Raw genomic sequence first — 63,807 nt, 5'->3', positions numbered from 1 at the left:
AGGAAGTGAAAACTCCCTCAGTATTCCTTGTTTAGAGTCCTGGAGATCTGTTTCTTATAATGTGATATTTAGGAACAGTTCTGAAATGTCACTATTAATGTTTGTATCATTGTCATTTTACAGAAAAAAAAAAAAAAAAGAAGAAGAAAAAAAACACCACAAAAACTATTTTTTTTTCTTTTCTTGGTGTCTCCTGCTTAACTGGTAAAGTTATGTTCCTGAAATCACTGTGAAACAGAAGAGCGTAATCACAACAGAAGATTCTTGAGATTGTTACATAAACGCTAATGACCCCTAAGTTACTGTTTTACACTTTTCTCATGAGAGAGGGATCATTTTTTCAGCAAAATTCTTTGCTTCTGGGCAGAGTACTTGTTATCTTTACTGCTAAGTCTCTGGTCTAGATGTGTAATGGTGGAATCCTCTTGTTGCACTGGAGTGGTAGGCATACATGTAAAAACTGATGAAAGAAGAGATGTAATTTTGTCTGTTTATTGACTGCTGCTTTCTTTATACATGCTTTTGCTACTTGAATATAATTCAGAAAGCTGGGGAATAGAGCATTTCAGGCAAATGACTGAGTCTCAAGTAAGTGATTCCACATGCTAGTTGAGAAACTATCTTTATATTAGCCCTTCATTGTGCTAAACCTACAAATCATTCTCGTAAGACCTTTTCTTTCTGTTGTTGACCTATCACTTCAAATTCAATGTATCTATTTTAGCTGCAATTTAAAACAAGTTGTCCCACAGTCTGATGAAGACTACTTACTTTCAGTGCCAGAAAAGGGCATGTGTCACAACAGCAGTCTGCACACGTACTTCACTGTAACTTATTTGACAGATGACCTTGATGTGAATCTCCACTGGGGGTTGAGGCTGCTTATGTCCATGTTTGGTTCAGGTTGTCTTGTTGCTATTTTCTTCAACTAGGGCAAAGGTACAAAGATTTTCTAATTTTGTCTCAATGCTTCTCAGCATTATCCAAAAGGAACAATTTAGCTCGTTAAGGAAGGAAGCTGAGGCCAGAACTCTCGCTTACTGTACATTCATTTTCAATGTGTTTTTACAAACACCCAACATCCAGATACCTTAAGCTGTACTAAAGCAGAATGACAATGATGAGGTACATAGGGAATGAGGACGCTACTGTATCTAGCCCATAGCTGGCTACCTCTCTAAAATACCAGCAAGAAAAAAGTTGAATTAATATGCATACAATCTTTGCACCCCACATGTTTCTCACTTCAAAGCAGAACCATGAAATAATTACTCTAATAAATGATAGTTATATAGCCCACCACAGAGAAGTGGGACAACTCTTTAAGACATATGTTCCAGCATCCTCTTCTGCTTTAGGCACCACAGGACACTGAGGAATTGAATAATTAAGTTCAACAGAAACATGGAGGGGTACAAATGTGCTATTATGGGGTCACAGATTATGGCTGTGGATCAAGAAGAAGATAATTGAGTTTTCAAAATTAAAGCAACTGCAAACTATTTCATAGAACTCTGTGTATTCTCCTTCCTTCTTCCTGTCCCTATCTCCTCCCTGGCTACACTGTCAGCACCTAAGAATAAGTGCAAAATAATTTTTGAGTATTTATATGGATATTGAAAACTATAGGACTTAAAGTTAATTTTAAAATGACTACCCAATAACTAAGACATTTTTATTTTGAGAGTATGAACAATATAAATAATAAAGGCATCTCTTAATTCATTGTTTCATGTCATGAATGTTGATCTTTTGTATACCTATAACACCTATAAACTGAAGCTTGAGGGCAGCCAAATTAACAATGGTGTTTCATTCCAAAGTAAGTTAAAGTCCTTTGGAGGAAAAAAATATTCTTTTCAATATGATAAGCTTTTCTGTTTGTTGTTTGCTTTTTAAATAATAATAATAAAAATACGGTACTTAAACGCTCAGGAAGCTTGAGTTATGTTTTTTTTTTTTTTTTCTTAATTTTTAAGTAAATTCTTATTCCCTGCAATCATTTATTATTTATTTATTTATTTATTTTTTAAGATGTTGTGTGGATGGTGTTACATACCATGATGACAATACTAGAAACACATTCATGGCTGCTTAAAACTTCATCCAGACAGCAGCTGCAAATGACACATTTCACACTATTGCAAAAGGAGTTATGGAATCAGAGTGGGCTTCATAGAGGGGCCACCAACTGGACTAAATGACCTCTTAAAAAACTGCCTCAGAGCAAGAATCTGTAGCACCTTTTAAGGCTTTGTATGTTGTTGCTAAGGTTTTATTAGAGGTAGAAATTCATGCAGTTTTCTTTGTTTCTTAGTGTTTACCTCTGTTTCCATTTTGTTGCATACTCGTGTCATGACTCAACTGCTAGAAATAGCTGTATTCTTCTGGGCTTCTAATGCTCTAACATCTTGGCTCTCACAGCAAACAAACTTATTTAGCACCAAGTTGCCCTGCCTACAAAAAACCATTTCTGAATGTTTTGTGAGTTGGAGTTGCATTAATCTGAATGATAAACTCCTCAGCCTGTTTAGCATTATACCTCATTCAATAGACAGTTTAATGGATGATCCAAGGCAGTACATTACATTTTTTGAGCTCTGGGAATTACTCTGCACAGCCCAAGATTGGGGACTGGATTTGGTGGCCGAAATCCAAAAGCTTTTTCCTTTTTTTAAGTACCAAACATTGCCTCTTGCCAAGTGGGATCATTTTCCCATCTGTTGAAGGGTTTTCTGCCCTTGGTAACAATATTCAGTTTCTCTGGCTCTTTTAGGCTCACACTAGTATAAAATAGAAGTAACAGAAGTTATCAGTAATGGCAGTAAGCAACTGAAGTCAAAGGCATCAGAGAATCAGACTTCTAGGTGTGAAGGACCAGGAGAAGGCCTGTTTGCTTCTGGAGTGGTTTAATATAAGCTCCATTGTCTCCATCTCCTTTCAGTAAGTGATTTCTCATTTAAAGCAATTGGAAGATCTTTTGCTTTGATGCTTTCTTGACTAACATGCCAGCTGCCTTTGAAAACTTGGGAGAGGAATCTGCCATGATGGTAGCCTTGAAAGCAGTGTTTATTTCAAATCCCTAAGGACTTTTGAGTGAAAACCCCTAGTATTCAACATGGAGTGTGCCAGGAACAGAGAATTTTATGTCCATTAATATTGCCTAGAGGCGCTGCTGTGGCTTGATAGGCCTTGACCTTTCCAGAGTGACAATGTGAGTGAAAGGAGAACTGCCTGCAGATGGGCTGGGCTGGTGACAGCTGAGCTCAGCCAGACACAGCTGGCTGCTCTGGAGGTGGATCAGGATGGGACACCGGGCACACTGGTGACATGATGGCATTTGTTGAGCTGCTGAGCTGAGTGTGGAACTTGCCACAGTGCACTCCTGAGAAGATTACTTTGTCTTGAGTCCATGGAGTCTGAATTTTCGCAAAGCTAGAATATAAATAAAAAGGGGCTAATATGTATAAATACAGATATACCTAAATGTAATAAATATATGTATGTGAAATGTACTGGTCCCAAAGAAATTACTCCAGCAGTTATTCCCTGATAACTGAAAAGTGTATTAGAAATATTTTGTGTGGATATTTTTGTCACAATACATTTCAGTACAGCTGTCGTAACACTGAGATTTTACTTCCAAAAATACATTAGAAAAATCCCCTTCATCAGGCAGTGAATGACTTAAAACCAGAAACACAGTGCATGGAGTAATATTCCAAAGGCACATGATATAAAAAATGATTGGTTATTACTAAGTTAATCAGCACTGTTCTGGAAAGTACACAAAAATTGCATATAACTGTTTCAAAATCACGGGGATATTTTGAACATTTCCACTGGGTCAAAGCAAAAATAACCACACATCCTTTTTAGGTGATTATATTCAGGACAGTGGTCTTGCTAGAGTGACTTAACACATCCATTATTGCAATTATAATTTAGTGATAATTACTCTGTAGAATTCCAGTATTCTATTATTTCAAGTGAGAGCCCAAGGAGAAAGCCAGCTTACAGCATCTCTAGGGCCTATGAACTAGGAACGAGTGCCTGTGATTTTATAATTTCCAGACTCGTTACATGTAGTTTGGGATAAGTTATACCCACATCACGTAGGTTAAAGGGCCATCTCTTTGCTGGTTAAAATGAAGAACTGTCATTGACATATCAGACCCAATACATCTAATTAACATGTTAAATATGTTTGACCCGCACTGGTTAAGATAGATGACTTCCTTACACAAGTTATAAACAGTTGTAGGCATTATGCCAAAACTTAAAGGCAATTTGTGTTTTATGGAAGTCTATTTAAGGTTCCCTTTCAAATTAAAGGAAAACAACAACAACAACAAAAACAAGCAACCGTCTAATACAATGCATATCTACTGAATCAGAATATCAACCTTCTGCAATCAGTGTGTTAACAAATCCATTTTTGCAAACAGCCTTCCTTCATAAAGCATGATGACTGTACTTAAAGATAGGTCTAAACTCTGTTTACAAAATTGCACAACAGCATAAAAGGCAAATACCCTTTAATTTCCCAATACTAGTTATGTTCTGGTTTCTAGTTTTCAAATTTGGCCCTATATAGGAAGCAGAGAGACAAATATTAACCACCTAGAAAATGAAAGAAATAATGACCAATGGAGAAAGCAAATGGAGAAGAGTTAAAGCTCTCATGGATCAACATGAGGGCCAAAGCTGCTTGACATTAATGGAAAACTCTTAGTATAATTCAAAGGGCTTTCAGTTCTACACGACGTCTCCTATATTATTTCACAGTATAATATTTTATTTTAGTTTAATTTAGTGGAGAAAAATAAATAAATTACTGTCAGGTTGTGCACTACCTAAGCAGAGTGGTAGTGCAGATCCTTGACACTGTTTTTGGTTGGTGTGGGGGGATCATTAAAATCGGTTACCAGGAGAAATCTCTGAGTGCTATCAATGGATCACAGCTGAGAGATACTTATCCCCCTGCAGCACTCAGCTGCTGACACATTACTTTGAGGCTATAGCCATCTGTGTTACAGAGACCACAACCAGTGCATGAATTTAGACAGACCTAGACCCCTTTTAGGACTAAGAAGATACAAGCATGAGGTAACAAAACCTTCCTTCTTTCTTTATCTTGTTCTCTGAGTGTAATCATCCAGCCAGGAGAAGCCTTACAATTGTCCATTAAGAGGACAAAAAGCATGTGTTCTGTAGGGGTGTAGTACTTTAAGATACCTTTCTGACTCTGACATTAACCAATTTTTGAGCCAAGAAAACAACAACAACAAAAACTCACAAGTGTCTGTAATTGTTGTCACAATGAGAAAATCAGCCTAATACTTAACATTCATTTCCTTTGTTTTTCTGTGAAGAGCCAGGACCAAGCTAAATAGCTTCACTTCCCACCTTGTGACTCCAAGAGGGTCTGGTGAGGAAGACAGGCTTTTCAGCCTATTACTCTATTTGTGGTCTTTTGTCCATACTTAATGTGTCAAAGACAATGGCAAGATAGCAAGCTCTCCACTACAAGGTCCACAATTTTTCTGTAAGCCTACCCTGGTCCTAGTCTCCATCACTTCCCTCCCTTTGTCTTCCCAGAGACCACAAGAAAATAGACAACAGCAGGAGGAAGAGGAAGGACCCTTCCTATTCTGGGAGTGAGGTAGAGGAATACCATACCCTAAATAAAAGAGAGGGGTAGAAAGAGAAAGAAAAGAGCTATGTCTTTCAGTGATAGTCACCCCAAATTCTGACTCTTTTCATTATGCTCTCACCTTCACCTTTGTAGGAGGATCTGTTCTGTTATCTTTGAAAACTGAATTTGCCACCCCAAGAGTGATGTTGATATTCTTGTCATGGCAAAATACAGCCTTGTCTACACGGATACAGAGATCTAAGACAGCTCTGCAATAGGCCTTGATTTCCAAAAAATATTGAGCTACACACTTAGAGGGCCTTTAGGTTATCCAAAAATAACTAATCTTTTTTTTTTTTTTTTTATATATATATTTATTTTTTCAATGTTGATGTGCCTTTGTTCAATGACAGGTTTCTGGAGATGAATGCTACAGAATTACTAATGAGACATTTCTTGCAACACTTTCAGTTTGGGTTCAAACCGAAAGCACAGATCCAAGTTCTACTTGCCCTGGGGATTTTTTTTCAATGTGAGGTTTGGATCCATCCCACTATAAAGAGCCACTATACATGCAAAATTTTGAGATTGCTGTAGGTTTGGCCTCTATCCACTGTCAAGTTCAGAAGGTTTTGTCTGAGTATTTTGCTGTGGCCTATCTCCATTTTAGTTTTGGAAACAAAAAATACACAAACGAAAGAAAATCCCCTTGCAAATATGGAATTTACCTATCACGTGCAGAAGCAATTTCAGGACTCTCAGCCCTCCGGTAGTTACTCATGCACTGCCACCCATTGTTTTCAGTGGGCTCCGTGTGTGAATAATTATGCACCTGGGAACAACCATTTGCAGGATCAGGCTGTTGCAAAATAATTCACTGATGAAAACTTAAAAGGTAACTGTAACACTTGATTGTATTGTGTAGACTGTTAACAAACAGCTGTCTGGATGCAAGCTATTGTCACCTTCATTTTAAGATACATTTTTAAGCAGTTATATTTCCCTGTCTTTGGTTTCCAGGGCATCTCCTGCACCCCACTTCTAGGAGACACTTTGCAAATGCATGTTAACAAATTCAAAGGCTGCAAATCAATTTTACAGTCCTCAGTGCTGGCTATTCTCACCTCATGAATCCAGAAGTGTCTACGAATTTGAAGGATTGTTTGGGGGGTGATCTCATCTCCCAGCTTTACATATTCTCTAGTTTCACTTTCCCCTGCAACTCATTCCATGCACTCAGAGTTAGCAAGCCAGACTTTCCAGAAAGGGACACGCTACTATAGCTTTTTTTCTTTTTTTCTTTTTTTTTTTTTTTTTCTTTTTTTTTTTTTTTTTTTTTTTTTTTTTTTTTTCTTTTTTTTTTTTTTTTTTTTTTTTTTTTTTTTTTTTTTTTTTTTTTTTTTTTTTTTTTTTTTTTTTTTTTTTTTTTTTTTTTTTTTTTTTTTTTTTTTTTTTTTTTTTCCTTTTTTTTTTTTTTTTTTTAATATCTGATGTACTTTTATATGCTCAAAAGCAGAATTTTACAATTCCACAGATCGAATAAATCCCAGGCTTTCTAAAATGATACAATAGAAGCTTCAGCTTCACCAGCAGAGCTGTAAATGAGGCTTTAATTGCCATTTTAGGAAAAGGGCTGAAAGTGTCTAGCCAGTGAAAATGCAGTAAATTTGAGAGGTCAGAGCAATAGAGCGCATGCCTGTCTTCCATCGGGTATAACATCTAATGGTAAGAAACATTCCCATGAAACATATGTATGCGAAGTGTGACCAAACATGTTTCCACTTTCATTGTAGAGATAATGAAAAGTGAAATAATACTTCTTCCTTTGTTATTAAATACTGTGTGGGTTAGTGTTTTATACTTTCAGACTCTTTAGTTTTGTATATTTTTTTGTTTTCCAAAAGTGATGGGAGTTTTATTTTCTTGAAATGGTTTGTGTTTTTTCAAATATTTTTTACTTGTGAGAAGCTCAAAAAACTTTTTAGGTATCAGGAACTAAATCTGGAAGTTCAAAACTGTTGCTGGATAAAAGACCTTGATGACAGACGCATTAAAACCTCCTCAGATTTCCCTATAACCCAAATTTCATATTCCTACTTCAGAGCATGATTGTCAGAGAGATTTTTAATAGGAGTTCATCAATCCTTATTTTATAGGAACAAAACTACTTCTTTCCTCCAAAGAGTTTTTCCTGAAAAGAGACTCAATATTTTATCAGTCAAAAAAAAAAAAAAAAAAAGTATGTTATAGAAAAACAGAAGAAAAAAAAAAAAAAGGCAAATTACAGCCTGAAATGGTTAAAGATTTACAAGCCTAAAAGCAGCTGGCAAGAGGGTCAGATACTGGGGTATGCTATTACAGTTTAAATAATAGGTATTATTATTAGCTCAGGCTGTAACTGTTATTCTTATGGGATGTCAAATATGGGAATATGGGATGTTACGGAAATATTTCATTATAAAATAAATGGGCTTCTCTGAACGAAATCTCAACTTTTTGTGACTGACTCATCAGTTGTTTCTGAAACATTGTGTCTTTGACATTGCTACAGAGACTGCCAAAAGCTGGACTGACCAGTGCCAGCTGTTACAATATTTGTGACATGAATGTATTCCCAAAGGGTATTTGCTTTATTTTAATTTTCACTATACCCAGTTATGTATTCATTCAGGTAGTCTGTTTTGTGCACTTAAGGGCAATGCAGTTCAGTAGGGTTTTGAAAAGAAGTGTCTCAAATGTCAAGATAAATAATTCAATTAAGAAAACATTAGCTGGATTTTTTGCTGTGGCTTCTTACCTACATTTAATCATGATCCAACCCTCTCCCCCCCAAAAAAAACAAAAACCACAACCCAACAACTTATCAAAAAAACCCAACCATGGTAACAACAGTTTTATTTAGTGTTAAGACAGTAAAGATGAAAAAAAAATATTTAAACGCTCATTTTACAACTAATAGAGTATTATTCATAGTCTGCATTCTGCTACATTATGAAAAGTTCATTTGATGGTTTTCTCACTCAGTTCAAAGTTGTTTGGAAAAGAATAGAAGAAATAGAAATCAGGAAGCCTGTATTACCTCTGAGTGTCCTACTGAAATCTGTCAACATGTAACTCAAACTATCTCGGAGGCCAATGAGCGGGCACTATCTTCTAATGACTGTCAGCCGAAGAAGGCAGAGTAAGGGACATAACATTCTGACTGCGTTGGATCAGTGAAAAAAATAACACTTTATTTCACCATCAGTCTGTGAGATTCATTGTTGCAGAATGCCAAAACCCTACACAGGTTCAGAGAGAGTTGTTAATTCAGGGAAGATGAGTCTAGCAAGGGCTATGAAACACGAGGATATTCATTCTACCTCAATGACCTCCTTAAAAACATCATCCAAGAGGGCTGTCTTACAGGAAGCAACCCAATATGCTGTTGTTCTTATACTCCCTTCCTACAAATATTAAGGACAACATACCTAGTTGTACAAACCTTTAGTCAGACACAGTAAAACAATCTTCTCTTTCATTATGGTGACATGCTATCTCTGGAAATCATCAGGAGAGGAAAGAGTATTCTTTTTCCCAGCACTACTGATGTGGGCTCATGTGTGACAGTCCTGAAGTACCAAAGAGACTCAACAGCACATATTTGGGCTAGTGTGAACAGAAGAGAGAGGTAAATCATGTAGGCACTTTCTGATTGGTAGCTCAAAAATAAGGTCCTTGATGTATTTGCTGCTTGTTCTCCCAGCCTATGTTCCTAGATAAGGTATACCAAGGCCTCTTTAACTTTTAGTCAGTCACTCCGTCTGAGCAGCCAGTCCAAACAGTGTACTGATGAAAAAGATTTCATTTACCTTTTCAGCTTGTGAACCATATGTACCAGTACTATCTTGTTACAATTGCTGGACCTATCTCTGTTGGTTTTATTACTAGCTAGGCTTCTGCAGCAGGGAATATACATAGAACACATCAAAGAACAAAATGTTACTTACAAGTGGGAGCTACTACTCTAGCAGTAGTGACTACTTCTTTAACATCTGCTATTTTCAAAGCATGCTCTGCATTTTTACGCTACCTATCTGTGAGCAGAAGTTGACTTTCCTGGAAATTCCTGCATCTCAGCAAAGCCAGGAACGGTGGCAAGTTGTAAGCTAAACCATGCAAAGGGAAAATGAGAGGAGATTGCTACTGTAGATAGGTCTGTATCCAATCAACAACTAGAGAGCCAATCAGCAACATTCATTCTACATGCTTCCTCATTGGCCATCTTTAGTGAAAATAACTAACTCTGTTTTCTGAGAGAAGTTATTTTCAGTAAAAATTATTTCATTTGTCTGGTAGCTGGGCAATAGGGATTGACATGACTTATTTCTCTGGAAACAAGTAGTGGTTGATAAGCAAAGACCTGAGGATATTGTTTAAAATTTCAAATCCTGTTCCAAAACTTTATTACTGTTACACTCTTGGTGTAAAAATGTGTCATATGGCCTCCTCCCACTCAAGAAATTCTGTTGCTTTTTTATTTTTTATTTTTTTTGACTGAGTGCTGCCATTCATTCACTGCTGGAAGTTAGTAACAGGAATTCAGCATTCCTTTAAAAAAAAAAAAAAAAAAAAAAAAAAAAAAAAGAAACTTCCCCAAAGACTTATTTCAAGTTCTGTTTCAAATTTAAAGTCAAAGTTTAAAATCTGATATTGAGTCTTCTTTTTAAACGTGCTTTTAAGTCTGTTCACATGTGGAAAATATTTTCAGTTAGGTTTAAATATTTATTCCTACAAACTGAATATGTGACATGAGGTACAAGAAACCTTTCATATATGTAGGAAAGCAATCCATGTTAATTTTATTGCTCCTGCTGTTCCTTATGTGAGTCTTTGCTGCCAATATGGCTAAATAGAATTTGGCCCATCACTATGCAACAGACAAGGATTTATGAACAAATATCTCTTCCTACAGGCTCATAGAAGACCCTTTCTTTAACTACCAATGTTCACTAAGGACCGTGTTATTTGCTCTGGGTCCTCTTGTTAAAAAGCCTGTTTCTGTACATGATATGGGCCAAATTCTTACCTCATTCTAGAAACAGTAAACTTGGTTTAATTCCTTGGAAGTATATGGAGTTGCTTCAAATTTATGGTGGTAAAAAGGAACACAAGAATTCTGCCTTCCATGCTCATCCATTTGCACAAGTTCCTTTAACTTGAAGAGAAAGAACCTTAGATGAACTTTCAGGTAACTTAATACTATTGATCCTTGTTAAGAAACCCTGATTATTATTATTATTATTCTTTTGCATTTGAGTAAACAGAGTTAAGCTGATGAGGACATGGCCATATGCCCTTTTTGTCCATGGGCTTCAGAAAAACTAAGAAGTGGATTATGACAGAGTAAGCAAGGGGAATGCAAGGGCAGGGGGAAGTCAGGGTCAGGTCTGTTTTGATGAGTTCATCTTCAGTCTCTTCACTGTGGGTGGTAACTCTATGAGTTCCCCCAAAAGTATTTACAGTTGAAGTCATCTTTAGACAGGTGGACTTATTTTGATCCTGCCAATTTTATTTATTTTCCTTGAATTCCAGCATAGTCCACATTTTCCTGTTATTCCTTCATGTAGATGGATGCTTACAAGAAACCTCCCTTTCCAGTATTTGTTTTTTAGATTTTCTACACTTAAGTGTGGTTGTTGTTGTTGATTTATAGAGGGTTTGTTAAAAAAAAAAAAAAAAACTAAAAAAAAAAAAAGAAAACCAAAAATGTATAGGGTAGCACTCATATAAGGAACTGAATCTCAAAGAAGATGAACAGTCGCTGTCTGGATGGCGACTGTAGTCTGCATTGCAAGGTGCTTTGTAATATATCTTCAGCTCGATCAGGTGGGACTTCCCAAACTGCAAGGACTGTGGTCCGACATGACCACTCCAGCACATGCGTGATCCATTGGTATTGATTATCTTAAACTACTTACAAAATATCTCCTTACTACTTTATCTGTGTACAGAAGACTACCTATGAGAGCATTTCTGCAGTGGCAGTTTCTACTGACTACTGATATTTATGTTTTCTGTGTGCATTCTGGTCACTTCTGTTGCAGGAATTGCCCGATCAAGCATCCTTAGTGACCAGATTGTCCCATCAACCATTAAATGAACTACTAAAGCACACAAGTAGTGCTTATCAATTGGTCTGTAGACACAGTGGATGCTTCTCAGGGGGATCTCAGGACTCCCTTAGATTCAGTCCTGGAGAAGTCCTGGAAGTACTTTGTCATGAAGATGTCTAGGAGGGGGTTTAGTCAGCCACCATCTCTCCAGGCTGTCCGTGGTCTTCCATCAGCCCATTGCTCTCCCTTCTGCTGGGTAAGCCCAAACAATGACTGCCTAAGTTTACTGGAGAAGCACACAGACACAGCCCTAATACCCAGCTACACCACATATAACTATAGGGCAAACAAATTTCATCCTTCTGTCACATTTATAATTTAAATTTCAAAGCCCTTGCCACAGTAGAATAAAAGTGCTTATTACAGAATCACTGGCGGTTTCCTAGGGCTGCTTTATGGCTTCTCTGAAAAGATTTGAGTAGACAAAGGAAATGCTGAGTAGCTCTGCAAGGGACTGTTTTGACGTGGATTAGAATTTCAGCTGCTTTTGTATGGAAATTTGGAGATGTCTACTACACATTCTCCTCACTGTCCGGAAGTTAAGCAAAGAAGAGAAGGGCAGTCAAGCTTAAGAATGGGTAAAGATAATAAAAATAGGCAGAGTTTAGAAAGTAACAGAAACACTGTTTGAGAGAAAATGAAAACAGTTGCTACAAAACTTGAAGGGATTTCAGCTCTTCAATTGGTTGCATTCGTAAACAGCTTTGACACAAATATTTCATGTTTAGATTTATAACAAATGTTACCCACAAGGGTGGCATGCATTACTCTAGACTCAGGCATTGAGATAACCAAGCCAAAATAGCAGAAATACAAGGCATTCTGGAAACACATAAGTAGTACATGTGCCCATATTTCCATTTATAAACAAACACATATAATTCAAATGTATGTGTCCTGGGATCTTTCCCAAGCTCCCTACAGCTTACACGATATATACATATATATGTAAGTATGAATATATATATGGGTACTTATGCATTGACTGTACATATATATTCACATGGTCTATGGCTGGCACTTGATATACTTTCCAAAACATCTCCATCTTGGTCTTATATCTTCTCTTTTGGGGGCAGGGATAGAAATAACTACCAGCATTCAGCCACAGCTATCTGCACATAATGTTCTTTTCCACCAAACAGTACCTGGGGTAGACAATGTTGGTACAATTTTCTATCTTTATATATTTACAAAAAAACTACTTTATGTATATGTTGAGGATGGGGCTACTTGAGAGGCATCAGCTGAGAAATACTGAATAGCATTTATGATTTCATAAAATTTAAAAAAATCAACCCCCCAAAACATGCGGGATGGAAAGTGACTGTGTGTGTTGGTTGCATATGTGATATATGGCTTCCAAAGTATAAGAACCTGTGTGTCTGCAGGATAAAGAGCACTTGGAAAAGCTGGTGTTGAGTTGGATGTGAGCCAGGCACCCAGTGCCTCTGCTGTGTGGGGGAAAGTTTGCTTATAGGGGTTTGGCACAGCCCCACAGAGAGAGCCGTGCCAGAGGCAAAGCACAAGTCCAAGATCAGCTGCCCCAAATGCTGAGCTATACAAATTGGGAGCTTTGTTTCAGGCAGCCCCCATAATGATGGGAGGCTTATCTGCTGTGGTTTATGTGTTTTGCTATAACACAAAAAAGGTTTGGTAATTCTGTAGATTATTTCCATTTCTCTTTTTATCCTGGAATTTTTTTTTTCTCTTTTCTCTTTTTCTTTTTTTTTTTTTTATTTTTTTTTAATTTATTAATTAATTATTTTTTTTTTCTCTTTGTCCTTTGCATGCTACTGTAAGGGTTCAAATGAGTGCGACTCTTAAAGCTTAAAACTTAAATTTGTGGTCACTTAGTAAAATTTTTACTGGGCATCAGAGTCTGTTTAAAATGTCCTCCATCATGACAAGATCTTAAAGCACAGAGGTTGGTATGCAATTTATTAAACTCACTCTTGCAAAATTTAAAATCAATATAAACAATACTGATCTAAAACCTGTATTTGACTAATTTATTCCATGAAAAATTACCTTAAATAAATTTGAGTTAGCTTCATCACATGTAACTTAAAACATTGACATTTGTATATGTTTACCCCTGCTCGTCACCATTGCCTCCTTTTATAGTTAAGAGAGTGAAATAGGCACATTCTTGAGATTTATTTGGCAACTTTTAGACTAAGAAATTGCACCCTAGAATATCTTGTCTAGTGCAGATGACTCTCGCTTCTAAATACTACAGCTGCACAAAACAAATTGAAGGACATCAATATTTGTAAATCTGATCCTTGAGAGTCATAAAATAAAAATTAAGGAGCTGCTTTGATTTGATTGCCATCATGTAGTTAGATTGTTTAACACTTGATGACAATAATTTCTGCATTGCCATTTTGAGCTCCAATATCAGCCACAGAAAGATATCATTTATTTTTCTCTTAACTATTTCTAGTGGTAAAGAAACATACTTGGGTCCATTATCACCCAAGGAAAACTTTCAAGCATCAGTTTTCTGTCAACAAGATCTACTTTAAAATCTTATTTGAATAATTGTTTACTTTATCTCATATTTGTAGACCTTCATGTACCTAACTTTTAACTCTGTCTAATAGAAAAAGCTCCTGAAGTGTCTCATGGAAAACAAGGTAGATTACATAGTGTGATCATCAACAGAGGTTTCTAGCCAGTGGTTTAACTGACAGATGTCAGAAATTACTAATGCGTGACAGTGATTCTGTGTTTTGTTGAATATTCTTGTTCTTTTCCTGAATGTTTTCTTGAACAGAATTTGTTATGAATAAAATCCATACCTTTTTGTCAAGTTTTGATTCCACCCCCTAAAAAGACATTGGAGTCAACTAAATAACTCACCAAAGGAAAAAAAAAAAGAAATACTTACATGTTCCAACATACTTATGTGCATAAGACAAACCTTGGTCATGACTGGTGCTGAAAATGATTCTATGGGGTTTCTGTGGTAGTTTAAAGACATTAAGCTATTTTACTGGCATTTTCAAGGTATTTCACAAGTGGACTTTGATACTGCCCTGTAACTGGCCACAACAAATTCATAGTGCCTGCCCTTCAACCATTTTGATCAAGCTGTAACAATAGAGTAAGAATATGCTGTTGTATGGTGGTACCTCACAAGTGCCCTGCCAGCCCCATTTGAGAACCACTAGCCCACTGTTGCAGACAGCTCGGGTGAAGAGCATCGCTTCTGTGTAGGATGAAGTCAAGGAGAGAATTTGGCTGACTGTCTCTCAGATGGAAGTTTAATGTCCCTCTGCTCCACCTCTGTGTGAGATGTTAAAGATACCCTGCTTATTAGAGCTGGTTGAAAATTTTCCAGTGGAACACTTCTCTGTTGGAAAATGCTGATTTTACAGAATTGAAACATTTCACAGGAACATGTTGATTCCATTGAAAGTTTCAATAGAAAGCAGGCAGGCTGTCCAGGAAGCCTGCAGTCCTGGTTGCGTGCCAGGGGGCTCCCCTGGCTCCCTCTCCCCAGGCAGCTCCTCCAGCTTCCTGACACCCCAACCAGGACTCTGGAGTGGGGCAGCTGTGGGGAGGGAAACATGAAACAGGAGGGCACTTGCAGTAGCATTTCTTTGGAAGTTTTCCTTTCTTTACAAAAATATGAATTCTTCAGGAAAAAATACAAAACATTCCTTTTCACAGGATAGGAATTATTTTCTAGGCTGATCAGTGTGGTCATATTGCCAAACTTTGCTCTGCATTTGATTGTACATCACATATTTACAACTATTATCTTAGGTGAAAAGTATCAAGTATATTCACACTGAACTAGTGACAGCTCAATTTCTGAAGTGTTTATTTCTATGATAGTCAAAAAAGGACATATTCACTGTGTAGACTGCCATCATGTTGAAATGAATTCACAATTTTATCTGTGAGCAAACTCAGAGTTGTTCCAACAGAAACACACTGAATAAAAGAGAGATCTGTCAAATTGTGTGTGTTTGTGTGTGTATGTCTATGCTAATAATACCATTAGAATTTCTATGCCCAACTGAAAAAAAAATAGTTGTCTGGTTTGGTCAATAACTCTGTTGAGCTTCGTTGTTATGGTCATGACTTGAGCTTAGACTCAGTTTTGTTCCTGGGCGTGTGTAGGCACCTGTAGACATCAATTGTCTCATCGTTGCTTATATATGCCTTGAACTATGTCTTCATGTTGGTGCTATTGGCATGTGCATTGTCTCATTAAATGTATACAATCAGTAAGACTAGCAACCTGTAACTAATTGTAAAGTATTTGGGGTGATTAGAAGTAAAAAGAAAAAAAGGAGGCCATATAAACCCAGCATTTGGCATTTTACCACCTGTGGAGAAACGCACAAGCTACAAGTGTTTATGTGCACATGCTTACAAGTTTTGACTTGCACTTAGGTGTCACACTGCTGATCATTTCTGTGCTATTTCCTCAAATTTGGTAGGTGGCATTCTTACAGTACATCCAATCAGAGAATCAATAAATAACAAAGCCTGTATATTAAGAAAAGTTTAAAAAAAAAGTTCTCATAATGAAAGTCAGTGTTGTATTTTGTTTTCTCTTTTCTTTATTTTTTTTTTCTTTCCCCCCAGAGTTTCACTAGCAGCCTTGCTTTTGATCTGGGAGCTGTTAGAAGCCATTGCACCACAGATGAAAGGAGTTAGAAAATTCCATATCATAATGCAGTTAGATCAGTAATTCATGGAGCAGGTAATTCACAATGACTTGCCAGTCCTTTGATTGCACACGGTTTATGACTATTAGCAGTTTCCCCTTTCAAATTTGTATGCTTCCATACTTCCTTTCTGACCTTTTTTCATCATTTATAGTCCAATTTGGTAGTGAAAAAACGTAACTGGTGCTCAAGTGCATGGCTGTCATTCAAACCCCAATGCGTTACTGAGAAGTTTGACATTTGTGACTACAAAAAAAAAAAAACAAAAAAAAAAACACAAAAAACCCACCCTTCAAAAAAACACCCTAAAAAAAAAATTAAGCAGGTGTACAGAACACTAACCAGGTCCCTTGAACAATGCTTTATGGAATTCACAAGTTGCCTCTAGGCTATAAACCTGATTCAGTCTGAGTTTTCAAGGTAGATTTAATCTGGATATTTACACTCCCGAATGTATCTTGCATTAAAATGTAATTGCCATATAAATGACACAAACACATTTCAAAGGGAAGGTCATAGGAAGAGAAGTGTTACTGTAATTGCTTATCAACAAGATGTGTTCTTTGAGGTTTAACAATTATCTGTGCTCACTTTCTAAAATCAAGGTTCTGCATCCTGAGCTTCAGCAAATTGGTTTGCTCAGAGAGGTCCCGGCTCTAACATTTTCATAGCAGAAGTATAAGTGAGTAAGCTTCAAATTAAAAGAAACTGAAAGAAATGCTGTTAAATCACTTTTAATGTAGTCATCTGCTATACAGGTGTGCACATATCACATTTATTTCAGTTATACTTACCAGGTTTCTGTGAACTGATGTTGCAGCTTTACAAAGGTAGAGTAACTTCTACAAGTTGGATGAATAACATCAGGTAAATCTGTTAAAAGGAGTTACTGCTTTGTCTCTAAAGGACTTATATATATTCAAGTTGCTGAAAAATGGGCCCTAAAAGAGCATTGTGAACATTTAAGTGTCCAAGTAGGATTAGGAACAGAGCCTGAGTACTAAATTCTCTAAGGTGCTCAATTAAAATAATCTTTTTCTGTATATGAACAAAAAACTACGTGCAAAGCTCTTCCACGGTATCTGTCCCAACTTCCAGTAGTCAGTGGGATAGGGACTTCCTTCACCAGAGGTATATCCGGATCATTGTGCTTAATCACCATTGATAGACATATCCTTCATGAATTAGTCTAATCTCCTTTTGAACGCTGTTATACTTTTGGCTTATGTAGCATCCTGTGGTAATGAGTTCCATAATTTAATTGTGCATTGTAATGAAAAGTGCTTCCTTTTGTTTGCCTGAAAATTGCTGCTTAAAGCTGTTTGTGACGGTGCTTACTCACTCTACCCATTTGATCTTGTTTGTTCTTTTCATAGTCTTTCTTAAGTAAGTTTTGTTTTTGTTTTGTTTTTGTTTTTCTTATAATAGCAAAATCTATAGCCAATAGGAGGTAGAAAATAACTTTTTAAATTTTTTCAGTATTGATGCATTTAGCATGTGAATAGCAGAATACAGGTATATAATATATACAGAATATAGTGAATAACAAAGCAGTAGTGCCACAGAAAAACTCCAATAAATGTTTTTAACACATACACACTTGCAAATACACGTGTATATATATGATCAGACTCCATTTCTAAAGTGATGTGTGCTCATGAATGACCTTCATGTAGCACTTTCTGTAGAGAAATACAGTGAAGATTTTGTGGGCATAATGTGGCAAGTGCATGGAAAGTGTGGAAAAAACCACAGAAAATAAGTGAGCACTGGCAGCTGCTTACGAGCAAAAGCAGAAAGAAGAAAGTGGAGGTATGACTCCTTCTTGCCTGCTTTTCTCCTCTTCTGCTTTGAATGGGGTCACCAGCCGGTGTTCATGCCCCTCATGAAATGGCAGGTTTATGGACAGTCCTACACCATCAGTGGAAAATGTAAGACAAGCTATGCATTTTGCATCATCTCAAATCATATGAATTTTGCCATTTTTTCACGTTTTCCAGGAGACAAAATGGTTTTTTAACTTTATGGGGAAAAAGTGTGTTGTTTGCTGAATATAGGATATTTTTAGTTTCAGATGAAGTCCTCCCTGCCACTTCAGAGTGTTTACCATTTTATTCCTATGTCTGTTAACTTGGAAAATGTGAGAAAGAAGCAGAAATTTAAAACAAACAACAAAAAAAAAAACCTTACATTTGAAATTCAAAGGAATAGAATGTATAAAATATTCTTTTTTTTTTTTTTTTCCCTATCATCTGTTTCAAGTGAAGCACCAGGCCTTAATGAAATGACATTTTGATATTTTTAAGATAAAATTATCACACAGAATAGATGTTTTTTTTTTCCTAGTATGCCATTTTCAAAATGTAAATGATTTAATCAGAAGAATTTTTACTAAAGATTTCTTCCTTTTTTATCCAACTACAACTTCTTTTTTTTTCTTGTTTTTTATGCTCCCTGCTTTATTTTATTCTTTCCTTTTTCCCCAGTATCACTCATTTCTGCTTACAGGCCTACCAAAAATTCAGCTTTGACACTTTATCTGTCCATGTTAAAGCCTTGTTGAACAAGCTGGATGGAGCTCATCAGATACAGATGAAAACAAGCCCCACTTTTTTCCTAACTTGAGAGGGAAAATTTATTTATTTGTTTATTTATTTATTTATTTGTTCTTTTTTGTTTTCTTACCTAATTTCCTGTTTAGGAGAGTGTAAGCTCACTGAATGCTGTTGTTAGAAAACCTGACATTTATCTGATTTTCAAAGCAAGTGATACTCCTTTTCACAGAATCACAGAATCAAAGGGGTTGGAAGGGACCTCGGAAGATCATCGAGTCCAACCCCCCTGCCAGAGCAGGCTCCTTAGAGCAGGCTGCCCAGGTAGGCGTCCAGATGTGCCTTGAATATCTCCAGAGAGGGAGACTCCACAACCTCCCTGGGCAGCCTGTTCCAGTGCTCTGTCACCCTCACTGTGAAGAAGTTCTTTCGCATGCTGGTGCGGAACTTCCTGTGCTCTATCTTGTGGCCATTGCCCCTTGTCCTATCCCCACAAACCACTGAGAAGAGGTTGGCCAAATCCCTCTGTCTCCCACACCTCAGGTATTTATACACATTGATAAGATCTCCTCTCAGTCTTCTCTTCTCCAGGCTGAACAGACCCAGGTCTCGCAGTCTTTCCTCATAGGGAAGATGCTCCGGGCCCCGTATGGTCTTTGTGGCCCTCCGCTGGACTCTTTCCAGGAGTTCCCTGTCTTTTTTGTACCGGGATTTTCTTTTTTGTACCATTTCTTAATGTTCATGTTTCTCCTAGCATACCTCCTCAAGGAAATTCCACAGAGTAAGAAGAAAAGTAATTCCGGGGAGACCATCGTGCTATAGACCGCACTGTACTCCACAAAACTGTTTTTTTTTCCTGAGAGTGGTGGAACAGTTGAGTAAGGAGCTGTACAAAGAACTTGTTAGTCCTGTACCTCTTCTGTTTTGATGAACAGAACTGTCCAAAACTAACTTTTTCAGACAGTGAAGTGTCTGATAAAACCCAATCGCCTTGTTCTTATGAGAATACTTTTTGGTTATTGCCGTAGTAGAATGAAAATTTTGATTCTGGATAAGAGAGAGATCATCTTCAGGACATAAACCAGTGGCTTTCTATTAAAACTATTTACTATTTATATAAATTTAGTGGATATTTTCAGGATTGTCTTCTAACAGAAAGGAAAGTTGGGGTTTTAAATTAATTATAGTAAGTTAAAACTAAACTGTTATAGCCTAACTGTCTGAAAAAGGATACAACAAAAGAAGAGCTTCTGCAATATTCTTCTTTTTTAAGTCTAGTATATCCTCCAAATTTGTCTTATCTTGCAGATTTGTGTTGATGATCATCTTTGATTCTGAATCTACAGTTCTAGACCTGAAACAGCAGAATGTTCTCAAAATTAAACAAAACTCTACATCCAGGAGACTAAATTAAGACTTTAACTTAAAACAATCTCAGTATTTCAGCAAAACATATGATTTGAGGTTTTAAAGAAGGCTAACAAGACTAATTTTGTTATAACATGAGAATTGAAATGAAAGGTAAGCAGTGTCTTTTTTCCAAAGCGTAGAAATATGTTTACTTGGTTTAACAGAGCAACTGTGTACTCTTGGGGAGAAAAAAAAATTGCTTTTGTTCATATGTGTAGCCTAGAAAGTCTAATTAAAATATTTCCTAAGCCTCAAATTTAATGCTTTTGTTTGTTTTGTTTTTAAGGAAAAAACTCTTTTGTTCAGGACTAGTCTTTTGTTCAGCGTATTTGGCTGCTCCTTGTAGGTGTTTGGATTTTAAAATGTTTGGGCAGAACACCAGTAATTTGGTTTACAGATTATAGAGTTGTCCAGTTTCCTGAACGTTATTGCAATGTGGAACAATGACATTACAACAATCCATGTCTACTATTAACTTTTTTTTTTCTTTTTGTCTTTTTAGACTGTGTATCTCTTTGCAAAAATGTGTCTTGGCCAGTTACCTCAGCTGTTTACCTAAGTAGCTACAGGACATCTGTTTCAAGATAGGTTGCAGGCGCATTGCATTTCACCTTCCTGAAGAGGACAGGAAACTTAATTTTGAAGTTCAGTATTGGCAAAGCTTTCCAATTTTCATAAAGATGCCAGACAGTGACATCATATCTACCGTGTGTCCCTTTGCTTTATGGCTGGAACTTCATTGCATGGTGGAAATGTTGCAGGAGAACGATTGATCTTGACTATCACCAGTGCTGTACTAAGCAAAAGTAACAAATGGTGTCATTGCTGAAGCCTGTGAAAAAATATTTGTAGTCATGGTTGTAGCTGGAGCCAAAGTCAGAAGCACTGAACCAGAACCTACATAGAACCCAAACTTTTCCAGGGTCACACATTATTTTATTTATTTGTTTTAACTTGACTAAGTACGTTTTTGATCATTTAACTGTGGTCTCTGTTCATAACAGTCCTGGGTTTGTGAGAAAACAGCTCTTCAGTGTTTTTAAATACGATTCCAATTAAATATAATTATTCAGAACAAATGTTTTCACCTACCACATCATGTATCTGCAATCTGTGCTTCTGCTTTCAAGTCTGTTATAGTGAACATAGGTTAAATGACCGCACAAAATAATTAACAGTGGCCTTGTGTAAAAACAAACAGAAAAAAGACTGAAAACCCCCAATCCCTAGTGTGTGTAACCAAAGCTGCATATTGCTGACCAAATCCTAAAATACTGGCATTTCAGCCAAAGCTCTCGCAAGCTTCCCTAGAATTGAATGCAGTCCACTTGCTGCAGGGATGCATTCTCATCTAAATGGTGTGTGTTGGAAGCAATTATTAGTAAATTTAATTATATCATGGCAAGTACTATAGCAACTAGATGCATTTTTTTTTCTTTTTTTTTTTTCCAGTTCCTCTTCTCAGCTACTCAGTCTGTTTAAAACTGTGGCTGTGTTTTGCTCAGCACCTGACACGTGATTCTCTGAAATGGCTCCATGTCAAAGTTAAGTGAAGTGATCCCTGCACAGAAGGCCTAATTTATAAAATTACTGAACCCTCAGGTTTCTGACTGAAGTCAAGGCAAGTCACTGCTTAAAATCCATTCCTAGATATTTCTATCTTGTGGTGGTGATTCTTTAGGCAGAAAAGGGCTACATGTGACATACATGTTATCACATTTTTATTCTTCATTCTAAATCACAGTGAAACTCCTAATGAAAAAAAGAACAAGGAATAGTGCAACTTGTAAAATAAAGCTTTCGCTAAGTACTGTAAGTCTTCCCAGCTTTACAAGAGAAGCTGCCATGAGACATCTTTTAATAACTTTAGGAAATATTATGTTACAAATGTTAAACATATATAAAGGCACACTAAATGGTATGTCAAAGTTAAGGGTCTGACTTTTTAAACTGAAAAGTAAAGACGCTTAAACCAACCTGCATCCATAAAAGAAATGTTGATAGACCCTTAACTCTTGTGAAGAAAATGATTGCTGGCATAAAAAAAAAAAATAACACATTCTGAAATATGTTACAATAAAGCTACATACCACGTAGTTTATAGATTTATAAGATTTAGATTAAACCAGAATCTTTTCCTGTGTTTATCAACAGCATTAAAAAAAAAAAAAAAAAAAAAAAAAAAAAAAAAACAGTAAGCGAACCTGGCATACCACAAACCAATCAATAAAGTTTAAAAGCTCCAGTGAATCTAACCTATAACAGGTCCTTGTTTGGAGAACATGCTCAAAACACATGTGCCTTTAAGAGGTCTTGAAAGAATTTACACCCATGGACCATTACCATTTCCAAACACCCTGCAGCTTTACCAGCCCAACATGTGCTGACTGTATATCACCATGACCCTTTCACTAAAGCTCTTTTGACTGGAGTGCTTTTAATACCCACTTTCTCAGCTGAGCTCAGGAGTGATTTGTTTTACATGCCACATTAATCCTTTCCACATTTTCTGGATGAGGCAACCACAATTCCACTTGTGAGGTGTTTCTAAAACATAGTTATAGGAATAAAGCAGCAGGGTCCCAGACTTGACAACTTCCCTTCGGGCAGCTGACAAAGTGGGCTATCGTGGCTGGTGTTGGAGCTAGCAGTCGTGCCCAGCAGCGAGGGTGGGCTGCTCTCCGTGGTTAGTAAGAGGCCCAATTATTGTTGGCAATTCAGCCACAATTAAAACCCTGTAGGGATCTTCGTAGATTTAATGTCCAATGAATGCTGATGCAGATTAATAAAATCCAGCTCTTCTTTTATAAGCTTAAGATGAAATGCAGTAGAGAGAAACAGGATTGAAAGTATAAATTGCAGCGCTGTAAATCCCAAGAAGTTTATGCCTCACACCTATGTGATTGGAGGGAAAGAGCTTTTTATAAATGGGCAATTAGTGTTCAGCATACTGGCTTTTATTATGTGGTAATTTTACAGTTTTCACTTTAAAGACACCCCCCAAAAAATCAAAGGCCAAATGAATTTCTGTTGTATGCATTTATGAGCTTTCTGCATTTATAATGTTAGCTCAATGTTACCAACATAAGGTTTTGAAAATTTAGTGTTGTCAACAAGGCTAACAGAGTGGACCAACCAATTATAAAACTGTTTTTACATGTCAGCGCTGTGCACATTTTATTAACAAGTTAGTATTATACTCAATTTTTTATGTGCTAAATCGAACTGTACAAGTAACTGGAGGACTAAAATTATGTTTCTATCCCATTTAATTTATTGCTCTTCCCCCATAAATTTTACTTGCAAGTTCAATGGTCTGAGCTGAACTATAAATTAGAGTGAGGTGAGTCTCATATACAACTTGATTTACTCTGGTAATTTTTGAATGAAGTATCTGAATCCACGCACCTATCTACAATTGTCCTTAGAGCAAGCTACTACAACAGAATGGGAAAAAAAAAAAAAAAAAAAGCATTGGCTAATTAAGATAATTAAGATTTTTCTCTTAAAATGTTTTATGGTCATACACCAGGCTGCTCAACAAAACTTCAAACAACAAAAGTAACTTTATGTGTGCTAACATACAGCCATTCATACTGTGTGGTAGGTGTCACCAGGTGGTGCCATTTCAGTCTTCCAGACTTGTTATTTTATTTTTATTTTTTATTTTTAATTTAAACATGCAGATAAATATTAATTAATGGGAAGACATACTATTTTTTTTTAAATTTGGTTTATACACAGTTGTGTGGAGAGGGAGCTGCGTTATCAGAAGGCAAGTCTGCTATTAGTCTATATCTCATATTAAAATCTGCTCTTCAGGTGGAATTGTTTCTTGTAATTCTGGTGTTAGTGATGAGCTGAGATTCCTGAACAAGGGAGTTGCTAGCATGTTGTTTGATTATCTCTGTTCCAAGATTTATTTGTTTGTGTAAGTAAAACAAGTTATACTTAGCATATAACCAGAGGCCGCATATCTGATTTCTCCTGACCTGCCAAGACATCTGCAACTGGTCTGCAGGGGGACAACAATGATGTCTACACAAATTCCCTTTCTTTAAATTGCAGTAAGGCATATTTATTGATCTGACTTTTCAGATATGCTAATTACCTGCAGCTGGGAGCCATGGGCACCCATCTTTTTTACACATCTCAGTTGTGCAGCCTGATTGTTGTCCTGGGCATCACATAGGACTTCTCTGCCAGTCTGTATTATTTTTTTTTTCAGCATTCTTTCCCTATCTGGCTGTATGCTGGTGGAGAGTTCAAGAGCATAAAACATCAGTATGTCTTCTTCACACTTTCTTCTTGAGAGAGAGAAGATTGTGGTCCTGTAAAGGAAGAGGAAAAGCTCTTAGAAGAAATGTCAAAAGTCCCTGCTTTTGTATATATTCTAGATATAATTCAGTACTACGGGTACAGGAGCTCTGTCCCTGATCTTACTCTTCCCACTTTGACTGACTGGCCAATTCAAATCTTTCTTGAAGCATGTGGGCAAGAAATAGGTATGGCTGAACCACTGTTACCAGCAGCTACTAGTACTGCTGAGCTACAGAGTAGCTACTAATTCCTCACTGATGCAGAGGGCAGTGTGAGGAATCCAAGAAATAGCTTTTTTACTGTCATTAAGGAGGTATTAGATCTAGCAAAGAAGAAAGACAAGAACACCACTTATAGCACTTCCTACCAGCACATGGACCATATTCCAGTATGATGTGCCCTGGGCATTCTTTCTGTCAGAGGAAAGCTGACATGAGCCAAAAGCCCATGAACTCTCTGAGTCATTCTAGTGAAGCTCAGGTTGTCGGAATGTCTGCATTTGAGGAAGAGTACAAATGTAACAGCAGATGCTGTCCCAGAAGGAAAAGGACCACTTTTCATGGAATAACCAGCCAGCCGAATTTTGTCAGCCAAGTAGTGTAATCACTTCCTGAAGAGTACCCTATATGGTACTCTCTAAAGACTTAATTCTTCTCAAACAGAAAACCAGAGGTTTCAGCAATGATTCCTGTGGGAGCAGGATAGACCATCTGGCCCTGGTTCACCATGCTCCTTACAGATGTAGATGCTCTGCATTGTTCAGGGTCTTTGCACTGGGGCTTTCTCAGGCAGGATCTAGGCAAGCTGGTGGGACAGTGGCACTGTGCAAAGATACTTATGTGAAACAGTGGAGCTCTGGCCATATGGCACTATGTCCAAAATGAACCTAGAGTATCACATTGACACAGCAAGTCTATCTGTTTCTGGAGCTGGCTAGTTCAACACACACTTGGCTTTTTGTACTGGTTACTCCTTCAAGAGTACAGGCATTTCACCTAGCGCTATGGGGTTGATGTGCACTGGTTTGTTCACTATACCTGTTCACACATCCATATCTTCTTTGGCTCTGTAATAATTTAATTCCCTGAGTTTCCACTGATTCTTCTTCTTTTTTTCCCAAGTTTTCCCCAGAAAAGGGACTCCATAGACACAGAAGGAAAAACAAAACAACAACAAAAAAAAAACCAAACCAAACAAACAAACAAAAAAAAAAGTAAAAAAAAAAAGATAAGTCCAACCTGTTAAGGTGATTTATAGCCAGCTATATTGGGCTAACATCTTTTACTGTATATCATAGAAAATGGGTCACAGAAAACACAGAAAACACTGGGCTGTAAATACTATCCAGAAAAATGGCTTTTCAAGGTGGTGGTCTAGATTGTACGATACAAATGAAAGCTGTGATTCCTTTAGCAAGACAACTTCCTCCAGCTATGAGTGTGTGCAGTGTTTTTTTTTTTTTTTTAATATATATATATACCCAAAATGGGAACATTTTAGTAAACAACTTGTGTTGTAGACCAAACAGAAACATACTTTCATCTGCTCTTCTTTGGAAATTATTACTTATGGGCTGAGATTTTATTGTTTTCAGTAGCCAGTTAACAAGGGCTTTCTAATTGTGTGTACCTCAGGATTTTGGTTGTGAGAACAACAGGAAATAAAAACAACAACAAAAAAAAACAACCCTTGAGCCTTTTAAAATCCTCATATAGCTTTTGATCACTTTTAAGATCCTATACTTGCAAAAATCTTTTATATGCCAGTGCGAAAATCAACTCAGCTGTATTTTGTGCTAGTATATAGTCTGAGCCACAAAAAATTGCCTAGTTCTTCTTTGCCTTTGGGCAGTTTTTCAATCTTAACTAAACCAAGTCCATAATGTAGGCCTGCTGGCCAACATTCCAGGTAAATGAATAGCTTTTAAGGAAAAATGATGCTGTTTTTCAAAAGCTTGACATTTTTAAAATACAAGTCCAGAATTGAAACCTTCAATAATTTTTCCATGCCTATATGTTGCAAGCAGCAAAATGTTACAAATGAATACATCTGGGATTTTTCAAGCTGTTATTTCCCACTAGGGAAAATATTTAGAAATAAGGCTCAATTTTTGTGCTAAAACTAAAGAGGCCAGCCATCTTGATGCTTTTCCAGATATTTTTAATGGTTTTCCTGATATTGTATAGTGACTTTACTGCCCTGTTTTGTATGCCCTTATATTCACCAATAGTAAGCATTTATGTTGGGTTTATTCCAGTTTTTAAATCTGTTTTGTGGCATTTATGGCCTAAAGCTAATAAGGACATTCAGTATTTCTTGTAAAATATTGAAAATACCTTTTACCATGAAACTAAAGGGGAAATGTTTTTAAAATGAAAAAAAAAAAAAAAAAAAAGTGGCCTAGCCTAAGGCGGGAACCACCCTTGTTTTAAACTCAGGCAGGCTCTTCCATAGTGGTATGTTGCTGTTTCCTAGGGATCAGACAGAAACTCATAGAGCCAAAAGGAACCTCCTACTTGACCTCAGCTCACTGAGTAAAGCTCGCAGAGGTTCGGCAGTGCCCAGGTGCAAAGTAGTACTACTGGATCCAGACAGGTAGAAAACCTTTAATGAAATGGATCTTTGTAGAAATGCCAGTTTGTTGAAAATGAAACTTCCCACAGAAAAGGGTTGGGGTGCATTTTTTTTTTTACATGAAAACTCTGGAAGAATTTGTCATTGACCAAAACTCTCTATTTCTGTTCTCTTTAAAATAGAGTATCCTGTCCTGGTTCTCTGGCTTGGAATTACTTCATATTTTGGAAAACAAAAACAGAAGCATTAAAAAATGTAAATAGTCTCACATGAAATCTTTCAAGATGAGATAAGTACAATGCTTCTTAGAAGACTTTTAGTTACAGAAATATTTCAGGATTTCAAGTTTTTTTTTTTTTTTTTTTTTTTTTTCTTCCCTCATAATTGTGCAGATGCAGAAATCTGCTTCCAGCTCAGCGTATACTTTCAAATCATGTAGGCATCATTTCAAGTCCATGTATTTAGGGCATGATTGTTACACCCATTTTACAGACTGGGAACCAAAGTATTTAGCTGCCTTGCTAAAGGTTAACCACATCAGTGGCAGAATTGTTGTGCCTGAGCCCCATTTTAAAATGAAAATTTTGGCCAGTGCTGTCCCAGTCTAGTGCAGGGCCTGTCCTGTTGCTACTGCACAAACTCAAGAGGCGATGCATGTGGCATCTTAGCTTATATTTTCTCTGTTTAAGAGGGGCTTAATTTAAATAAATGCCTTATCTACATTCATGGCTGTAAAAAATTGCCTACCAAGACCCTAGGTGCCCCAGCATGCCACTTGGTGAAATCACGGTAACATTGAAATCATTATTCTGACAGGAACCCAGCCAGCCAGACGCCTACGGGAGCGCTTTTCCTCTCCTCCACTTGGGGAAGCATGGCCCACAGCCCTCTGCAGAAAGCTCTCCAGCTCCATTCATTTTTTATTTGCTGCATCACCAGGTCACTAAATTCTGGTTTCTGCAGCCTGGGGTAGGGGGAGCGAGCTGCTGGGCCGGCACAGCGGCAGGGAGGCCTTGCCAGCCGCCCCTCCTGCCGAGCCAGCCGGGGGGGAGGCAGCTGCAGCTGGGGCTGAGGTGGCTCCCCTGAGAAGGGGGACCATCACCACGCATCCCACACCACCAGTGCTTCCTGGCAAGCCACCCCAGCCCGGTGTTTGCAAGCGATTGCAGGCATTTTATAGTAAAACGGGACAGCGCTGGTCTGGCTCTGCGCAGGTCTGCTCCTGCGCTTCATGTGGGATGTGTAGAATAGGGGCATTTTTTTAATTTAAAGGGTCATAGTGCTGCAAAATGGGAAAAGGAAGGAGAAAAATATGTCTACAATGAACGTCTCTCTGAGAGTCACATAATCTATAAGGCATCGCTAGCCAGTAGCTAATTATTACCCAGCTCTCCTCCCACTCCTACTTATTAGGAAAGTTTAGATATTAGTTCCCATTTGCTGTTCAGAATAGCACAGATGGAAGGAAATGAATATGCCATTTGCTTTTGTGACCTCAGGGGAGTGGAGCAAAAAATGGATGTGAAAACATTGCCAGAACCCTGAAAGTTTATTTTCTATTCATTAGTTTTCCTGCTCTCTATTCCATATGCCCTCCTTTCCTTCAGCTCCATGGAAAAGTACTGATGAGCCAAATGAGTAATACAATTAGGGTTATGTATGACCTGAGTGGCATATGTGGCTTGACTGGCCTGTTAGCCAGGGTGACTGCTATGCTACCACAACCACTGAGAACAGCATAGGCTAGGACACGAAAGTCCAAAACTTTCTTACTCTCTGAAACTTCTTTTGGCATAGTATTTGTGGATTAGTGCATGTGAATGGTTCAATATAGCAAGAAGTCACAATACATAAACAGAAGGGACCAGATTCTTCATAAGGATGCACACATGGTTCTCATTTTAAGGCCTGAACCAATCCACTTAAGTTAATGTAAATCCTTCTTTTGACTTCAATGGCAATCCAGGCTTTCTGGCTAGCTCCAGTAAAGGACTTAGGCACCTAAGGCAGGATGTAGGTGGAACAGTCTCCAAAAGTGCTCTCCAGAAACCCATGCTTGGCTGCTGCCTAATCCTGGAGGCGCCTAGTCTTGCAAGGCACCTCCCTTTTCAATTTTTAAGTTCTGTAGGTGACAGTAGTTGTCCAAATCGTGTCCAGATCAGCCTGGTCTGAGCAGCTCATCAGTTATGTCTTTCCTCAGACTGGTCTAAAGCCAGGAACTAAGCAGAAGACGCCTGGGACTTTTGAGGACCACATCTGGTAGATGTTTTTAGAGCATCCTCGCACACACTGACGGATCAAATGTTCTTCATATCACTATCTTTTAATAGTAAAATGCCTAGAGGCATTGCTTCCAAAACAAATCAGAGAAGAAAGCCTTTTTTTTAATTATTTTTTTAAAGAGAGATTCAATCTAAATTGCAAATACATTTAATTTTTCAAGGTATCTTCACATGCCTCTTTTTCTCTCTTATGCCCACATTCCCTCCATCAGTTTGAATGGAATCTGTGTCAAATGACTAAATCTGGATTTTTTTTTTTTCTCCATAAAGTTCAGAAAGAAAACCTTCAGTCTATATTAAGATTGAAACTTATTAACAAAAAGGAACACTATTTGCAAAAGTAGGCTGTACTTTTATAGAGGTAGAACACAGTACATTCAAGGCACAGACAAATGCTGTGCATTGTATGAACACTGCAAGGTAGAAGCGTTAACTCTGTGTCAGACATTTGGCAAAATAGACATATAGCAACAGAAATAGAAGATTTTCAACACATCCTGCTTTGAAAAAAAATGACTTGGCTTCTTAGTGGTATTTTTTCATTAAAAGGGGCTTTGCTGAGGCATTTATGTGTCAGGAGGAGCCTATTAGTCTATGATGATATTCTTTTTCCATTGACATTATCTTTTAATTATATCATTCTGAGCCACGTTGCTAGTGGAGGATCGATTTTTACAGCCCAGTTTACATATCGCTTCAGCATCTAATCCTGAGGAGGTGTTACACACTTTGAGGTTTCTGCTTCCCTTTTTTAAAATAATTTGGAACTCATGACTGCTTAAAAAGGCATCAACAAAGGTGCCTGTCTTTCCTTTGAAGTCATTTTTGCGGAAATCACAGTCACTGACCAAAAGGTTTCAAAAGATTAAATTGTGCTTATTTTACGACATTTTAAAACAGCAGGGTTAAATGCTGGGCCAGCTGCCAGGCAGTCAGCAGCACCCATACTTTCATGTTCAGCAGCCAGACACATCTACAGCAGTTATTTCTGAGTAGTTATTCCTGAAATATGTCACTCAGAACAGCAGAGGGGTTTTAAGATTTGTGTGCTTTGATGACGGGCTAATGAAAGTGTATTTTATATATACCAGGAGTGTAATGAATTTCAGATTAAAAAAAAGAGACTGTAGTGCGCAAATTATATATTTGTAATTCTTTTTGCCAACACTGGCTTCTCCCTATTGTCAGGATCAACTTTGAAAGCACCAGAATCATGAATATTGGTTACTCATGTCCCATAGTGCATTATTCACACGTGGCAAAATACTTCTCTTTGCTGCTCTCTCCTTTGTACAGGGTCTGTAACAGACTGAGATCTGGGAGTTTAAACTCCCAGAACTGTTCAGAAAAGGAGACATGAATCTTGACATCGTCTTTGGTGAGGAACCAGAGCAGAGGGAGGACGCTCATGCATTCCATGCTCTGTCCTGGTCAGCACCACTGAGGGCTTCATTGGTCTTTTGAAGCTTAGCTCTGTTGCAGTCAGGAACTGATCTGCTCCATTTTATATATATACATACATAATCTTTTTTTTTTTTTTTTTTTTTTTTTTCTAATCCTCCTGTTCTGCCTGTTTTGCCTTGCTTTCCTTTTTTTTTTTTTTTTTTTTTTTCTCCCCTATCATCTGCCTTTTTCCATTTCAAGGGCTCATGGGCCAGGCTCTCTCCACTGGTTTCTGTCACTTTGTATTGTGCAGGTGGTGCAGAGCACTGGCTTAAATGGCCCCAGGGGTTTCTCCCTTTGTAGGGAGACTTCCAGCCCGTGCAAGGTGGCATAAAAAGCTCTTGTGCCAATTCTTCTCCCTCTGCTGGCACAGGGAGTGATGGAGAGATCCACAGAAGCAGAACAGAGCACTTTTGGTTCTTAACGGGCACATCTCGGGGACTGAAATAAGCTGGGATTAGTTAGGATCTACTTGAACTGCATAAGCTTATCTAAGTTCTGCTGTGTCTCAGGCTGACACAGGAGCAGCCGCCGAGTTTTGTGACCATAACCGGCTCCCCATCTCCTGCTCTGAGTGGATCTTGGCACAGGCAGAATATGGGCCTTTTATTCTTGTCCTGCTGCCTGGATGAAACCCCACTGTCTACAGATCAAAGGGGTTTGATGGACTGCCAAAAATAACCTATACGTAAAACATGTGCTCCATTTATAGCGATCATTTGGAAAGTTTCCTGCTACTGCAGAAATGCAGATTACATTGATTTACTGTCCAGTACTGCAAGATTCTGAGAGGCTTTTCAATGACTTCTATTGTATGCATTTGCAGAAAGACCGGGGAGATTTCTTCTTCCTTCCTTCCTTCCTTCCTTCCTTCCTTCCTTCCTTCCTTCCTTCCTTCCTTCCTTCCTTCCTTTCTTTCCTCTTTGGAGTATAATACATAATCATATGAAGTACATCTTTCTGAGTTTTTGCATAGCTTTAGTGAAGTGGGTTAATAACTACACTTTGAAAGTTGTAGTCACCTGCACTGACGTCTTAGCCTTTGAAAAATGAAATTCTTCTTTTGATGTAAAGGACATCTCTCCAGCATTCGTGGAATCATTTTATTTTACCTCTCAGTCTACAGCCTTTGTATTAGCCATGGAACATGTCCTGTCTGTTGTTTTCTGATACCTCTGTGGTTTTTTTGTTTGTAGGAATAGACCATTGAATGCATAACATAGCAGTTAAACAGGAAGATAGACAAGAGCACAGACTCCTTGTGGTTTGAGCCTATCTGTGGTGTGGACGACATACTCTTTCCAACCCATCTATTTCTATTTGACAAAAAAGCTACTTTGAGTCCTTCCTAGAGAGGTCTTAATACCACACAAAGACACAAAGGCTTTTACAAACAGCCTGAGTTCGGGTTGTTGTTATTAACAAGGAAGACATGCTACATTGAGCAGTATGATCTGATGCAGACACTTAGAAGTAAATCAGGGAGTATAAAAGTGCTAAGACCAACTGACCAACTTTCACAGATCTAGTCTATGTGTTAACAAAATAAGACCTGATATCAAGTTAAAAAGGAAAGCTAGAAAGCAAGGTGAGCATCTGTAGCACTCATAACTCATAGGAAGTCTTGTTATCCCATGCACTAATGTGTATATTGTGAAATCAGTAAATTGACTGAAAAGCTTACCATGTAAGAGGGGTATAAAAGCTCAGAAAAGAACAATGACAGTAACTAGTGGCCTGCAACCTTTCATCCAATTTGCAGTTACCGTCTTTGGTGGATGATAAAGAAGGCAAACTTGGCCTTCATTACATGACTCATATTAAGGAAGGATGTCATTGTTTTTTCTCCAATAACTTATGTACCTAAGAATACTCTAAAATGCCTCTTCTCCCTTCCTGGTTTTATTTTTCTAAATCCTTTTCCTCTGGACCCTAGCTGCTAACTAATAGGCACCAGAAGAGTTAATTATTCTATCTCTGGATACTATTAAATTCACCCCATTTCACTCCTCTGCTTCCCGTCTGTTAACGTCCTAAGGATCAAAGCTCAATATAACTATTTTAGGCCAAGAGTTCAAAATGCTACCATTCATATTATAACTTAACAGGAAAGCATAACTTGCTTTTACTCCTATAAATCATAACTTTTTGAATTATGTTATTATTAATATTATTATTTTACTGAAGAATTAATTCAGTTTTTCCTATTTTATAGCCCTAGGATCCTAATCTCAAAGATTACATCAATCTGTTTTTTATGCATTCATTGTGTCAATTATTTGAAGCAGAAGAAATATAACTCTAATCTAAAACTATTGGATAAGAAAAGGTAGATACATTTTAGAAAGAAACATGGGTTTATAATGGAAGGAAAAATAAGGTCTTTCCTCAGCTATTTTTTCCTTACTTGTGAATTACAAAGACATTTTTCCTTTATATCTCTGCTGAATTCCTAGCAAGTGTTCCTAATAGCTACTCCATTTGCAACCTGAAGATTTTGCATGGAAGGGGTTGTTTTAATTAGCTTTTAAATGTGATATCCTCAGCAATGGCTTTCATAAGTTTCAAAAGTTTCTGCATTCTCATCCAAAATGTGTTGGCTGAGTGTTGGATTTTATCCTGAAATCATTTCGATTTAAATGGCAACCAATCTGTCCTCCACATTGAGATTTACTAACACTTTCCATATTGTATTTACTGCAGAACTGTCCATTAAAAAGAAAAAAAAAAAAAAAAAAAAAAACAGTTTCTGTGTTCTCTACATGGCAGCGTTTGCCCCATGTGCACTTGGCACTTGTAATACGTTGCAGTTGCAATGCATCCCGAAGGTGATAATCGCATCTCCCTCTAGTGGCTCTCCACAGCCGGGACAACAGCTGCCTACTGATAGACAATATAATAACTCATTTAACTCCCTATTTACTGGTTTCGGTTAAGTTTCTTCAGAGACTCCTAGCTCAGTTTGGCCAACAGCTAGCACACATCTGCTTTTGTGAGTGATGGTCTGTTTCTTCCCTAAGCAGCAATGAAGAAATGTTGAGGGTTTGAATGATGCTACATTGCTTCAGCCTGTTAAAGATGACAGGAAAGAAAAGAGGAGTTCTATAAGGGTGAGCATGCCAGCAATCCTGGTGACGGTATCATTGGAGTAGCCCCTATAGATGGTGAGGGTAAAAGAACTAGAAGGTTTAGTCTAAGCAACAGTCCCAATGTACTTATTTTAATCTTTACAGTCTATAAATCATATTAAAAGCCTGGGCTCTGTGATCGCATGTCTGTAATACTCCAACGTTTGTATCGGTGTTGTGATACTTCCTCAGAAACAGGGCATTGGAGTATAGATGTAAGCTGAGAGATTGCAAATTCCTAACTAATAATTCTATTTATCCATGTCAAATACTTACCTAAGTTACTCTGTTTATAAAAGGACTTAGGATAGTTTTCCTCTCAGCTCATGCAAAATGCCCTCAGATAGAAGTTAAACACTTTACAGAAATAACATACACTCTTGAGGTAGTGCTGTTTAAACCATGTATGTGACTGGCATTGGCTCCAGCTCAAAGACTGAAACATCCCCCTCCACAGCCTGACACACCAGGCTTTCTCCCTCCCAGTTCCACCCAGAGCACCAGCCCTTGCCTTTCCTCCTTTTAAGTTGATGCCGTGGACTTTTTTATTAGCCTGATAGTCCCACTCAGCTGTACAACAAGAAAAATGCATGTTGTTCCTTCCCTGTAGTGTTGTCTTCATCGGTAAAATTTAGCTGAATCTTTATGTTCAGAGGGTGAAGAGAGGATGGGAAAGGGGAGTGACCCAGGCCAGCTGTGTCTCTGACTGCTCATTTAAGTACAAGCAAGCAAAAGCATTCTGGCTGCAAAAATAAAATATTACAGGCTATATCATAAGGTTTGGATGTGAACATAGGTACACAATGCTTCTTCACAGATTCCTGCTGTAAACTTTGTCCTTTACTGGGTGATTCAATCCTCTGTAATGAAAAAGTTGCCCTACTCTGAACTTTCTTGTTTTTTTTTTTTTTTTTCTTTCTGAAGAATAGTAATAACAGAGACCAAAACAAAAGACAGAAGAAAATATACTCCAGCCTGTGTTAAAAGAATTCTCTCGGAAAATGAAAAGCCATGGTACCACTGGGATCAGCTATTCAAAGGACCTAAAACCTTGCCATAGCCTCCACAGCTGCTACAGAAATTCATTTGATACAGCTCTGCATTCCCTGTATGGTTAATTCACACTTATCTGGTAGGTGACCTATCCAGCTTGTAGACAGACGGGGCAGTAAGTATGAAGACACCTAAATTCAGAAGCAGTACAGCTTGGACTGTCTGTATTTCCTAGTTCTGTTTCCGTACTAAAGCACCAGTTATTTTACTTCTTGGTTTGATCTGATCTTGCGAATTGCTGTAATGTAAGTGTTGCACTATCCATGTTTTTGGCTGGCCAGGGTACCCCACTCACTCACTTACATAGCCCTGGATTACAGAAACCTGTAGACACCATGCATCCATGGAAATACAAGGTGGTTTCCCTTAATCTTGCTGACATTATGCTTCTATATTTGCTACTTTCTCGGATATTATTTATTTCTCTGTGCAAATCTCCTTCTATAAGCATGTCTGCTGACTTTTGTTTGTATGTATGCATGAATTAATGTGGGTATGCATACAAATTTCTCCCTAAATTCTTAACTAGTTTAGGACATTTCATATTCTGATGAGATCCTGACTATGTCAGATATGCACACAAATTCCTAGAAATGTGCTAGTCCTTATTTTAATGTTGAATATCATCATATGCCTTGACATACATCTACTTTCTGAATAAAATGGTTATATCTTACAAACACATATCCAGGAGACTAAATCAAGTCCATGTGCTTCTAGTGATATAACCAGAGGACACTACCTGAAACCTAACAAACTGGAAAGTATTCAATCAATATATCAATTTATCGCTAAAGCAAGTTCATATTCCATCTGAGAGAATATAAAATCAAGATACCAATAAACCACAGACTTTTATTACAGAGTGCTTTAAATTTCAACAACTTGCAAAGTCTTTGTGAAAAAAAAAGGGATTGTTTCACTTTTGGAAACTGAATGTTATTAGCGTGTGATGGGTATTAATTCAGTCCAGTAAACACAAAATTGACAGATGTACACAAGTATGGCATATTCTAAAAATAGGTGATGCACAAATAGCCCAGAACACTTTCTTCAAGTATACTCTATTTTATATGTCATATGATAGCAGTTAGGGATGCTTGAAGAATTACTTTGTAATTGCATTCTCACAGGATGTCCTTTTGTTTTTCCAAGGAATATTCCCCAGTGTTTCTCTTTTCCATCAGATGCCTCCAGCACGATCACAGGAAGACATTATTTCCCCCTTACTATACAGGAATATGTATCAACACAGGATCCATGCCATGCTGTTAAATTAACAATTGTTCAGTAACTTATTTCTCTCTTGCTTCTCTCTTTCCAGTGGAAATACTTGATCCAAACCTGACCGAAATGACTGCAGATGCTTTTGTTGACTTTATGGGCCTTTCTGACTCTGTCTGTGATACAGGAGAATCAGCCATGCAGGACAGGGGTGTAATTCCATCAAGGACTTATGGTGACCTCATAAACCATGAGAGCTGGCATTGACTTTAATGGGCACCACGTGGTTAAATTCCCATGCATCAATTTGAAAATGTAGGGCTTCATTTGATATTGCAGAAGGATACCAGACCTGCCGTGTCAAATTGTTTCTCTTTCTTCTAAAGGAGCTACTAGCTTTATGTTACAGTCAGTCCTCTTTGGTAGCAAATGAAATATACCATTTTGGAAAAGTATTTTCTCTGGCAAAACGAACTTGAAAAGTACATTTCATAGAAAAGCACATATTTGGGTTATATTCTTTTAAATAAACTTTCTAAAAAGATGGCAATAACTTCAAGGAAAGGTGTGGTGTTGTATAGCACTGGCTTGCCTGCAAAGTTTTAAGTATGAGACATTTCAAAAAATTAATTTGTACATCAATTAGAATATAGGAATGGAATTATTTTAGATCAGTTGAAAAACTAGACTATATTAAACCTATTTGAAGTTAAAGTAGGTAAGGTGTCTCAAATTGCTAATGTTGAATGACCACAGTTAAAAGTTACTCTAACAAAAGTAGTTGTATTCAATACACAAGTTTTAGTGATGTGTGTTTAGGAATGTAGTCCCAAAGCTGGGAAAAAACAAACAAACAAGAAAAAGGAAAGGAGGAAGGAAAGGAAAGGAAAGGAAAGGAAAGGAAATTAAAGGAAAGGAAGGAAAGGAAAGGAAAGGAAAAGGAAAAGGAAAGGAAAAAAAAAAAAAAGGAAGGAAAGGAAAGGAAAGAAGGAAAGGAAGGAAAGGAAAGAAAACCTTGAAGAAAATAGGGAGGCCCTACGGACAACAGGAATTTCCAAGTGTACAGTATGATTGACTTGAATTTTCACTTCCGTGAAATTTGTTCAGTCACCTTGGTAGGTCACTTGTAGATTTTCCATTGCCTTTTCTCAAACTATATTTGTCTTTTAAAAAAGCATACAGCCATTGTACATACCTATAAAATGCTGCCTATGATCAGCCCTAAAGAAGATCTGACAGTATGGTTATGATTCAGGCAAATGTGGTAATAACATAACCTAAATTTGTCATTTTAGCTTTTTTATCCTATATGATATCAGTATACAGTAAAGAGTAAATTGCCTATAGTGATGAGTGTATACCAGGAAATGGTCTATCCTAATTCTGAGAGTACAGATCAGCGAACTGCCTATCTCTATTTTCCCCCACATTATAAGTAATTTTATGGCTTGCTTTGTTCATAAATATAAAATATTTGTGGGATGGCAAGATAATGTTCCTGCATTAAATACACACTAGGATATGCTATTTTTTTATTTAGCTTTAGGTCACAAATCAACACTTGAAATTCAGAAGGGGGGAAAGAGGATACCTTCCAGACAGATTATTCAAAACTGCTTACTGTGGCTTTCTACTGCCTTAATGTGAAGTCCCTGGTATTTGTCATTCTCTGGGATACCTTTTGAACTTTATGTGTCACTGTTCCCTATGGTGTATTGCACTGAAAAGTACATGTTTTTCACCATGCATGGATCAACTGTAGGGTATAGCATTTTCTGTATCCCATGCCACGTAACCAGGCAGAATAATTGTGTATCCTAAATTTAGTTTAAATGACTTAAAGAATTGCAGATGTGTGAATTGCAGACTATATGGGATAAGGTTGGTTCTCCCATTTTACTGTCATAATACAGTTAAATAGACTTTATACAACAAGCTCTTTCTTAACAGCACTCAGAATTATTCCAGTTGTAATCTCATAACTGAGATAGTTAATAAATTACAGGCATATGGAAGGCTGTAATAGCCTTGGGATGCAAGTTGTATTGTAGTAGGTTAGATAGTTTGTACAGGAGAGGATCCCTAAGGCTTGTTGAATAAATAGATGGATCTTCTCTGTGCTCCATGGAAAATGATGTATGTTTTTGGTTTGTTTGTACTACTTTCTCCACATGAAACGTGTGTTTGGTCCCAACAATTCTGTGGTTTCCTCACTTTGTGATAATATTAACACCCTCACTGAAGTCTAAGCAGTGATGACATTTGTTTAGGGGTCTGATTCTGATTTTTGTTGCTATTTTGCCTTATGTTATTTTCAATATGCAATTGAAACCATTTTGGAAAATCTAAAGTCTTAGGGATTTTTTAATTTTTATTTATTTATTTATTTATTTTGGTATTACTGACCATTTAGAAACTGTTTCAGCAACACATCCTTTGTCCTTCAAAGTGCACTCTTATGGGGTGACAGCAGCAAGCTGAAACTAAATCCAGCTATGCATAGCTCTAAATGCAAAAGGCTGGGAAAGATTTCCTTTCCTTTTTTTTTTTCTTTTTTCTTTTTTTTTCCTGAAGAAACAGATATAATTAATACAAAAGTCAATCCATAATAAAGTAACTATTTTTAGGAGGTAAATGGGTTAGGAGAGAAAAAAGAAAGAATATCTTAAACCTTACTTTAAGAATTCCCGAAGCTTTGGGGAAAATTTATTTTAGGAAAGATGACAATGGTTTTCTACTCCCCTCAATAATCTTGTAAAAAGATTAATAGCTTTGGAGTAGATGTACATATTTTGAACTTCCTTTCTGGACAGAGCACAAAGAAAAACTGGCTTGTTTGTGGTTGTAGAAGAATCATAGGTGCTTTGTATAAGAAAGGCAGGTAGCTGCCAGGGACATACAAGTCTCCTTCCCTTTTCTTTTTCTTTTTTTTCCGTAGTAACTTTTTTCAATATGTTGTCATTTTTCCCCCCCCCATTTTTCCTAAATAAAGTGAAATGTCAAATCAGCAGAGAATTAAAATGTATTTATAAAAAAACAACCAAAAGGGCATCTGATGTTTTACAGACATTCCAACACCTTCAGGAAATTTGAACTCACACCAAAGGGTCTGATATTCATTTGAATCTCCATCTGTGCTGAAGCACATGTGTGCACACAACACACATTGAACCACTACAGTGGAAAAAAAATCCCTGCTCTTAAATTATAGCAGCTCTCTACAATTCTTCTGTAACCACAAAGGCTTTGGTAGTTTTGAGACATTGCAGTGGCTTCGGGTGATCTGATCACAGAGCTTGGTTTTGTTAAAGAAATCCCTTTGCTGAAAGGTATGGAAAAGCTGTAGGAGAAACACAGGGAGCTGCAAGCCCACAGCATGAGGGCAGTTTAGAGTAAAGGGGAAGGGTTCAAGAAGCTGATGTGACAGTGGACACCCTACAGCCAGTTAACGCTGGAAACATTGCAGTTTTAGTTCCCTCACAAGAAATCCCAATGCTTGCAGGAAGGGATATAGTCATTAGTCCTCAATGGGAATATGACCTTTCCCTTTAAGTATCTGTGTGATGCTTTTGATCCTTTTGACTTTCTCTAAGGGATAGATTAAATATGTGGCACAATGTCTACTCACTCCTGAGTGAGGATTAAGCCTGGCTTTTGGAAGCTGAACTATATTGCCTAACCCATCATCATTTATCATGTTCTCTGGGACCTATTCTCCATTTTTCTCCCCCCCCTCCCCCAGGCTTTTAGAAAATCCCTTTCTCTGGGGTTTAATATTGATCTCTGCATTGACCTTGGCTTCAGTGTAGTTACTTCTGATTTTACACTTAAACAGGTCTTATGTCTCAGATATCTTGTTAAACAAAGTGCTATTCTGAGGCTCAGCTCTCATGCAACCTGCACTTCCCTTAGCGTGCTTTTGTTCATGCATTTTAATGCTAAATATCCTTAAAGTGATTTATAGGTTTATAACACCCTGGAATTCCTTGAGGATAAACCTTGCCCTATAATATTTGTATTCTGATTTAACAAAGCAATGAAGCATGTGATTACCTTTAGGACCCACGTAAATCGCATTAACTTCAATTAAACCCAAGGACATACTTTAGTGCTTCACTAAACAGGGACGCTTATGGCTAACATGCACATAAATGTTTTTGCTGAATCAAGTCTTAGTGTTCTTTCCATTTTTGTTCCCATTTCTCTTCTACTTTGTTTGATGATGCAAGTATTTTGGTCTTGTACACTGCTTCCAAGTTAGAAGCTACGGTGGGACTGAAGGTCTCATTCAGGGGAGGATAAATTAATCCGTTCTGCAGCTGTGAACCAGAGAAGTCCCAGCAAGCTTCCCAGTAAAATGAAAAAGTGATGGTATGCCACACTGGCTCATAAAAATGTAATTTAAGCGCTGCCCTCTCAATAAAAATATCACATTTAGGACACAGTAATCCCCTTCTGAACCTTATCTTACTTTTCAACAGCTCTTTGGACTCTTACAATTGATGCACTTTGAATTTCCTGTTGGTCAGGTAGCATGACTTTCTGTACCTCCCTCCCACAACCACAGCTTTGCGCTTCACTCTGAGCAGGCAATATCCAGACATAGGCAGAAAACTGAATCCATGGTCTAAAATTTTGTAAGTTCAGGAGCTTTTAGATTCCTAGTTGGCAGACTTCAGAACTACTACTGCTCAGAGCTGTGGCCTTTACACATATTGCACCAAAATGAATGAAACTTCAAAAATGCTTTTTCAATTGTTTTCTCAAGACTCCTGCCAGAATCTTTGCCTTCTTTTCATATTTTTTTTTCTTTTTAATGAGCTCCTGATTTATGACAAGAAATCACCAGACACCTAGGTTCCCTGGGCTTATTAAAAGACAAATTCTTTGGTGTTAGAAAATCATCATAAGAACTATATTTTTTCCATACTAGATTGAATCATTGTAGGCAAGTCCACCAGTCCTCCTCCCAGCTATGGTCTGGAGGCTATATTTCAGCACAGGGCAAAAATAACCCTTTCCAGTGCCTGCCTCAATTAAGCCTTTTTTAATTTTTTTTTTTTTTAGTGGGGGCAGAAGGGTGATTCCTTTCTTGTCCCAATAGCATTCTGTATTTTATTGATATCAAAAGATTTTTTTTCTCTGCCTTAGCATGTGCAGTGTAGTTAATCTTCAAAATAGACATCATCTTTCTAGCTTCCATGTCTGAAGTGCACTGGTGATTTATATGCTCACAGTCTGTTTTCACGATGTCTTTCCTGGCCGTCTTGTATCTCTCCCCTGTGGCACTGGGCCTTAAAATCATTGCAGTAAGGACAGGCAATCTGTCTTCTTTAGATATGTATTGGATTTTCCCGGTGCCTGAGCATATGGAACGTGCCAATGTCTTTTGTGGTTCTGGCAGGCAAACCTCAGGAAAGTGTGGAGTTTTGGATTGGATAACAGAGGAGCTGGTTGGGAATTTTAAAGCAAAGTGTTCTTTTTTATTATTCTTTTCATCAGATAATGCTGGGAATATATGAACAAGTTTCAGAAGGAGTGTTGCAACTCCAGGATGGTGTTTCTGCTCAAAATCACAGAGCCACATGTTAGCTTAGGGTTCACTGTTTGCAAGCAGCCTCATTGCAAAGTGAAAATTCCAGCTCTGCTTCATCCAGATGAGGAACTTCAGAGTATCAGAATGACCACACAAAACCAGAGTTCTCTCTAGGCCAGTAACCTCTGTCTGAGAGTAGTCAATAGAGGATGCTTAAGGATTTTTTTTGTATAAGGGCAAACTTTAACCAAAATTTTCTGTCCCAATACAAACTGTGATCAGTTATGTGCCACATAACTGTAATTAATAGTCCTTGATAATTGTTCCAGGAATATTTCTAATCACTTTTCACATAACATAAAATCTTATTGCCTGCAACACCTTTTAAAAAGGATTCACACAGCTTGCATGTGCCTTGCATGAAGTGTCTTGCATGAAGAATCTCTTCCTTTACTGTACTTTGGTCTTGCCAAACACTACTTTTATTTGATAATTCTTGCACTGGAAAAATCCATGAACTGTTATTCCTATCTACTTTCTTGTCATTCAGTGTTTTTATAAACCTTTATTACAGTTTCTGTGGTCTGTTATCCAAGCAGAACAGTCCTGGTCTGCCCAACCTTCTTCACAGAGAAAATATTCCACACCTTTCTCCTTCACTGAAATTTATCTTCTGAAAAAATTCCATATCAGTCTCTTGTATATTAGAAGTACAGGCTATTTTTTTAAGTCTTATTTTTTTTTTTTTTTTATGCTTCATTTCCTTCATTCTGTTTTTCATTGTCTGTGCAGAACAGATTTATTTCAATTTAATAAAATGTAATTTAGTCAGGTACCAAAGTACCACAGGCACTTTGGTACAGTTCTGCTTATTTGTGAAGGATGTGCACAGTTGAAACAACCAATAATTTTTTATCTTATCTACAATACTAATCCAAAGATTCTTTCAGCTCACAGGTCCATGTTTTCCAGAACCATTCTCCACATTTCTTCTCACGGCTAGACTTCTGGCTGTTTTCTTTAAAGACTTCTGGCTTCATATCTCTTTTGGTGTTGCTAAGGTGTACCGCTTACCACTGAGTCAGCCCTGCGTTCAATTCAAGGCATCTCTAGGCCCATTTGACGTTGCCTAGGATTAGATTTTCCTATGTCCTTGGGCCTCATTTTCTGCTATTTCCAAGTATCTTCCTATATTTACCACTTTCCACTTAACTTGCTGAATCCAGAGTCTTTACTCAGATCAGTGACAGACTGTTGGTAAGTCTTGAAAGCCTCCTGTTTTTTAGGATTTTACAAGAAATTCAGAGATTACTGAAGTAGAGATTACATGGAATTATTGACTGCAACCGCACACACGCAAAGAGTATCTAAGCAAACCCATATATTCTGTGTTCATTTAATTCCTTGCAAGTTTTTGAGGGGAACTTTTATAGACTTACACATCTTATAACAGACGGAAATAGAGACAACTCAATTTGTATAAACATCATTTCTGGCAGATCTATTTTTGAGTCTCACATTACACAATACAGAAGAAATAACCGAATTTCTGATCTTGACACTGCTCTTAGCTTATCTTTATTCTTTGTTGAGTGCAGGTTGTTAAATATGGTGGTATTCAATTTATTATGCTCACTTTGCCATAATTCAAAGTAGAATTTGCTTCTTAAAAACCTTAAATCCTTCCTCTCTGTGGCTAATAATTACTAATTTGTCGTCTCTGCTAGAATAGGACTTAGAGTAGTATAGAATTACACTAGAAGAGAGTGATAGAACTAAAGAGAAATCCGAACAATTGTGAATCCAACATCAGGTGACAGCTTACTAGCACTTATTGTGCATCACAATGAACTCTGCATTCATTCATGCATTGAATGGATGTGTTGAGGATCTGAATGTCTAGTCCTTGGAGATTCAAACACAATACAATTAGTAGTTAGATGCCAGGGAGAATAACTACTTCTGCAGTGCTTCTGTACTCTTAAAGAGAGCATCTGTTATAATTCTGGGGACTCTTCTGGAAGGTCCTGTACCAGCTGGCTTACGAATCATGAGATTTAGGCATACCTGTGTGATGTATCTGTTGCACATCTGTGTGACAGAGTGCAGCTAACAGAGGCAGTCAGCAGATGCAGCAGTCCATCATTCTGGGCAGAAGTATATACAGAAGGAGGCTGGAAAATGTTGAGGACAATGTACATGTACTGAGCAATTGTGGTGACCTGCCACAGGGCAACAACTCAAGCAACCTCCTCTGGCATCAACCTAAACTGAACTCCAGAGGGAAGATGAAATTCAGCAGGTTCAGGGTTGCAGGGATGTCTCAATGAGGCTGGGGGAGATGTTGTCCTTGGCTGCAGTAGGTATGTAAAGATGGAAGATGTGTGTCAACAAGTTAAATTGGTTCAGGAGGAGGTCTACAGCCTACATAGCATCAGAGACGACAAAAAACAGTTTGACCTCATTGGAAGGATATGAACTACCTTATATCTGCTTGAGGGACAACATAGTAGGGCAAAATCAATCAAGGAGGTTGCCAAAGTGTGTTGAGGATAACTTCTAGACACAGGTGACAGAGGAGCCAATGAAGGGAGATGAGCCTGATACTTAAAAACAGTAAAGCTACTCCTGACTATCTTTGAATGATCAAGATGATCAGAACAGGATCCCAAGGACAGTATCACTCCTAGCTTCAAGAAATCTTGAGAACTACAGGCTGGTCAACCTCACCTCAGACACTTGGAGGGAGATGCAGCAAATAATTCTGAAATCATTTCCAAACGTATGAAGGACAAGAAGACTATTTTTACAAGGAATAGTCACCATGAATTTATGAAGGGGAAAGTCATGAATGACCAACCTGATAGCCTTCTACAATGAAGACCAGTGCAGTGGGTGAAGGGAGAGCAGAGATCTTTATCTCGTTTTCATCGAGGCTTTCAACTTTTTCTCCCATAATGTTTTCATAGCAAAACAGATGAAGTATGGACTAGAAAAGTAGAGCAAGGTGAACAGAAAACTAACCGAATTGCTGCCCTTAAAATGTTGTGATCAGCAGCAAAAGTCCAGCTGGAGTCAGTGGAGGTGCACCCCAGGCCTTAATACTAGTGTCAATACACTTAATCTTTATTAATGACCTGGATGATGGGGCAGAATGCACCCTCAGCAAGTCCGTGGATGATACGAAATTGGAAGGAGAGTTTGATACACCAGATGGCTGTGCTGTCATTCAGAGGTACCTTGACAGACTGGGGAAATGGGCCAACATGAATGTCATTAACTTCAATGAGGGAAAAGGCAAAGTCCTGCATCTGGGGAGGAATAAGCCTGTACACCAGTACATGCTGAAGCCTATTCATTTGGAAAGCAGCTTTGCAGAAAAGGACACAGGGTCCTGGTGGACAAGAAGTCCAGTGGAAGCCAACAATACACCCTTGTGGTAAAGAAGGCCAATAGCATCCTAGGTTGCCAGGCAGAGCACTGCCAGCAGGTCAAGAGGTGATCCTTCCCTTTTATTCAGCACTGGTGAGACACATTTGGAATGCTGGGTCCAGGTCTGAGCTCCCCAATGCAGAAGAGACATAGACATACTGGAGTGAGTCCAGTGAAAGGCCATGATGATGATTAAGTGATTGGAGCATCTGTCATTTGAGGAGAGGCTGAGAGAGCTCACATTCAGCCTTGAGAAAAGACTCAGGGGGATCCTATAAATATGTAATATATATACATGATGTGGTGGAATAAAGAAGATGGAGCCAGATTCTTCCTCAGTGGTGCTCAACAAAAGGACAAAAGGCAATTAACAAAAAATAGAAGAGATTCCTTTTAAAAGTAAGAAAAAAATATTTCACTGTGGTCAGTGTGGTCAAATACTAGTTTGGGTTGTCCAGAAAGGTGGTGTAGTCTCTATACCTGCAGATATTTCAAAACACAGCTGGACATGATTCTGAGCAACCTGCTGTAGTTAACCTTTCTTTGAGCAGACGAATCAGACTACATGATTTTCAGAGGCTCCTTCCAACCTCAGTGATTCTTTTCTAATTTGACATAGTGGAAGATCATGAAGACATATCGAAACAGGATAAATTAATCAGTCGAGAGTGAAACATGAGCTTCTGGTACCCAGCCTAGTTCATTAAGAGCTAGTTGAGGTACATGTGACCTTTGTATTGCTGTGTAGGCATATTCATATGTGAAAAGCATCTAATTTTTGTATCCAGATGAGGCATAAGGAAAGTTTGGGCAGGACATTTCTAGCATGAACAGATGTGGGATTCACGAAACGCATTTGAATATTGAACAATAAAGAACCTAAGGATTTAGGCACCACTTGAGTTTGGTGTAAATTAGGCCTTTTTGAATGAGTTTTTCTAATTAAGGCTCCTGAATTTTCTTTGGATATGCACTTTAAGTGTCCACAGTGTTCATTGTTTTCCGTCTTCAGATTTAACCATGCCAAACCAAGAGAGGAGTGAAAATGTCCGCAGCCATCTCCAAATATGAAAAGGAAAAGAGATTTTTGACCATCTTACTACATATTCCTATCTTTGAGGACACATCATAGATGTTGCTCTGTGCCAGTACCACTGCATTCTTAATTTGAATATGTATGTAAAATGGATGACCCTCACCTTTCCACAGCTGTGCAACCATTATAACCTTATTACTTCAAATAATGTTTTACAGCTGGGGCACAGGGCTGAAACAATGCATGTGGTTACTTACTTCTTTATGTATGGTATCCTTCAGTTCCAGTATGTGTCTGCTGTTCCTCAGTAGGGCAAATATTGACATACAGTGTTTTGCTCCCCTTTAGCTCTTACACTTTCCTTTTAACCAGATGTAACAAACTCTTTCCTAGTCTATTCTGCCTCTACTGCTATATATGTTGACACCAATGGACTTGTGAGTGAGTAGGCCTGTCAGCAGTGGATATTTTTCTCCTCCATTGTCATTGGAATAATGACATCTCTTACTTTATATGGTTTTGTGTCCTACAACTCAATAATCCAGAGCAGACCTCAGTGTCTGACTGCAAAACACCAATCTGTAATTTGCCTAATAGGCCTAAACAAAGGAAATCCTTGACTTTAAGACACGAATGCGTTCTGTGTTCTTAGTATTCTGCATACTACAGAGCAAAATTGCTATCCCCCTTCATTTCTCTTTAAAGTCAAATCATTCCTCATACCTGCATGATCAGATCCCTTTGAACCACAACAAGAAACATGATATATAATTATTTTATAACAGTGAGATTTTATTTGCATTTTTAAATGTTTTCATTTTGTTTATTTGTTTGTTTGCTTGTTGGTTTTAAGACAAGCATATAAATCTTCTAGAACAAAATGTGCTTGGGATGGCTTTCAGCTGCCGTGTTTTTAGCTAAAGCCAAGAGCCTTGGAAGTGCAGGTATGTTTACATCTGGGTTTTATTTCTGGCCCATCTTTAATAAAGATGCAACAACAATAAAGCAAAACACAACACAACATGATAATATGTGGCACATAATAAAGAACTGCCATAAGTACACAAGGGGCTCAATTTTGCTTTCACTCTATCTCTGTGAAACTCCATTGTTCAAGGCTGAACCTTTTCAATTGTCAGATTTCCTTGTGGTTCAAAAGGAGACATTTTCCAGAATAATGAGGTCACTGGTTCCCGTTTGCCATTCCACAATATTCTGTTTATTCCTAGAATCCCTGTTCTTTCAGCAACAGCCAATGCTCTCTATAGCTGTTACTCCCGCAGGAATTGAGACTTTAAACATTCATTAAAAAGTGAATTGTTATTGTTGACAAAATACAGATGGCCAAGCCTGAACTAGTGACACTTAGGAGTACACTTCCAGTGCAGTACATGGTGATTTGGCCATATAAATGATCTGGTTGCTTATACCAAACCAGTGTGTTCTTTGTTACCAGACTGGCCCTGGTCCATGCTCATATTCCTTTGCCTAAATATGCCACAAGCTGCTGAAGTAATCTCTTTAAAAAATGAACTGAACTTATTTCTGCTTTCGAGAGTGTGAAAAGATGTGCTCTTTCATAGCAAAACTGTTAGCAGACAGCATTCACAAAATGTTCAACTCACAAAATAATTATCCCTAGCCAAAGCTGTGCTTCAGGCTGTTGCAAACGTAATGCAAGATTGCTCCCAGAGGCTCTGTCTGAACTGTGGGGTGTGCGCCATGGCTGTGTCCCTGATCATCCAGGGGGGAACCTGGCTGGGCCGGAAAGTGGGGTGTGGGGTGGAGGGAGGAAGGGAGTTAATGGGGAACCAAGGTGCAGCTGGGGCATGGGCACACAAACACACATGCACATGGCTGGGAAGCATGCCTGGATTCCACAGGTTAGACTTAGCCATAGCTTTAAATCAGCCACATATGTAAATATCCTATTAAGCTGCAGCTGACAGACCAGTCTCTGTAGACCACAGTTAGATGTTACAGCACGGTGTAGTATGCAGAATTGCACTTGCATAATGGTATGTGTTGCACTCCAGGTTCACATGTGAAAAAACCTGCAGGAAGACTCCAACATTCAAAATTTTCAACATTGGGAATATTGTATAATAAACAAAACTACTCTTATGTTGACAAAAATAATTGAAAAAGATAAAACTTTTCTTATTTTCCTTTGTATCTTTTGTTTATCTTCTAGAGATAAACATTTTGGACAGATGGGTAGAAATTGCAGCAGCTACACTGGGCTTTGATTTATTTGGGGCTTTTTTTTTTTTTTAATTTTTTTCTGCTTCTACATTTTCAATTTTTCTGCAGCTATATTTAAACTCCTCTGGTTTTTCCTACTTTTTTTTTTTTTTTTTTTTTAAGTACTTTGGTCCTGCTTTCTCCCTGATACTCTGTTTTTTGTCATTCTTTATTTCATTCCCTTCTTTTCTAGGTGTGGAAAATTGTAGTTTGTCTTTGTTTCTTTCCAAATGGTTGAGGCACTTCCCATGCTATTCTGTGAGCATGCATATGTCTATTTGTGTGTGTAAAAGGGAGAGAGTAGAGGAGATACTGTGAAGCTGCCAGCAAAAATCAAAATTGGAGGAGACAGGAGCAGAGGGAGTAAGAGACTGTCTTATTGAACTTGGAGAGGAATGAGGCCCACCTGGGGCTGAACCAGCCATTGGGAAGATTAAGGAAATAAAATAATTATGGAAAGTTAGTGCTGGAATTGTGAATGGGCCTGAGAGACCTGGCTGGGGCTCAGGAACTGGGAGTGGTGGCTGCCTGAGCTGAATCAAATACTCAGTCACTCAAAAATGGAACAACTAAGGATAGAGCAGACGTTGAGAAATTGTACTTTCATACTTTGACTTAAATTTTTTAGCCTTATGAATTGAGAGAATATGACGCTTTCCTTTTCTAAAGAATGGAATTTGAAAATTGTAAACCCAGGTCTATTTGGTGAACATTTAAACAGAACAATGATCAAATAACCAGAAACAAGAAAACTGCAACGAGTAGATCCTCAAACCTCTGACCTTTCAAATCAGTGCAAAGCTCTCAGCATTGATGTGCTGAAACACAAATGGGATCGGCACAGTTAAAACAGACAGAGCTGTGAGTTTAAGGTTCATATTTCTACCTGTTTTTTATAAGAAGACTTAAGGTAATCTCTTTCTAACTGGGTGGGTAGTGTCTGCTTCTGAAATGCCTAATCCTGAAACTAATGTTAAAATGTAAAGAACAGGACAAATTGTAGTAGCTTGAAAAATCTTTTTTTTTTTTTTTTCATAATCGTCCAAGTGACTCTGGTACACACCACAATGAGATTTTAATGATCTATTTTTAACTCTGTGGTTTTTGTGTTGTTATGTCTTTGAAAGTTCCCAGAAAAAACATATTGTAATAAATAAAAATATCTTCCACCATACACCTTTCTTTTCAAACAACAACAAACAAAACCCAAAACACTTTAATTTAGTTTCCCAATACATTTTTCATAATACCGGATAAACTTATGTGGTAGTATGTATTCTTTGACCTTAATTGAGGTGTGGCTAGAAGTTTACAGCCAGATCCTCTAATGACATAAATTATTGCAATCATTAAGGTAATTTAAGTTCTAACTATAGGTGTAGTAGAAATAGCCCTTCTTTAAAGGTGCAAAATGTTATTGGACAAAATGCAAATGAGATGATCAGTGAAGTTTTCATTACCAACTATGTAGTCTGTGATATCATTTTGATTATACACACATGCTACATATACTGTGTTTTTCATATTTCTTTTTCAATATTACTTATTAGCTACTATTAAAAGAATGACTGGGCTTATGTTATGTTGCTGCATAAGTATTTTTTTTAAAATCTTATATGGAAAGTTTGTACATACAGCAATATGTAAAATCTGGTCTTGGAAAATACACAACATTATAAATATGTAGGGTGAGACTTTTTTTATGAAAGGGTAACGGGTTTAATTCTGTGATAAGTGGAATGAAAAATCCCATTCCTGTATTCTAAATCTTGAAGAACATCATCAACATTTTATTACTGTGGGCTTTGAGGAAGGATGGTGTAAAGATAGCAAGGGTCTGAATAAGATTTTTATTTTTCAAAGAAAAGGAAAAAAAAAACTCAAAAAGCAAAATATTTCTTAATTGCTATATGTTACTCTTTTGTTTGTTTGTCTTGTTTTTTGTTTTCCTGATCACAACTTGCATCACTAATATAGTAAATAGAATGTTACTCTTTGTTGTTTGTCTTGTTTTTTGTTTTCCTGATCACAACTTGCATCACTAATATAGTAAATAGAACTGACAGGAGAACACATCATTATGAGATGGCACAACTCATGCTACCAATTTTTATAGGTCGTATGGCTCTTACCGGACCACTGCAAAAAGTATATACTATTTTGAAATGCTTGGAGGGGCCCACCAGATATTAACTTAAGAATTATTGGTTGCGGGTAGAAATAGGCTGAAGGCATTTCCTGCTGTGAACGACACTTGGAAGTCTCTTTTTGCAGTACTGTAGAAAACAACGGCAGAATTTATGCAGCATTCATAGACAGCAGATTTCCCCAGATGCTTCAGAAATGCTGTCAAATTAAAACTGCTCTTCAGTAGGGCTTCATATTTTGTTTTTGTTGGCTGCCTAACAATAACTCAAGTGTGAATGTAAAATGAATCTTATTTACTTGCTGGTGGAAGTGTGGATATTGTGGGACACTGGAGTGATTTTTTTTATATTTATTTCTGTTCTGGTGGAGGTGGTACAGACTTTCCAAATGATAGCTGCTGGAAACACTCTTCATCAGAAACTATGGACACTAACCTAATGAGATCACAAGCAAGCCTCCATCTCTCTCTGACATGACTCATGACCAGAAGCTTTGAAGCCTATATGTTTTCTTTCTCTCATGTATTCAGTTTTATAAATCTTGTCAAACACTTCTATAACCGGAGATGCAATATAAAAATCTCAGGTTGTATATTCAGGAAGAACTTTTTCTTTTGACTTGTACATGTGCTGATGACTACACAGAACAGAATATGGATCCAGCTCCTATTTTTACTTACTGAGGTACCTTTGATGTACATTGGCCCATAGCCTCTGCAGGGAGTTTGATGCTACCTGTTCCTATTGGCATTTACACAGGGAGAGAAAAATACTGAGGCTTTCTCAACCTCCATGCAAGCCCAGGCAATAGCAGGTGAGGATGGCCTAGGTGCCCACTTTCCTTTTTTCTCTGTCAGTTTGTGGCAGGTGTTGGATTATAGCAGTAGGAGGTAAGCAAGGATTTCAGTGAACAACCATAGTGACCAGCTGCTGTAAATGAGCTCACACAAAGGTGTCTGTGTTAACTGTTCTGGGAGGAGCAGACTAATTGCTCTTGAAGGAGGTAGAAAAATGTTTTGAGTCCTGCTCTTTTCTTGGCCACCTTTCAGGTAGAGCTTCTATGAGGTGCCTCACTTGCAGGCATCTTATAGTGACACAGGCTTTGTCCTCTCAGATGTTATTCATATTTCCTTTAAGAGCTCAGAACTGATTGCTTGAAAGCTTTTGAATGTTTGGATCTGAATGTATGTAAGACTGAAAATGGGACTGCATTCTTGTGAAAGGGTGCTGGGAAATGCTAAGTTTTATTAATTAAGCTAACCCTGAATCTAAAATAATTGTTGTAGACTTCTAAATTGTTTTTCATTATGATAAGATATGGGATCAACTAGCCTCACAAGAGAATGGGTACTGTATGGCTGGCTGGCTGCAGAAAAAACAGAAGGGGCTGGAAAAGTCTGAAAGATTGATTTAATGATGTAGCAATTGCTTGAAGAACAAGCAAGTCAGTCCCCAAAATCCTTTTCCTTCTGTTTGAAGACTGAGAAAAGGAGGGATTGTCCTCTTTCTGTATGTCCCAACATTTTAATGTACATGAGATAACAAATTCTATCTCATAACTTTTGTTTAACTGTAGCTGAAAGTGTAACTTCATCTGGCTTATGTTAATGAGAATGGTGTATTGGGTTTGGCAGAATCCTCATCTATCCCCATCAGAGTACAAAGCTCCACTAAGGACTGACTTGCGTTTTCACTAAGCCTAAGAAATAATGAATATTTTATTAATCTTAAAGCATTCAGTGTATGCAAGGAATAAGATGCTTAACATAATTCAAGTTGGGTGTACTACTGATTTTTGGTATACTAGTTGATTTGCACAGGGAAATCAAGCCCACTTTCATTGGTCTGTATCAATTTGCATCACACTAAGCAGAGGAAGAAAGTCATTGGTAACATTAGTATAACTTCTAAGAAATTGTTAGAATTTACTTGACTTTAGGGATTAGCACGGATTTAGATTTGGTTTGCTCCTAAACTTGGAAATAACAGAACCTTTCTTTTTCAAAGCACAGAGAGGAAAAAAAAATACTTCCTAAGCTCTACCATAACACTGAAAAAGATATTCGTGATTAAGAAATGCAAATCAACACCTTGTGTAGAAGCTGTATTGATTTTAACCAAATGGGAAAATGTTTCTTTTATTACACAGAAGTATTACATTTGCAGAAGAGAGGGGGAGAGGGGATGATTGACTGACAATAGGCAAATTTAGCTTATGTCTCTGGCTGTAAGTAGGACATAATAATTCTTTAAGTTATGGAGCAGCTGGAGAGTATTTCATTGGAAGCTATTCTAACCAGTGACTAGAATGGTCTGCATGGGCCCCTTATCTGTCCCAAATCTCAACATGTGATCAAGCCCACTCAATAAAGTGTTCAGATGTATTGGAGTTTGCTTGACCACAAGCCTCACTAGGAAAGCAAAAGGTTTCCTTTGTTTTTTTTGGAGTCTTTTTATCAGGACCTTACAGAACCTCAAGCGGGATCTACTATAGTATTTGAAAATGTGGAAGGGAATGAAGCCTGATGTGCTGCATATTTTTAAAGAGTTAACAAACTGACATATGTTTATACTTACTACTGATAATCTTTCTTTGGAAAACCTGTCTAGCTTCTTAAATGTAAAAAAATTGGCATCCTATATGACATAAATTGAATTTGAAAATGGCATTTGGATAAATAAATATATGTATATATATCCTACTGGTTGTATATGATCGCTTTATTATGTTTGATAAGAATGAAAAGCCCAAAGATTTGACAGTCCTAGAGCCTGGCATGTAAAAATGAAATTCCTGAATGTAAATTAGACAGATTAAACTATCCTTTAAAAGACCCTTGAAGGAGAAAAGGATGTATTTAAAATCCAATAAAATTCAGACCTCCTTCAAATGGCTTAAAATGAGGTCCAGAATGCTTACTAAGTAGGAAATCTACTGTTTTTGATTTAATAAAAAATTTTATAGTCTAATGTAAAAAAATCCTGTCACTGTATTCACCTTGCAGAAAAAATATGAAACCACATGGAGAAGCATATTTCCACAAATGTATTCCAATTCAAGACAAAGTAACTGTAAGTTCTATTTAGTAATCAGACAATGGCAAATTGCTTGAATTTCTCTACAAGTATTAAAAGAAAATAATTTCAAATAGTGTATGATACCTCCTAAGCGATGCATTGAAAATAATGTGCTTTTGGTAGAAATTCTGAATGGATGTCTTAATAATTTTTTATAAGGTAGAGGTGTCATAAGTAGAGATGAAGTATTTTTATGTTATTAAGTTGCATATATTATTGGCTCTGTGGGTTAAAAAAAAAAAAGGCACAAAAGAGCCTTTGTTATACTCTCTGTAGAGCTATTTATACATTGTGACTTACTGTGTCCAAGGACTGCTTCCTGCTTCCGTTAAAAAGTAGTCCCTCCAAATAAAATAAAAGCCATAAACCCTGACATTACTCAAGTCCTGTCTATTGAAACAACAACAAAAAATCACACATTATTTTGCATTGCCTATATAGAATATGCTCTCTTGAGTTTACTTAAATACAGTTCCAGATGAAGCATACTGTGAAAGTGATGCCTTCCATACCTAAAGCAGCAGAAAGACTTTTTTGTTGTTGTTACTTTAAAAATAATGATGGGCCAAGCCATCAGGTGCATCTACAGGGTATAGCTGAAGCTGGGGAGGAATGCAGCAGTTCCAGTCACTGTATAGACCATAAACTCTCTAGGCAGCTACTACTCTTTTTTTTTCCTGGGCTTGAACTTTTCTTGGGGTGAGACTTGACGCATGCTTTGGTTTTACTGAAGTACTAATGCAATAGTACAATATTAATGATATCTGTCTCTGCACATCTATTGTCCTTCTCCCCATCCCCATGATCAATCAAAGCAGCTTAGGTAGGTGGTGCAATTTAAAACAATACTTGTCCTCTAAAATTGTGCAACCAATACTCGCTGCCTAATACTTGTTCTGTCAGACCACTTCTGTTTTCTCCTCAGCGCCTTCAATATCTTTCAGTCTGACATGTGACAGTTTTTCCATGTGCCTGACAAAGTACTTGAAAGGTACTTTGTGAAAGGAGGAAATTGTGTCCCAGATGGGCAGACATAGCCGAGGCTAAGTTGTAGCTGGGGGTTTTCATTTACTGGGCTTAGGGCATGGTGTGGAGCATTGCCCTTTTCTCTTTCTCTTTAAATGCCATGTGCCCAATGCTGTGCCCCTCCCAGGTGGGCATGGGGGGCCATGGAGGAAGAAGCATTGTACTGTGCTGTGCAATGTGGCCTCACTTGCAGGGGCATGCAGAGGAGGAACCAATGCCCAAGTCCCACTGACTGCTCAGACTTGACAGACCTATCTGTTTTTAGGTAGCCTTGGAAACATCTTTGACCTGTGTGGCCAGGAGCAATAAAGCTGGCTATACTGGCTAAACCTTTTCTTCATGAAAAGGTGACCTCCCACCAGATGCCCTCATCTGGACAGGATAAGGGTCAGGATCAGGCTATGCATTGCTCTGTCTGCACTCCCAGGTACTAACTGTAAATCCCTCCATGGTTAATTCATCACAATCATCTCTTTTCCAACTGCTGTAAGGCAGCAGCTCTTTCCCTCATATTTGGATATTTGGATGTGCTCACTAGTGAGTTTCATTTCAATTTAGTGATATTTTTAAAGATTATATGCCAGGTTCCCCGAATAGTTCTAGGGAGAATAATTTTTCTTATCTTAATCATGTTGGGCAATAACCCTACTCTAGAAAGATATGAGAAAAATCTCCTCCTTACTTACAAAAACTAGTGCTCAGAATTAGCACAAATAAGAATTCCTAAAAAGTCAAATTTAGGAAAGTTTCTCTGAAAATTTTCAGTATAGTCTAAAAATCTTTTGTATGATTCCAACTAACTTTTATTGTAGTTTTCTTATTAGATAGAAGGAAATTCCATTGTCCTACAGTTCCCAATCTTGCTGCCCATCTTGGGAAGTTTTAACTTCGATAGGATGAATGTATGTTTCCTCTCTGTATATCACCAAATAAAGAAAGAATTTGCTGCCTCATCTGTATTTCTGTACATTTTTTCCCAATATACTCAATTTGGCATTTGATTTTTCTATCTGTCATTCCATAGTGTGCCACATGGTACTGATTCACTTTTTCCATGTGAGGAATAATCTTAGTAGACAACAGTTATTGGTGTGAATGGTAACAAAGTGAAAATGCGAACCATTTAACTGCATCCAGCCTTTGTGTACCTACAGGAACATATGGGTCTTTGTCCCAAGAGCACCTTCAAGTCTCTCATTTAAAAGTGTTAATAACATTTTTGGAATAATTTTCATGGAATTAGTATTGTTGTGTTTTGAAGTTAAATCAGAATTTAGCACAATCTCTGAAGAGCCTTGATCTTTTACACACAATTTTGTACCACGGAAAACAGATTCAATTTAACGTAAACCTACTATTGAGATTGAAATGCCCCACTGATATTTAAAGAAATTACTTCAGTAAGGAGAAGGGAAAAATGATTCTGGTTATATTTATATCTCTACTTTTTAATGACAGCTTCTAATACTGTTCCCATGCTTAAATAACAAAGCAAACTTAAACTTTAATTTTCATCACAATATTTTATTCACAGATTTTTTTACCCATTTTAGGAAGAGAATAATACACATACACAGACTTATTTCAAGTCAGCAGTAGGGTTTACACAATCAAAAGTTCTGGTGAGTCTTGACAAATTAAGCTAGATACTGTGCAAGTTTCCTGAGCAGGATGTAAGGAATAATTCAAAGAGTGCTCTATTCAGATCTACTATTTTTGCAATCAAACTTTACAATTATTATGCAGCAAGTTATTTTTTAAAATTATGTGGCAATAGCTTTCATTCATGCTCTTATGCATAAATACTGAAGCTCCTGGTTATTTTTTCCTTGTCAAGTTGAGCTCCCAATAATGTGAATGGAAGTTCAGCTTTAGTAATGATAGAGTAATAAAAACTGGATCCGGATCTCAGGATTTGGCACATGGACACTAGATCTATTAAGTCTTGTCCATACTCCTGCCAATGCAGAATTGTTCCCTTCAGCATAATCTCCAGTGCCTTATTCAGTCCAATTTTAAATGACTTGGGTGAAGCGGTTTCCATTACTTCATTTGGTTGAAGTATTACTTATTCCACAGACTAATATAATGCTTTTCAAGCTGCTTCATTCTCATGGATCACTTCCCAATCCCAACATTTCCCCCAGATATATGAGTATGAGTAAGGGTAAGGAAATGTGTGTAGAGTATAAAGGCCAAAAGGAAAAAGTGGCACAAAGTCCTTCCCCTCACTCCATTTTTTTATAATGTCTTTCTCCTTGCTTCATATTTCTAATGTCTGCCTCTTCACTCTTGCCAGTGAGACTTGGACCGAACACCCTGAGAAACTGATCCACTGTGAATTTTTCCCCATTTTTCTGTATGTGAATCATTCCAAACCAGTCTGTGAGGTTCCACACCCCTCCCCCCCCACCTTACTCCCTCTATTCTCTATTATATCTTATTATGTTTATTTTCCTCTGTATTTTATTTATTTTTAGTAAGCCACTGATTTTGCAACTTAATGCTGACTCTTTATTACTCATCGCATGCCACTTACCACTAAAGAAATTATTCTGATTAGAAGGAAATTTTTATAGAGGCTCCATGGAGTGTATTTTTTGCAGGTGAATGTGTGTAATAAAAATGACATTTTACAAATTATCAGGTATTTAAAAAACAAAAACAATTGGAATAGTAGACAAGATTGATGCAAAAATCACTGAGAAAGTGCGTAAGTTTTTATGGGTCCTGTTTTCTAGTGTATTGCATGTACACAGATAGCCAAGGTTTTAAATCATTGTGCATGCAAAACAAGTTTGAAATATTTGGTGTTGTAACTGAAATTCCATGCTAAGATCTTTGTTTCACTTTTCAGCTATACACAGTAGATGTTGCAAGAACAGAGTCTGAATTTGGCTCTTATTGAGATGTAGAAATTCAACAGCAGGAAATAATCTTCCTTGAAAGAAACCCCTATTTCCGTCCTCTTATTTTTTATATCCTTTAGTAGCTGATCACTTAAAACAGGTGCTGTAATTCATGATTGGACATTAAACATTTACGATGGATGGTGTCTGTGTTTAGAGACAACTTTATGTACCAGTGCTTGTAAGGCACTTCCTCTCAGGAATCAAATGGAAATAAGATCATATAACACTCTGGCAGATTATAGATTCAAATATTACAGCTGCTTGAATTATTCATTGGAATTCAATTAGTTCGTTTTTCATATATGTAATTATTCAGAAATGAAACTTGATCCCTATGAAAATGTTCTTTGTATAGAAATGGTCAATAAAAGCAGTCAAAAAAGGATGCCACATGGGCACAAACATGCCTGAGTCTCATATGCTACTCATACTGCCCAGTTTTCTCAGCTGTGACACCTAGAGTGGAAACATCTGGAAGAAGATGCAACTTGTTTAAGAGGTGGAGCATGCCAAGGCAAGGCTGGCCAAGCTGGGAAGAAAGTGAGGGTAGGGTGCTGAGGCAATGGTGAGAAGTGCTGCTTGCACACCAAAAAGCCTTACTGCCTGCTGCCTTGTATGACTAATTCAGGTTCTCAGACAGAAATCAGTGCTATGAACTAACAATTGCCATCCCCATGAGTCTGCTCCAAGCAGAACAACCAGTGTCACAGGGATATTCACTTTTACTGGTTTACAAGTAATTTTCTTTACTGAGATGTCCATATTTGCCTCTAGAAAAGTTAGCATCTGCCACTTCAGCTATGTAGATGAGTGTCCCCACTCAGTCCAGACCACACTGTAATAAGTGCAATCAGACACTATTTTAATGACACGGTGACCTTTTAGAGAAATCCATCTATAAACACTGATTGGATGTCCTACATAACTGACCCATGGCGCAGTTGCATCCACATGGCTGTGCAGCCCTTTTCCCTGCTCATATGCATCTGCACATATTTCTGTGTTCTGATGATTGCACACTGGTAAAAAGCTACCTGTTTTGAGGAGCTTGTAATGCAGAGAAAAATCAAACATTTCCAAGGTAAAGACACACATGAATTTTGAAAGGCATCCTGCACCATATAGACTTTCCTTCACTGCTGCAAAGTGTCTGTGGAAGAAGGCAAGCCATTTACCCTGCATTTACTGCACTCCCATGCTCCTGTGCAAATAGAAGAGTTTGCCTTTCCCCTTTCAGCTGTGGTCAGCTATGCTCTGTTGCAGGAATTCTTAAGATCACTAGTGTGGACTCCAAAAGGAGTCAGTCAGTTCCCTCCAAAAGTCACCTTTCTGTGTGTTGAGCCTGTACTAATGTATGTATTTCTCTGCAGGGCTTTTGGCTTACTTCAGTGCTGTTTTCATGTGATCTTGCTATCACTTTGGTTTGCTGGCCGAGTGGGCTTGTTTGTACCTGAAGAGTATCTTGCAGAGACAGAACTGTAGTGAAATGCTTTGATAGCTGGACACATTTTGGCTGCTAGGCCCAGCCTCTGCTGGTTGCCGTAACACTTTGAGTAGCTGAGTCCTTCCAGCTGGTAGTGATAGTTTCAGCTGTCACATTAAACCTGCAGTAACTCCTTTGGGCGCAACAGGTGTAGCTTCAACTGCCAGCAGCTGGACATATTTGACTTTCCTCCTCCAGAAGACTGCATAGGTGAGCACCTATCTTTCTTGTCCTTACTCTGGGTAGATAAAGTTTATATGACTATAAAATACCTAGAATGGAGAACAAAAATCAGCTTAGATTCAAATGCTCTGTCTGGAGTATAAAAGAACTTTTATAATGAACCATGAAGAGAACTAGATATATTGAGCAAGTTCTCTAGTAGTGAACCTAGTGCCAAATATTTAAAGTTTCTTTAACAAATTTTTTTCTTTTAATTTAAGTTAGGTATTTAAGAAGGTCCTTTACATTTTAGTCCCAATACTCATAGGAGACAGACAGAACATCCACAACCCCCCTTTTTTTTTTCCCAACACATAATATAAATGATCTGCTATTCTAAGGACAAAAAGCTATGAAACAAAAATGGGATATCACCCAAGAAAAAATTTGAGAAGCAAATAGAACCTGGAAAAGAGAGAACAAAGGAAAACAAGACAATACAGAAGGTATATCATGTAGGAAACATTACATCCTCCTTCTGAAGACAGATATCGTCAAACCTGCTATTATCAAAACAAAAGCTTCTTTGACCATAATTGGTCATAAAGACATTGGGTCCTTTTCAGGCTAGCCCTGTGTTAAGCTGATGTCTGGGTTATTCTGACTTTTTCATCAAAACAGATCACACCAGTGGGAAGTTTGTTCAAAAAATAAAATAAATTATATACTGTTAGGGCCTCCAAGATCTCACTCCCTGGGAGAGTAAGCACATGGGAGGAAGGGTGGGGGGGCTGGACAACAGCCAGATCTGTCCCCATACTGGTGTACTACCATCAGAATATGGATTTGGTTAAACATGCTTTCGGAGCAAAACTCACATAGAGGTCTTTTTAAAGTCCCAAGTCATTAATGGTCCAGAAGACAAACCCTTAGCTGTAAAGCACTTTCCTATCTACTCTGAAATTAAGGGGTATTGCCATGGCCTGTGTTCATTCTAGACATTAGATATGCACTTACCTGTCCCTGAACCAGGGTGAATAAAGACAAGCTTTTAAGCAGTATTACCTAGGCTGTAATTAAATGCTATCCTCAGCTGAAGGAACACAATATTAGGACATACACTTCCCATGGTCTAGCTTGCTAACAACTGTTGACTGATATCTTGTAGCACAGGCAGAGAGGCTGGCAGGTTTTCACAGATAACTAAAAGAAGTATGGTATGGTATACAGTATGGTTTTCATCTGATTAGATATAGAGTAGTTACTGCTTATTTTTTTTTCTATATAATTTGTGTAAGTATAGAAAACAAAAGCCAGGCCAACTTACAAGAAATTTTTAGAGCCTTAAGAAATAACCCAAAACAACCCAAACCAAACCAAAACTACAACAACCTCCGGAGTGTATTCATACTGGGATCTGGAATGCTGTAAAATCACTATGCAGAGCTCTGGCAGGAAGCCCACTGCTGAGCAATGTACTGCAAAGGAGCTGAATATGTTTGCTTTGTGTTTGCTTCACGAAGTTCTAGAGTACTTTGCAACATTCTTTGTCATGATGCACAAACTGAAGACCCAAAATATAAAAGGAGGGTAGAAAGCCGCAGCAGCCAAAAAAAAAAAAAAAAAAAAGCATTTATGAACTCTGTGGAAGTCACCTTGGAGCTCAAGAGTCTTATAATTCTCCTTTTCACTAAGGGAAAATTAGACTTCTTTGGACCAAAAATATGGAAGTCATCCTTACCTCATTATGTTCTCTAGAATATGCAGACCTGAACTTCAGGAAAGCTTTTTAAACATCCTGCTCCAGATGATAGCGAGTCTGAGTGACTCTTAAAAGCTATGGAGATGATACAATGCATTTATTTGCTTTACTACCCTGAAAGAAGCAATGTACTTTAGTGAAGCATTTGCTTTCACCTAAGTCCAGCTATGTCCTTTATGGCCACTGTTCTTTTGGCTTGCTATTGAGGTTGCTGCGCTATGGGCAGGAGGTTTAGAGAACAAACAGGAACCTTTGTTTCCCTTCATTTATAGAAAAGAAAACAAGGCAGAAGGAGGAATGCTGAGCAGCTGCCCGAAAGCTGCTTTGTTTCAGCTTCATTGCTACATGATGCCTGAATTATTTTTTGATAAAGTATTTTGTATATTGGAAGAAAGCACAGAACTACAGTAATAAGCATTTCTATTTAGAATTTATGCTGTCTATTGACTAGAGACAACAAGGCAAATTCTAGTAAGCAGATGCTGTGCTCTTTGAAAAAGGGCACTGAAATCTGATACAGTACCTAATAGTGGAATTAACAGCAAATATGATAAGGCAAATGCACTGTTGTCAAACTCTGCTTAACAGCTATTTCATCATGCAGAGAGCAAAGAAATCATGACAGTACAACACAGTGGCAGCATGAGTATCTGTCTCATTTAACATCATGCTATTGTTGTCAGTTGGGAGAGCAGTTACTCAGTTTGGTGCTCTCCACTGAATATCCAGGATCATTTGAAGTCAGTGGAAATGTGAGTGCTTGTAGTGTCTGTTTTTTACATTGTAGTGTTCTGCAACCTTAAAAACAGATGTCTGAAATAGTTTATTGTGCTTTTCCTCAAATATTATACAGCACCGGTATGTGCAGAGCACAAAGGATTACCTCAGCAGCATTGTGTAAGTCTTTGTCTTTAGTTTATAGTCTCTGTGATGTATTGTACGTAAATCTTTTTATGGGACTGGGAAGGGATGGTAGCCTAAGTAAAATTAAACACTGTACTATGCAAAAGTTTTAGAGTTCTCCTGCTCTGTAAATGGACACACTGAAGACACAAAAATAGAAAGACTTTGGAAATAGTTTTCATCAAATAATTTTGACCCATGGAAGCATTTTACACTAGACCGCATAAGAAGATGTTGGTTTTGGTGCTGGCAATAAAAGGACTAATTTTCCCAAGGGATAGAATAAACATTCTCTCCATTCTCTCACATTTTGAAATTTAAATGGGGAAAGCTTAGATATTTTTATCTTCCTTTCTCATAGTTCCTACATCACTTTCTTCTGTGAAAGACAGTGAAAGTTAGAGTACCAAGGTGGGTACAGTTCAAAGAGCACTAGATGTTTCCAAGAGAAATCAGTGACCTATTATAATGTTTTGTTCAGGCATCTGTACCATCGTTCAGTATAATACATTCTTGTCTTCATGCCTGAAGAATTGTGCCAACAGTAAGTCCTTATAGTGGATAAGGAAACATGCTATTTCTCTATAGAAAAATGCTGATCCAATCTGTCTAATTTACAGCTTGATTTAATGGTCAGATCCCTGGTGGAGATTATCGAAGTATTGTAATAACATGGAACCAATCATTATATAAGCCAAGCTGTGGCTGCTTACATTTAAAACCACTGAACACCAGGACATGATGGAAATCGGGTGCTAAGGACAAGATTTGCAAAGATGTAGACAGCACATCTGAAAATCACAGCAAAGGAGCTATACAAGGGTTATTTGAAAGACATTGGAGATCATGAAGCAGAAATCCATGGACTCATTCCCTTGGTTTATTTTTTTCCTAGAAGAATACCTTTACTGGTAGCTGGGGAGTCATACAGCTGTTTGGTCTCCTGCTGTCATCTGATGAATCTCATGCTGATACATCTTTAAATGAAGAGAGAGAAATACACAGAACTTCTTTAGCTGGTCTGCTTGCTAAAAGATAGAATACATAATTTGGAGGTATAACAGATTAGGAAAACATTTTTCACGAGGTGTCCTGTGCTATGGGAACAACATAAACATTGAACTATATACAAAATAATAAATTTTCTTTCCAATAAAGGTTTTTAAGGAAATGGCCTTGGCTCTGTGCCTTGTGAGGAGTTCAGTCTTGTGCCAAATTATGTATTTTAGAGAGCAATGATAGGTTGAAGTGGCACAGTGAGGTCTAGGTACAAACAGATCTTGTGTGGCTCAGCTGTGTGAAGATGGCAGCATTCCGAGAGAGTCACAGTAACAAAATCAGGAGTGTATGAAACTTCCCTGTTGAAGCTGTAGGTATCTAAGTTCTTCTTAAATTTATGTAATATATCATAGGCTAAATTCAGTAAAAGATTAGGGGATTTCTTGCATGGAACTGAGCCACATGAATCTGGGAGACTGTCTCTTTCCTAGTGCCATCTAACCCTAAAACTGCCTAAATTCAAGTGGCCTCTCACTGTAGACTATAAGTTTCCTGTGTGGCTAGAGTTTTGGTTGTCTGTATAGCTATAGCTGCCTAACTCTGAGCTGGTAGGTACT

At 37.7% G+C, this 63,807-nt stretch overlaps 2 long non-coding RNA genes across 6 annotated transcripts in view; both read left to right on the top strand.

Moving 5' to 3' along the window:
* The first annotated feature begins 7,119 nt into the window (after nucleotides 1-7,119).
* On the top strand, nucleotides 7,120-37,332 carry LOC121065433. 4 transcript variants are annotated; one of them, XR_005817060.1, is made up of 9 exons: nucleotides 7,120-7,363; nucleotides 16,402-16,519; nucleotides 20,345-20,557; nucleotides 20,949-21,090; nucleotides 21,899-21,990; nucleotides 24,413-24,513; nucleotides 27,523-27,595; nucleotides 35,118-35,325; nucleotides 36,571-37,332. It is a non-coding gene; the product is annotated as an uncharacterized LOC121065433 (long non-coding RNA). The 4 variants fall into 4 exon arrangements; XR_005817061.1 differs by lacking the exon at nucleotides 20,949-21,090 and having other exon boundaries at nucleotides 35,123-35,325; XR_005817058.1 differs by lacking the exon at nucleotides 20,949-21,090.
* Nucleotides 37,333-58,251: 20,919 nt separating this feature from the next.
* The window catches only part of LOC121065463, a 13,920-nt gene continuing 8,364 nt past the window's right edge, over nucleotides 58,252-63,807 (top strand). For both annotated transcript variants that reach the window (XR_005817081.1, XR_005817080.1), the window contains exon 1: nucleotides 58,252-59,574. This is a non-coding gene — a long non-coding RNA (uncharacterized LOC121065463). The remainder of the gene's footprint in view (nucleotides 59,575-63,807) is intronic.

The sequence above is a fragment of the Cygnus olor genome, chromosome 2 (assembly GCF_009769625.2).
Source record: "Cygnus olor isolate bCygOlo1 chromosome 2, bCygOlo1.pri.v2, whole genome shotgun sequence".
Classification (NCBI taxonomy): Eukaryota; Metazoa; Chordata; class Aves; order Anseriformes; family Anatidae; genus Cygnus; species Cygnus olor.
This window is presented reverse-complemented; position numbering and strand designations above follow the sequence as displayed.